The 72,089-nt window shown below is 27.4% G+C and overlaps 1 protein-coding gene across 1 annotated transcript; it reads left to right on the top strand.

Moving 5' to 3' along the window:
- The first annotated feature begins 8,005 nt into the window (after positions 1-8,005).
- LOC113549662 (neuropeptide SIFamide receptor-like) lies at positions 8,006-55,561 on the top strand. Its single transcript, XM_026951062.1, has 4 exons — positions 8,006-8,537; positions 21,726-22,021; positions 47,231-47,481; positions 52,158-55,561. Exons 1-4 carry the CDS (start codon positions 8,524-8,526, stop codon positions 52,950-52,952), a joined length of 1,356 nt encoding a protein of 451 aa, XP_026806863.1. The 5' UTR covers positions 8,006-8,523; the 3' UTR covers positions 52,953-55,561.
- The last annotated feature ends 16,528 nt before the right edge of the window (positions 55,562-72,089 follow it).

Genomic DNA, 72,089 nt, shown 5'->3' on the forward strand with positions numbered 1-72,089 from the left:
ATCGTTATATATTTATAGGTTAGTATCACGTAGCACTGGTTAAGTATTAATAATAATATCAAAAATAAAAAAAGTGAATGGATAACTATCGAAGCTGCATCTATTCAAACGTGTCACTGAAATATTGTTACCACCTATGTACCAAAACGTTTGGATTACAAATTCACTTATAACAATAATAAAATATTAAAAAAATTGTTGTGAGATGCTGTAAGATGAAAAAAAAACATTAAAGCAGACTTCGTTTGTTAACTCTGTATGTAGGATTATATTAGATAGGAACGACGGCAAAACACGATAGGGAGGACCGAGGAAAGTGTTAGATCGTTAAGCGGACCTGAGCACACCCGAATCAAGATTAACACGTTTCAATGTTTTAACCATATATTAAATTTAAACAAAATGAAGTCGTGCTTAAATAATGTTATGCATGTGAAAAATGTCACGGTATAGTGGGAACAACATATTAGGTACATAAAATGAATTAATAAATCGTTTACAATATAAACATGAACAATAATAAATATTTCTGTCCAATTGTCGATTATGCAGTGTATTGGTATGTAAAAATTCGTTCAGTAGCCAGGCGAGGCATCTGATGTTCTGAGTACAAACAAAAATGCAGAAACCGACAGATACGTTCGGAATTTCTCGTCATTATACAGTCGATAATATTACATAAACACGACGTTAGGTATACCTCTACAAAAAGTGATCAACTCAGTAAAAAAAATAATTTGAGTAAGTCAATTGAAGTCAATGTTAAGTAGAAAGTAAATTATTAATAAATAATATATTTAGCTCGAAAAGTTCAATGTTGTTATACATGTATAAAAAATATGAGCTTAACTCAGATAAAAAAAAGTTAGTTGTATTTTGTTACGGCCACTCGTTGTGGTTTAGCCGATTACTATTGTTTTTATCAATTATACTATATTAATTATTAATAATTTGTTGATTATCTTTAATTATACTGTTATAAATGTTATGTACCTATTTATATATGAATTTGATTTTAACTTAAGCTTAGTTTGATATTTTTTTTTGAATTGACCGTAAAAGTTAAGGTGTTACAGAAGAAAAATTTAACTAGTCAAGTTAATCATTTAAAAACAAAAAGTAGTTTTAACTTTCCAACTATAAGATATAACGACCAGCCCAAAGGCTGACACAATATGATATTATTTTTTTAATCGTTTATACAATAATTATATAGAAGACGTTGCGTGATACACATTATTATATAGATACTCTCGCTTGCGCGTCTACACGTCGTATATATCATAAAATTTAGCTCATACATCGCATTGTGTTGTATTTTTCACGGGGAAACGAGGCTGTTTGTTTACGGGGGGAGGGGGGCAAGATACCTTCAAAGGAAAAGTCACATCTGTATAAGTACACGTCGTATAATATGTGTGTACGTGTGTGCGTACATACCTTATACAAGAGCGCGTAGTGGTGGAGTGTTGGTTATATATACCTAAGCTCACGCACAACAAAAACAACACCGCTCGTCAGCGACGGCGGCATAAAAAGGATATAGACGGGCGAAAGGTATACGTGTGACGGATAATTCGCGGTGTCTGCGGCGCACGCGTCCGGCCGGTACGGTTTGAACTTTCACGAACACTATGATATGACCCTCCCCGCCGCGGCACCACCCGGCTGAAAGTGCACCTACGTCTCGCCACAAACCTCCCCTCGTCGACCGGGCTCAGCTGCGAAGTAAAGCACACATAACACACGTATGCGCGGTCCATAGGTATGCCGCACGACTCTTGTACAGGGTGATCTCATCGGTATAATTATTATTATTATATTCTATGTGACACTGTTATAATATTATGTCGTTTTTTCGGTCGGTTTGTTTTCGATTTTGACATTAAAAATGTCTTTTGTACTTATATTTACAATTCGAATAAATTATTTGACGTTACACTGTTTGTTTCGAATGGTTTTATCCGATTTTTACTATTTCCGATCGCCATCAGTTGTGAAGTTTTTTTTGGATTTAGCCCGTTTATGAACGCGCTAATACGTTTTTATGAAAATGTCGAAATATTATACAGGCGATTTGCGATTTGACCACTTTTTATAACTCAAAATGGTACGAACGATTTTAACTGATTCGACCATTATTATATTCAATTATTCAATAGATTGGGTTAGTATATACATGAACAAAAACGTTTGGGCCGTAATATACAATAAACGCATCACCCTGTATGTGCATGTATACGTAGTACAGACTTGTACTATAACCGTCACTATATATACTACTACGCGTAATGCACATTTTACGGTGCTCGCCGACGACGGCGGCACAGCTGACCGGAGCGCGCGGGAAACTTTGAACATCGTCGGCATAGAGTCGCGCGCCCTGCTGGATGGAATCCGATCGCTCTGGGTCAACCGTCGCCGCGCATATCCAACGGCAATAATTGATTATTATTCCGACGAGCCTATCGACGGCCCTTGAAAACGTTATCATTGTAATAATAATATTATAATATGGTCATATAAATACTCGTATGTAATTTTAGTGGATTTTAAATTTCAAATGTAGAATACCAATTATATAATATTACGCTAGGTGGAAATAAAATAATGATATAGTGAAATGATTTCTTCCGTTGCAGTTTCGCATGATGCACATTGCACATGCACTGCAATATTGATTTTAAACTATGCGCGAAACTATAAATGTATTAGTTTAACAATTGTATAATTTGTATTTTATTTTTGTATATCCGAATTATTTTCGACACTTAAAAAAAAAAAAATGCTCTGATATTGAAGTTTGAGGATAGTTTATTGTAGAAACTTGAATCTAGCTTATACCTTGAGGTAGTTAAAATTTTTAAAAAAATGTCCTTATATTTTTTTTAAATAATCAGGAAAAAGAAAATATTTAATCAATATAATTTGTTGTTAAAATCAAATAAATAACTTTAAGCTATATTAATAGATATTTTAAATTTTAATCGTAGTTTTATTCAATTAGTTGTATAGTAATAATTCATAATATTATAGAATATTATAGGTTTAATAATCGATAATTATGATAGATCTATGCAACTAAGTCATTGATACACCTATCATTAAAAATTAAGATCTAATGATTTAGGATATTACAGAATTCTATAATATATTGTAAGAAATTGTTTTTCAATTTCACTTAGCTTAAATAAGCTTAATAGATTGCATCGGATTTTTATGAAATGGTGTTAAGTTTTTCAAGATCAATTTTTAATCGATTTAACACGGTTTTTAATTAAAGATTAAAGCAGCTTACTCAAATAAAGATGTATTTAATTTTACGTTATGTTACCTACAACAGCTAATAATTGAACAAGATTATTCTGTAAAAGAATAGCTTCCAGTAAGCTTTATACTGACTGATACAAAGAAACTTATGATACTAATAATTAATAACTGTATTGTAATAACGTCATTTACTCATTTATTATTATTATCGTTAATTATAATATTGTACATCCAATTCTAGTAACTTTGTTATCAGATGAACAACCATTGTTTCCGGTTCATTTAAAAAATGTAAATTGTGCAACTCCAAACATTTAATTATCTTGTAAATTAAAATTATTGAATAATTTTGAATTGATCAAATTAAAAAGTCTAATTCCTACCATTATTAGATTTCAAATTTGTCAATAAATCTTTAAGTATAGCAAGTTTACTCAATATTGAATTATTTATCGTGTTACATCCAACAAATTATACTAAATCATTCATAAGCTTTTCAATATTAATTTTCATAATTTTATTACACTATATTTTTGTATTAGTTAGCTAGGTAAAGGTTCTTTCTTAGACTTTATTTTAATATTATTGGAATAATTTAGTAAGGAATTATATATTATAGTTAGACAAGGTTAAGATAACTAACATAATATAGATTATTAAAAATAATTGTATAGTTCATGATTTATATTAATACTAGTATATGTTGTTCTTGACTTGACTTGCTCACAATTTAACTGTTTCCATTTAAACCATAAAATTAGAGTGAAAAATGTATGTTTAGGTTAATATTAATATTATTAAAGAAAGTAGTTTTTAATAATGACAATTACATATAGATGTTTTTTAGCGAAAGAGCAAAATATAGAAAAATTTTTATAGTAATAGAGAGAATAAAATATAGTATTGAAAAAAAAACGAAATATCTAAGAAACCGGGTGATTGAAGTATACACGATGAGTATACAATTCTTGAGAAAATATTGTCATATATATACGAACTTTTAACAATACATAAATTAGTATCGTGTTAAATATATTGTCACTATAAATAGGTACGTGTTTTCTATATCATGACCCTTTTTTAAATTCGTCTGGTATGTACATCGGGGGTCACCAGACGTGCGTGCATGCACAATGTAATATTTTGATATTATTTTATAGTTTCTAAAAGTCTCCATTTTTTTCGTATAAATCTGATACATCCGTGATTGCATAAATCACATGACTCTTCGGCATCATCCAATAAAAATGTACATCTGTATAATAAGTTTATTATATTATAGAATATTGTAATATTACAATAGAACATATTTGTACATTTTCTAAGAGAGTACCTAAGTAACGACAAAATTTAACTGACGCGTGGCTAAAATAATAATAATAATTTTCTAAACTGATGCATTTTATAATAGTACTAGTTGTATAGCGCGATTTTGTCCGAAACAAAATGAATAAAACATGCGCTATTATATCGGTGTATCTCGGTTTTAGTTTATTTTAATTCGTGGGAAAATCAGCGTTGGAGTAGATAACTCATTTTGTGAACTTATTCGGCCGAGATACGCGCTTTATACTATTGTATTGGATACACTCTGCATGTTTTTGAATAAGGCCTATACTTTATGTATCTATGATTGAGTATATTTTGTGTCTATATAAGCTACAAATAATATAGGGATTTCGGTCGTTGTCCTCTAAAATATACATAGATTAAAGAAAAATCTCCTTTCTATTTTGTTTGTTTATTTTTCTGGTGGTTGCCATTTGGTACATAATATCTATTTTATTTTCCGTGACCAATGGAAAGTATCTATATATATTTAAACAAAAAATATTCGATTTTCATAATCTAAAACGAAATGTGTGAGCCATCATATGAAAACCAAGCTACTCCGAGGGATATGTATAATGTATGATGTATAGTGTATATGTATGCAAAATGTGATGGCAATTGGTATTGTTTGCGTAGTTTTCAATTGTATAAGCTCTATAGAAACGTGAAATCGTTTTTAGATTTCTAAACATAAGTTAAGAACTATTTATAATTCCATTGTGTCGATCCGTGAGTATTGCAGTAACGGCAGTAACTATAACTAATATGAAAATATGTTAATATAGTAACGATCGTATTGAGTTTATAACGATTCTATTCAAAGTTAATTCATGGGTTAGCGATGAAATATTAAAAAATATTATACAATTTACGAAATTCTTTTTTAATTTTAATACGAAATCAAGGTTCGTTACGTCGTATTAAAATGCGTTTAGATCTGAGAACTCAACACGCTCGCAGAGTGAGCTTTCCTAACTCGTTAAAAAATGTGTAGAATATAATACGTCTATATTATTGTATCATATGCGCGTGTATGTATATATAGGCGTCTCGTCGTCTATATACAGTGCAGTGACGCGTCGGGGTCAAAAGGTGTTCGCCGGCGGCGGCGGCAGCGTTTTTAGCGGACGAATAAGCGTACTTATACCGCACACATAATGTACACGGCCGTATAGTCGCATTGCCGCGCCGCTGACGGCCCAATCGATATGATATATATATATATATATATATCATATTATATATACACATTTATATGTGCGTATGTACAGGATATCCAAACCGGCGTTAGTACACAACCCCCTCCCTCATCTGGCCCACAATTATCTATTTATTATTATTATTATGCGCCTTTTTTCCCAATCGGATTTATTATATTCGGAATAAATATAACATAACATTATTGTCACCACGCGCATTCGGCCGGTCGCGTGTCTGTTTCATTTATATGGCGTACGATCGCTTTTTGTAAACTTCTCACGCAGTAAGACAGAAATCTATAGAGACGATCGATTCATCACGATAAAGGCCCACTGATGATTCGACTAGGGAAATAAAAAAATAGTCCACTCGGCCGGTGAAAAAGTTCACAACTATATATTATTATCGTGATGTACTATGCGTAAGCTTGGCACACGAAAATCGTTTTCCAACCGTAAATATACTGCACTGCAGCTGCCAGCCCGATGCACCCTGTATGCGCGTGCCCATACACTCGCAGTAATATGCAGCTTTGGGGCGCACGTATAACAATAATAATATAACAAGAGATGAAACAGCCGACGACCGCGGTATACACTATATAATACGTATTATATGTATATGTATATTTATAGACGTACCGTGGTCGAAGTCGTGCGTAAAAAATAATCGCGATTCGCGCCGGCCCGGCAGAGCGCGTCCGCGGCGTAAATACGATCATCTGCCGCCCCCGCCCGCCAAAGTCAGTCGGCTGGTTCGCGCGCGGATTCCCCATCCGCCGACGACTGCGGGCGGCACGCACTCGCTACTACTACTGCCGATACTACGCGCGACTACTACTGCTACTACTACTACTACTACTACTACTACTACTACTACTACTACTACTACGACTACACTACTACCACTAAAGTGTAACGGCTATGAGCATACAGGGTGATCCACTTTAACGACTGAGTACACCGGTTTTTCGTGTCTTATATACAATATTACTGCAGTCGTTGCTTCTCGATGTGCAGTGGAATTCGATAGACGGAAAACCCGTGCGTGAAGAATTCAAAACCATGTGAAACTGTTAAAAGAAAAAAAGTTGATTTAATTTAAATCACGATTTATGTTTCGTGCAGGCTTACTTTGAGAATACCATAATGTGGCGATGGATAGGAATAAATTTGATAGTTTCGACCAGAACAGATTACAATGATATCTATTGGTTTCTATGATAGAGTTTTGTTTACATGAATTCAAATGTGATTTATTTTCAATATTAAACCTGCAGGTTTGTAATCCAGACAACTGATTATAGTATTGATAAATTTAAAAAGTTTTCATTCTTTTTTTCGAAAATGCCATCAATATAAATATTATTGTTTGTTGTTACAGATTGAAAAAAATAAATCCACAAAAGTGGGGTCTGTACATATTTTTGTCACGTTTAAAATTTAAATATGAGGAATCGATAGTAAAAAGTGGAAAGTATCTACGTTATATCTGAACTTGTAAAAATTGATTGTGGATTGAGAAGTGCGAAAATAGTCAAACGTAAAACACAAGATATCTTGTATTTGACATATTATAATATCTTGAATGAAATGTGTTTCTCACTTATTTTGAATTCAATACGAAATTCATCGATATGAAAATAAATTATTTTCACCACACTGTCTACTAACCTACATTTTTCGCATGAAAAATATTTTTTATCGTTTTGCGAGGTTTCTTATTATATTTTTTTCAAAATTATATTAGCAGAATCCTTAGGTATACTTTTCTATAATAATATTGATATTGCGAATAATAACATAATGATATACAGTTAAATTAAAAGGTTTTTTTTTTTTAAATTCAACATAACCATTTCAAATTATTACGTCCGGAGTAAAACACGAGTGCTTCAGAACACTCATCGAGTGGTAGCAATACACACAAAAAATCTCGAAAGTCTCGAAAATACAGTCTTTAAGACGTACCTATATTTTTTTAAATAAATTCCAAAAATAAGAATTCGAACAACCTCGTTATGTGAAAAGAAAAAATCGGGGCGAACACACTATACAGGCGAATCACCCGATACAACGGCACGCCGCCACGCGCTGTACGAAAATAATAATAATAACACGGGATACGGCGCGCTGTACCCGCAGACAGCTGGGGGCCGTTTCGCCGCGCGCACGCACACCGCACCGGTCGCGAGTCGCCGTCGCACCGTTATCGCGTTACTTCCCGTTTCGTCGTCTTCCGGATCGCGGAACCATGCGACATCTCGCCGCCGCCGGTATTCCGCGGTGTCCGAAACGCGTAGTCGCTCTGTCACCGCCGTCGTCACCGCCGTCACCGCCGTCACCTGCACGACCGTCCAGTTGCCACTTGTTGACGACCGCCGCGAAACTCGTCGCCGCCGATGGGTCGCGGTTTTTTTTCTCGGCCGTTTTTCCCCCGCACCAACGTCGTAATAGTCATTATCCGGAGGACAGTTTACGATAATAATAATGATAAATCGTTTTTAACATTTTCGCGGTACGATAAAACTCGCACGTCGCAACGCTTATAATATTATTGTAAAATAATATTACACCGTTTCGCACTCGCTTTGTCGACTTGTCGCGGGCGGCGAGGTCGGCTATCGACGGACGAGAGCGTGTCGTTTAAATATTATATTACACTTACTACGTTAAATATATAATATATAAACGCACACACATATATATATATAATATATATATGGAGTTTCCGAGGTACGTCCATATTACCAGCTTTATATATCGCGATAATGTCGTTAGTTTTTTACAGATGCATGACGATATATAGTATAGACCGACTACGGGTAGAATGTAATGAAATTATATAAATTAATATAAAAACCCCACAATACGTCGTGTATATATCATAATATTATATTGAAAACGCTGAATGGTTTATTCACTCGGGAAATGCGAAATATTATAGTTATAAAAAAATATAATATACCATTATGTGTCCATGTATGGACCGTGGACCGCATGGATTTGTGTATGACCGATGTTTACAATAAACCGAAAATATCTATAGTTATTTATTTTTTAGATAATTTTTTTTTTCAAATCGATGTACTTATTGTTAAAAATTTAAATGAAAATAGTTTTTCAGTTATTAAAATTTTCATACCCGGGATAAATATCCTTTAAAATGGTTTTATGAAAATAAAAAATAGATGGAACATCGAACCTAGTGTTTAGTAATAATTTTACTTGGACAATATTTATAATCAGATAATAAATAAAAGAAATATAGTATACACATCAAAATATATAACATACAATATATTACTATGAATATTGAACATGATAGTAGGTAACGGTCGGTACGGTATACGGTTACCTTATCAATTTTGTATCCCCGGCTACATTTGGCTATAATTTATTTACGGCTAACAAATGATTTGTATATTCTATACACATTCGGTTTAATAGTTTGTTAGGTAAAATAAAATAATATATAATATAAATAGTTTTGAACTTTTATTTCTAAACGCAGTGGTAAATATACAATCGTTACACTGTACTTTTATATTAAATGTGGAATTTGTGTTTTAGTTTTCAATTAATTTTATAATAGCTAATATTTTGTTCTAGTTATAAAGACTAAAAAAAATATAAAAAAAAATGTATTTATGAATCAAAAATTGTATTTCTAATTAAAAATAAGAGTTTTATCAACAGAAAAACAAATATATACATTTACAAATTTACAAATTGTTTTTGAAAAATTTGGTTTCTTTACTGCAAATATTTAATATAAATATTATATTTAACATATTACTGTACATATTTAAATATAAAATATATGTCAATTTTTTGTTTTTAGTTTTATATCTTGGGTTAAAATGACATTTAAAATAATTTAATAATGCTTTTTCTTGTACAAACAAATATTATAACTTATATATATTTTTATTTTCATTTTGAAATCATATAGAAAAAGATCCATTATAATTTTTTTTAATATAATTAAATCCAGTTATCTGAGATTTATGAATTTAAAACGCATACTGAAATATAATCTGTTTACATGATTTACACGCTATATTTAAGAAATTGTTAGGTACGTCTTATTTTTAAAATAAACCATTTAATTTTTAAATGTAATAATCGATAACATTTTTAAATAAAAATAAAAGTTATTTATGAATTATTAATATATATTATTTTGAGTTTCAGTGTCTCACTAAATATTATGTAAAAGTAAAACATTATTTTTTTTCTCTAAATTAAATTGCTTTTCACTCGCTTTGAAAAGATTTTGATCAATTTCTAACTTTAATATATATTTTATTAAACATGAATAATTAGTATGCTTTTTACAGTACAGTATTTTACGAATACAAGAAAATAAATCCAGGTTGTTAAATTATGTGTTGTTTTGTCTAATTTAATTCAATCATACTCTAATTTAAACGAATTGAAAACTTGAAAGTCTAATCAAAATAATCAATACGTGACCTCGTACATACCAATCACGTACTTGTCAGAATTTGTACTGAAGAAAATAAAATTAAGATAAGTTAAAAGCTAGACACATTTAAATTCCGAAAATACCTTAGAGGCAAATTATGTTTTAGTGAGAAGACGTTAACGAATTAATCTACTGTGTACCAAAATCTCAAACATTCACTACGAAATTGAATTAATTTAGTTAATGTATTTTGTATCTAAATTTTACTAAATTTTCCGAAATAACTACTTGTGATGAGGGTCATAAGATTCAAAGTTTAAACAATGGGTTGCAATTTGTTAATAGTTCAAAAAAAAAATAATCAACTCGCGTTTTATAAATTGATCACATAATTCGATGATCACACTCTTCATTTCATCGTGTTTGTAATGAATTGAAAATACTAAAAAAAATAAGTAATATTTAACATAATTAATGTAATGTAAAAAGTATATACTGTATTATATAAAATTATATTAAGCGATAATGTTTCATTATAGTAATATAATTATATATCAAGAAATTATTTTTTTTAAACTTTCCTAAATGAACTGTACAGATTTTTGTAATTAGGTAGATTATTGGTAATGTTTTAGTGTGTGTTTAAAAATACACACACATATATATTACGTCAATATGTCCATTTTCAATCATTTGTATAAGTTTTTCTCGATAATTAAGAAAAATACCGAGAATATTTTACTTTTGACTCGCCAAAATACCGACTAATTCAAATTTTCTACCTGAAAAAAACTATGTTCAAAATGGCATTTTATTGCTAAAAAATACGATGAAAGATACAAAAAAATAAAAATACAAAACACAAAATATTGTAAAACCAATACATTTTTTGCTTCACTCACAATTTAAAAAGTACAATTATTATTTACAATTCATAATTTTTCTTTTATGTGTTGTTCATAATATTAATATTATATTAGAATTTAGTTATAGCTGCAGTATGCTTTTAAATTAATGAATCAAATAATATTTATCTGATGCTATATTGTATCCATTTATGTAGCTCAGTACAAGAATAAGTTGGAATAAATGTAAGCAAGTATTAGATAAAAAAAAATATAAAAATTCGAAAGGAAATGGTAAAAAAATTCATCGTAATTATTATTATTGTTATTTAAATAAAATATGTATTTGCACGTTCATACGTTGAATACAAATTGAAAATATTGTCAAGTGGAAATACAAAATGTTTTTATTCGTTCCGAAACTATGATTTTATGAAAAGATAGTGAAATGTCACGAAATAAAAAATTCAGCTGTATACTGTTGAAGCACGAGATTCAAATATTAAATTGAAATTTTCCATACCTAACTAAAAGGAAAATAAATCATTCACGTGAAATCTCTCACATACTGACAATGCAGGTATTATAATAAAATGTTGTTGGTCTTTCAATCATTCAAAATGTCTGATAGTTTAGATTCACGTTCATCTCCCTTGAGCATTGAGTTATGATGTTTTTACTTTACATGCCAATTATAAAGGTACTTATTAATAATTTTTATGGAAACAAAATCGTTATTTATATACTATGTTTCATGTATGATTTAAGTGGACACAGCTATATTATTTCAAAAGTGTGGTTTTGGTGTATAACGCATTATAATAGCAACGCCTCCACCCTTAAATAATATAGTTACTTAGCTGATTCATTTTGATTCTAATTTTCAATAAATTACAAAAGTGTACAAAGAAAAAATTACTATTTAAAATATTATTGATATTATGATTTTAATTACAAATTTCAAAATTTTTATGAGGTGGTAAGTCGTACATACCGTTACTACGTTTTAATACAAACATTCAAATGGAACGAAAGTCAACCCATTTTGGATCTCCGATGATTATAACACTGTGATATTAATATTATGCATTGTGTTTGGTTTTTTTTCTTATACTACAAATTAATAAATAATAATTAACGTTATTTTATTTAAAATCGTTTTTAATATAAATCAAACATTGAATGTTTACCGAAAATATTGTATGATATACAATGTGTTATAGGCGTTTATCGATTTAGAATTTAAATTCCATCGAGTTCATATTATTGTGAACAGCTATAAAAAAGATTCAGCACAGGTGTAATGTTGAAGTTGTAAACTTGTAAATTAATATCGACAGTTTTGTGGGAAATTTCACTCAAAGTATCTTCCGCAGGTTTGCATGAATAAATTCTTTTGAACGGGTTTGTGACTAACGGTGACGATGAAAATCCGTACCAAACGCAAGTTGAACTGTATATATTATAACCTATATACTATTTTCAAAAGGATTTCCATGCCTGTATCTGACAGAAAAGACATTTTTTGTTTGTTGCGGGTCACTTTTAAATATAAATTTAGCTACCTCTTAGTCATTACTGTAATATCGGCTAGTTCTATTTTCTTTTTTGATACTCAACCAATGTTTTTGTTGTCTTTTGACTGGAAATCATAGCGTGAAATTAATATACGAATGCGTCTAAAGTTCTTCGTTCCAGAACATGCATTTGCAAAACATTATTTAATTTTTTTAAATTACAACAGTCTAGTTAAATGTGAGACTTAGCACCTAAAACCAAATCTAGTTATTTAAAGTTGTATTTAAATTATTAACCAATATAATTAATTTATATTTTATAATTTGAAACTTATCTCAATAAATAATAGTCATTATGAAAATCAAAACATCCATAATAATATCATTGATTTCATAACAAAGTTTTCGTAGTACATGTAACTAGTTATTCCTTATATTATATAGTTATATACATACTCTTATGAAAACTACTTAGAAAAAATTATCTTTTTGAAAGTGCTAACTAAATACAATATTCAATCGATAAATAAGGCTACTAAAACTTTTGAATCTCATCAGCTCTTCTACTCGACTACTCAAGTAAATTATAACGATAAAAACAAATAAACAAGCAAAATTAGAACTAAAGAAAACATTTTTCGAGATCAGCTCAAAATATTTTAAAATGCTAAAGTTCTCCGTTGAGATTAAAATGCAAAAGAAAATAAATATAATTTTAAAAATTGAAAAAAAAAATGTAAGTTAAAAACTGATTGGTGAGAGTGAGGCACTGAGCAACTTAACTTACATTATACTTACCTGCTGTATCTTGAAGTAATGACTTATTGTAGCAAATGTTTCGTTAACCGACTTATATTTTAATACTATAACCACCTAATTTATGGCTTTGATCAGTATTGATTGAATTCTATGGTATTAGATCGAAATATTTTGTAAGTACAGTTTTACATTCTTTATAATCACGCTAAAGATTTTTACGATAATGTTTAAACTAATCTCGATAATTATTTCTGCTACCGCTAAATGAAAAACGTGAGCTGCCAGGATTTTTAGATCTATTGAATTTCTTTAAAAGATGCAAAGAAGATATAATTCCTTTGTCTCGTATTGTTTTTTCATCCACAAAATGCTCATGGAAATTCTTTGGTTATTATTTTTATGTCGTGCATTATATTCACGGCCATGTATATTTTGTGTAGTGACAAAAGCTCGCAAAAAAAAAAAACCCTATTAAAACATTTTATAAATGGTTTACGCGTGTGTGTGTTTTTACTGACATTTTTTTCGCGTACGTCAATACATTATATATATATATATATATTGACGTACGTAAACGACACGGTGTATTGTGCCTTTGGGAAAATTACTTCGGGATTGGATTTATTTCAATTGTCCCGTCGATGATGATAGATATTATATTACATACCTACGATAAATTTAATATTATCGTTCACACCTAAAACGTGTACAAGCATAACGTAATATTTTCTTATCCGACAAGGCCAACTCAGTTGTACGAATTATTAGGACACGTCATAATATTCATACCATGTTAGGTGGTTTCATAAATGTATCTACCATCTGACTGTTCAGCACCACCCATACTACAATAATAATATTTCTATGTACTCAAAAATAATTAATACCTTGTTATTGCCTTATCACATGCACGTATGTCACGTGTTTAACAAAAACGTATTTTATTTTTTTCTAAACTCTTGACGAAATATTTTTTTGAACTTGACTTCTTAACTCAATACTGCACTTTATTATACAATTAAAAACAAACTTTCGTAATAATAGATAAAAGTCAGAATAATTATAATTCGATAATTTCATCATATTTACATAAGATCAAACTATACATTCACATAATGAGTTATCGTTTTATATATACAGCAAAATGGCCACAAATATTGATCGCATTTTGATCTAATATATGCGGTAAGTTCACCCAAACTCTTTGGTAATGGATTTTTTTTTATATGTACATAGGATATAACTTTGAAATGTTAATAATAAATAGAACTATTAAAATAACTTTCCAGGTTTTTTTTATGGATAAAATAATCTTTTAATGTTACTATATACGTACTCGACGAATTTATATTACATAACCTTGGTAAATAACTGAGTAATAATAATAATTAAGAAAAAAAAAATTAAATCCTTACGGTGATATTTTTTATACTACTATAGTCTGCCATAGACTGAATTTGTCGATTTTGGTGTTATTAATCGTAATCAAATAGTCTTAGAGATTATATATACCTAACAAAATATATAATATGAAATAACGGAGAAAAAGTAATAGTTTTTTATTGTTATTGTTTTTTTAAATAATATTATATTTTCCTACATCGTTTTAAATAAGTACTTACATTTAAGTAGAAAATTATTTGATTATCCTGTTGATTAATTTTAATAGATAAAAATTATATTATAAATTATTATACATCATCGTATAATATAAATTAAAACAATACAACTCTTAGTAAGATATTGTCTATAAATTATTTAAAATAACTTTTATTTAAATATTATTAATTATTGTATAGGTTTGATCAACAGTTAACAATAATATTTATATTATGATTATGAATTATGATGCATGCATGCCACATCGATCTTTGTATTTATCTAAACAGCTACAGTGGTGTTTAAATATAATATTAAACATAATATATGCATTTTTAAGTCGTGTGAAGTAGGTAAAAAAAAATCGTTATTAATCCAATAAACTTCTATTAAATAAATAATAATAATAATAATAACAATAATAGATGTTACATTTGACATATTATATAATTTTCATGTTGAATTATTTTTTTTTAATTTGTGGTTTTAACTACAGAATCGTGAGTTTTATTTTGTGAAATTATTTTTTTTCCACCCGAGTGGTTTACAGCTACTGAGTACAACAATGTTCTGATATTCTATGACAATAAGAACACTTAAGTGTGTAGATAATGCACTAGACTACAACTAGAGTGCATACATTACAATAGCGTATACGGTGACCTTAGACATACCAACAATTGCTCTTTAAAATATTTTTCGTAAATGTACCGGCTTAAAAAAACAATTTGATCACCCCGTATTAGGTATATAGAGAAAACATTAAGAACTTAATATTCTATTATTTCATAAAATTAATTATTATTTGAAAAACGTATTTGTTTTAAAAAAAAATCAATATTGTTTTGTATACAACATGTCATTTAAGTTATTCTGTAAAAAGTAAATATTGTACATGGTAATTCAGTGATTAACTATAAATTAAAGTAAATGCATTATGGAATTTTAGGTATATATTATGTTACGTTTTTATTTTTATTTTTATAATTTGTTATTTAAATGTTTCTTTTTATATTATTTTATGGAAATCCCTCCATTGTATTGATAAAATAAATATTTTAGATTTGAACCAATTGAATATTTTATACAATCGTATTATTAGTACCATAATCGAATGTATAAAAGAACTTAAAGAACTATCTCATTATTTTTTCTTGAAACAATGTTATTATTTGAATTAAAAATGTAGTCTAAATATATTTACTCTCATTTCTTGAAATATAATATAAAATGCTTTGTTAATTCATTAAGATGCATATAATGAATATTGCAATGAACTTAAAATAACACTATTATTAAATACTTAAATAATTAAATTAAATAATTTAGGTTAAATAATTTTTTTATTTAATTTTGTTTGTATCAATTTAATATATTATTATACATGATATAATTTATCGTTTATTTCAATTAAATTCTAGAATATTTCTTATAAATCATTAAATTATTCTAACATTAACGTTTCATTAATAGTAATTTTAATTTAATTACATAATATTTTAACATATTATAAATCTTCCGTTTTTTTTCTTATTTAAATTAAAATATGCATAATCGTTTTTAAGGAGACGTACATGAGATACCCGCAAGGTATCACTAAATCTATCTGTAGAAAGTAGAAATGTGTCAATTTTAATAACCCACACATACAATATGTGACAGATCATAAAACAATATTTTGTTGTTTTAATGTACTGTAAATATTGATAACAGAATTAGTTTTCAATATATTTTATTAATAGTACATGTTTTTTTAAAGAATATCATAGCATGAATCCAATGACTAATTAGTACTTTATAATATCCATAAAAATGATAAAAAAAAAAAAGTTTTGATTTATTTATTTATTATATTTACTTCGTGTTTATAAGAAATCACGATAACTATTTAATATCGTTACCCTTATGATTTTTATAAATTATATATTAAATATAAATCCTAAATGTGTTTAAAAAAAACAAATTTAATGATTGCATAATATTTAATTTAAAGATGGATATATGAGATAATGTATACAAAGTGATTTGCCAAGTATACTTCATATTTTTTTATTCAATAATGGAATTACTCAAAAATATAATTTTTAGAATTTCAAGTATACTTAAGAAATGCCATGCATTGCCACACTTACATGATACTCGTATGTTGTTTTCGTCTAATAAACGAACAACATAGCAGGTATGCTTGCAGTATAACTTATGTCATGTTGTTATGTTAGAGCAAATAGACTCATTATCAAACTTAAATATAAAACATTATCTGTTATCTATTGTCAATTTTTACGAAATTTTAATTTTTAAACAAGCTATGAGCATTTTAATATTTTGGTGTTATAGTCAATTTGCTTATGATCTTTAAGTACACTTAATTAAAAACCCTAAAAATATATTTTTTAATTTCTGAATTATTGAAAAGAAAAGTATATAAACGTGTTCGGTGAATCAATCAGTATACATTATCTATATTACAAGTTATTTTAACACAGATATTCTTACATATAATTATGTATATTATTTTAACCGAAATTTTAAATTATTAAGAAACAGACGAATAGGTTTTTATACAAAAATCGATAGTGAATGTTATAATACTAGTTACTACATATAGCTATATTATTTATACTTTGAATATGTAACAACCATGCAATAATTATTACATATTCAAATCATATCCACAGATTTGATTTTTCTTAAAACACGCCATGCTACAATAATATCTGTAATGAGTGTAATCGGTATATGCGCTGCGTGTTTATAATGGCAGTTTGAAAGTATTGGTAGAACATTTTAAATTTCACTTCAAAGACAATGATGATTACACAAAGCAGTCTTGCGTAGTGCGATTAATTTAATTTGTATCCAATTAATGTACACTTACTTCATACATATTATCTGCCATCAAAATGTATGTATGTGTTCGTTTTTTACCGATGCTCGTGTTCTTATATTTTGTCGAGTAAATAGTTTTCTGTAGATAAATAATATTGATGTGATAGAAAAATAAAATGAATATATTCAATTGAGATATTATTTTAAATTGATAAAAATAAATGCGATTACTCCGAGTTGTGATACACTACCTATATTCATTTTTATACTGATTATGTTTGTTTTTGTAAGATTTGTGTTACACTATTGGCTTGATATTTTTCAGTCAAATAATATTTAATATTTTAAAATACAATTTTTTGATACAGTTTATTTCAGATAATATTATATTTTGATTTTGGATAAGATATTATATTTCACTAACTGCTTGATTTCAATCGTATCAAATTCATATTTAGTTGTTCAAGGTATTGGATATTATCATTTTTCAATTATCAAAAATAACTATTCGTATATAAATTCTTAATTATATTTTAGTTATTTATCATAACTTTGGTTTCAGTTGGTTGTTCTGTAATCTTCACATCAGAACAACGGATATACAGACTTTCAAAAATTTACTTGGAATAATAGATTTTTTCCATGATTTTCAGTGGTGTCCACTATAGGCTACGCACCGCACCCTAGGGATAAATAATAAGGGTTTCTATTTTCAATTATTAGGTTACCGTATTCAATTGTACACGTTCGAAATCCCTTTTAGGAAATGAAATTATTTATTATACCTATTTCGTATTCATGTACTGTCGTCCTTATGTTGACCGCTGAAATTGCTCAATATTCTAATGATTGTGATTAAAGTATACACCTATATATTTTGCATCTGAATTATTGGTATTTAAATGATATTAATTATAATATATAATACGAGACACAATAATACATTAAACTATATATACATTGTACATACGAGTACAATATAGTTAACCATTTTGTTATTAATAATACGTAAAATCGAATATCTATTGCCCAACGATTGTATTGTATTGATTTTGAATTATTTCGTTAAGCAGTTTTAATTTTCATAGAATATCATAATTATTATTTATTATGTATATTATTAGAATTAACGAACAAATTGAATTTTTAATTTACTATTGTATATAGATGCATAAACGTAAATTTTTTAGTTGTTTTAATTTAATAAATGTATGTCAGTAAAAAGATTTTAAGGAAACATAAAAATAGTAATATTGCTTCAGAGATTATAAACAATACACGAATATTATTGTTACCAAAATAATTTATTTTGAATTTTATAAAGCTTAAGACAATGAAAAATTTAAAAAACATAAAAAAAATTACCTCTTAATTGAGACGAATTATTACGTTCTTTTCGGGGCTAATTGCCATTTAACGACCACTAGCTTAAAATATCCTGAAAACCTTTCCGGGTCACGAACCCTTCAAAACAATTGAAGCATTAGTGATTATTTTTTTCTTATATGGTAAATAACTAGACGCATATAATACATTTAACGATTGGCAACTTTAAATGTCCTAATTCCGTTGTATTTTCCAAAGTTTTTACGTTTATTGGATAATTACTATGATTTTTAGATTTTAAAGTATGCGACAAAATATAGTATAATAATTTTAAAAAAAATCAACTTATACTTATTATATACATTAAGTGTAATTTTGATTTAACATATTTACACTAACTGTTATTTTAACTAAAATCAATTTCTAAATAAAATTATACATATGTTTGATTTCGTTCATGTTTTTTCATTTATGAAAAATAACGTTTTTTATTTATGCATAAGACAAAATAAAATACATAAATACAGTTCAGTTTTTTACAGTTTTATGGGATTATAAAATATAGACAAGACCAAAATAATATAATATATATATATATATATTTATATAGATTAACTTATAGAAACAAAATGATAGTAAAAATTAAAAATGTAATATTTTAGGAATAATAGAATATTTAATGAATTGCATATTTAATTACAGTTTATTGATGAGTTGTTTATTTTTTTATATGCTTTAATATTTTTTATGTATATTAATGAAATCTTCAAAAACAAATAAATAAACAATTTTATGTAGCAATTTATGATTCATAAATCTATGTATTATAGTATATAGCTATATATGTAGTTATACGTTTTTTGAAAGACGTAAATTTTAAAAAGTATGGCTGGTTTTGAACTATGTATTACATATACAATGCATATATTTTTAAATTGCATGTTAATATCATGTCGATATTTATGATTAAAAATGTAATTTACCATTTTAGATTTTAACCGAAAATTAATGTTTTTATTGTATATTAAAGAAACGGTAGCTATGCAATATTTTTTTATAAAATCATATTATTTTTGCCTATTTATTTAAAATTTTAAAAGAATATAATATTATATAGGAGTACCTTTCAATGTACCTATTCGATGCATAAATATATACAATTTCAAGTATTCTTTGAGCTTACAAACCCAGACTTTACTTATAATATTATATCTTATCTAAACATGAATTTGTATAAAAATATGATGTAGGTCAGGGTTATTATATTTTCAGAGACTACTATTTACGGGTGGACTATTGTTCATGATCTCACCTAACTCAAATGTATTGTATTTTTATATTGACACCGTAGTTTTCAATCATTTTCTTTTCAAAATGTTCGTTTTATTTATTTTTTTTTTTAGTCCCGGACATCTTAAATAATCAGTCTATTATGATATGTACTCTCATATTGTTTCGTATTTATAAAGTATTGACGTATTTTTTTTTTTTTTTTTTTTATTGACTCAACTAATGAAAAAAAAAATACTTTTAAGTTTTAAGTTGGCTTAGTTAAAATATCGAGTTAAAGTAAATAAGAAAATAAATATAACAGCTGCGCCGGTTTTTTCTTTAGTTTTTATATTGTTTGCTTTGCCATCTATCTGTACATACTTTTCCCAAGCTATATACATGTATACTTTATATTAAAAACGTATAAATAACTGTGGAACGTCTTCTTTAGAAGACACCTGATTTATTTGATGAGCACATATATATATTTTTTAATTGTGAACGACAACATAATTCACACTAGATAAGATTTTGTTCAATCGAAGTTATCCAATAATACTTTTTAATAAAGTCCAGTAAGATTCGATTAGACTCAATAAGAGAGCAGGTTTACATTAAATTTTTAGTTATACATTTAATGTAGTAACTACTTTTAGACACTAATACTTGATTGTAATAAATATTCTAGGGTTTGAAATTTAAAATACTTTATGTGGAATTTTTCACAAAAACATGGACATTGAATTTTTTTTAACATAAACATTGTTTATGATATCAATATATATTGCGTGTCATAGTTAATATCAAAAGTATTAACCACGGATTTATAAAATCTGTAATATTAACTCATTGATGGTCATGACTTCTATGGCATTAAAATAATTTTTGTCAATTATTATTATTATTATTCTGTTTTATTACAATACCACAATATTTGAACACGTTTTATTATCACTTCGGTAATAATGGTCATAATGTTCCAAGTGCGCTCATAATAAATTTATACTAAATTATACTATAAAGTACATTATTAAAGTTATTGAATAGTATTTATCAATAAAAATTACGTTCAAAATGTGTAAATAATAGTTGAAAAAATAAATGCTACAGCTTCCACGATACCCTATGACTTAAAATTCATGAGTATATAATAATAATTATTATTTTGTTGTCTAACAACCTTATTCAGGAATAAAAATAAATTATGAAATATATTTAATAATTACTATTAAAAAATAATAATAATAATCATCGTCGGGTCACTCGACTGGAAAACTGTACGATATTATTATTATTATTATTATTGTTGTACGCACTTGTAATGTCCGTAATTTAATAATATCAGCAGGGACGCTAACCAGAGCGGCAGCGGGCTGTGGGAGTATGGTGCGCTGGACAATTGGCCATGGCAAAAGTACCGGATGAGGTACTCGCCCGAGGTGACGGTGCTGTTTTGCATCGCGTACACGGCCGTGTTTGTCGTGGGCTTCGTGGGCAACATGTCTGTGGTGCTGGTGGTGTACAAGAACGTGAGGATGCAGTCATCGCCCACCAACATATTCATCGTCAACCTAGCCGTTGCCGATCTGCTGGTCATCGTCGTCTGCGTGCCGTTCACCCTCATCGGCAGCATCACCACCGGTAAGGGTGATGACTATCTCATACCTTTTGGCTTTTACTAATTACTGCACCTGTTATATTATTTAATCATTTATTCAAATTTACGGACAGTGATGGTCACATTCCAATAGAAACGAATCCATGTGCTAACAAGTTTTGTCATACAATAGGTGCATATTAATAATTAACATATAAAAAAAGTTAAGTACAGCTAAAAATAATCCAAAACAAATTCATTGCATGTGATCGTTTAAAGATTAGCTTAGTTTAGTTAAAGCTATCATTTTTACTGGAGAAAATTGGGTAAAATGTTTTGGATCTTGAAACAAATAAGAAAAATAATTTCAGGATAATTTATAGCCTAAAATATTAAATTAAGTGTTAAATCATGAAATAAAAAATAAGCGCCTTTCTCCATTTGGACATTACGATGGTATTAAGAATATTTTAGCACAACCCGTGAATGGGCCTGAGAGTATAAAAATAGTTACCAACATGATTAAATTTGAAAAAAATGATATTATATATAAGATATTGTAATAAATAATAAAAATCATAAATTTAACTAAATACAGCTAAAAATAATTTTAAATATATTAAATTTTTGTAAAATTTGATATTCGTAAATAAATATAAATTTACAATACCTAATCTTAAGTTTGATGATGTGTGTATAAATGTATTCTTCATGGAAAATGTGAATGTGAAACATTTAATAACATAAATTTGTATACACACTACTTACAAAACGTTCAATTATCGATCACAATAGATTACTGTAATTTTTATTTTTATTTCAATAATGGTTCTAAAAAAAAACTAATTAAATTCTATTTTAGTTTTCACATACACTTTCATTTTTAAATTGAACCCCTAAGCGTATACAGATTTCATGTTCAAATAGCTATTTAGTTTTCTATACTTGGGCTTCGAAATCAGTTAACTCTCAAAGTATCCATAACGTTTATAGCCCCTTTAACATTATCAATGGTTTTCTTGTCCAAATGTACGTCATAAAATCTTCATTTCGTTTAAAAATGGTTAGTGTGTAAATATTGCTTACCCACGATTTCCCAGTAATAATTTCATTTGGATTATTTGTATCTAGTATTTCAAAGCACATGTACAAACTAACATTTATATTTACTTCCCTTAACCCAAATGAACCACTCGATTCTTATTGCAACATTACGAACATACTTTGAAGAATAATAATAAAGTAACATTACCAAATTCAATTTTTAGAGGTCATATTCAAAGAAATGGTTTTTTTTTTATTGTAATGTTACGTTTTTCAAAGTTGTATTATATTTATATTGTCGCTAATAATATATAAAATCAATAAATTGTTTTTTGTTATTTCATTATTTGCAATTATTAACATAATTTATACAATTATTACCAATAATGTATATACCAATGTAGTTTTTATCGTAAAAAAACGTAAATAGGGTAACCACTTACTCTCAGTTTTTGAGCATCATATTATCCCTTTGTACAAAATAACTTCGAATAAAACACTTTTTGTCTCGTTCATAGAGCATTTAGACTCATTTTAATCTATGTTAAAATAAATTATGTTAAACATGAGGCGAAGAAAAATTCTTTACAATATTTATTACAGTTTTATAATAGTTATATTGAAACTATATAGTTGAAATTTATAAATAATAATTTTTGGATAACGAAAATGTCGACGATCAATATTGTCACAACCTGGATATTGATATGAGACAACGCGTGTTATATCGTTAAAAATTCCCATTATACGAGATGTGGCTACTTAAAATATGATTTTTGTAGAGTTAATGCATCCTTAATAATTTCACAATTTAATTAAAATATCATCCTTCTTTAAGATCTCTGCACTTATCCACAAATTTCTTTCAGCATACGTGTCTTATATTTTTTTAAAAGCAGAAGATTCAAGTTTTCAAACGTCAATAATGCGTCAAGTAGATCCACTGTTTTTGTTTTTAATTCTTCCACGGACTATAGTTGCTTTCAAATACCATCTTTTATGGTAACTTTGAAAATTTGACGCACATCAAAAAAATTCTTTATGCATATTCACGCGGATTTCTCGTACTAGCCGCTAGGACGTATTTTTACGATAATTGTTTAAAATTGACTGCAGATGTATATTATGTAGTGTATACATAATTTTGTAAAGTACCAGTACATAAAAAAGTAATATAACAGTTAGTTGATCGCCAAAATCCTTAAATGCCTTATGAAAATATTAAAAAATAATTTTCTCTAAATTTTTAAGTATATATATTGTCGAAAATAAAAATATTATACATATATGGCTTAAGCATAATGAAATATGGTTACAATGTGCATAAAAAAATTCTAGGTATACGTATTATACACGGGTAATGTATTTAAGGAGGAACACGCTGGAGGGATGATCGCTCTGTGCAGGACCTTTATGCAAGCATATATTTATAACAAATATTGTTATCTTAGTTGAAAACTTTTTTTTATTACCGAATCTCATTATTATGCACCAACGATCCATATAACGACGAACAAAAAAGCACTGTGTCCTAAGTGCGTGACCATGTTATTTTTATAACAAACATTGTTTGTTCTTCTTTGTTAAATTTCTTTTTTCTTTTATCTAATTGCATAAAATTTTATCACTTTACAACTATCTATATTGTAATTTTAAATATTCAATACGAATTAATTAGAATAACAATAAACTTTAATTTGGGTGCCAACATTTGGTAGGTAGGTCTATGAAAACGTATTTTCAAAAGCTGACAAACTTTATCAAACATAATATATTAATATTATTATTACAATAAATTATTAACTATATTATATTACCGTGTTAATTAAGTACCTTGCTATATAAAATCAAAATTCACATTTTACAATGCAGTGCAAATTTGGGAGCACATAAGTACTATAAATTTGGGTGCAAAAGGAACAAGGGCTGTCCGTGACCTGCAGTTAGAAATGCGTTGAGGTTTGTCCTTAGGAACGATCTAATGTCCGCTTTTTCCGGTTATTCAGTATTGTCTGAACTGTTCAACGCCTTTGAATCACACAATATCGTATTGTATACCACCCCACATATTTATTATATTATATCGGCACATCGTTTGACATTTTCTGTTTTTACTTAAAATATAGAATCTTATAGCCATGTTGAAATGTATTTATAGATCTTAATCCAAGATGTGCGTGTGGTATTGAGTGAGAAGAGCCGTTATTTTGTAATGAATTATTAAATAATGAATAACTAATCGTATGAAAATCGATTTTTATTGGATGACTATACTATACTATTTTAATATGTAGTTACTGGTTTGTTATTGCCCCGTCGAAATACCATTAAAACATATAGTTCACATAATATATTTATTAATTATTAAAAGTTACAAAAGACAATGATGATCATAAATTAATGAAATATATTATTTAATTTATGATTATGGTAAAGTAAATACATTGATATGGTACAGCGAAGGAGTTCAAAATATTGGAATACCCTAATAATTGAGTCTTCACCTATGTACATTTTAGGTATCAATATGATAATAACTTACAATGTTCTGACATTTCCAATATATTAGAACTCGTTGTACAATTTCAATTGCATATTTAATTAAACATCGCCCTACAATCTTGGTATAAAAATTGTGAAATGAAAATCGATATGTTTTATAAAAATCATTTTTCAATGAAATAACAATATTATAAATTTAAAAACCGTCACTCAAATTTTTCTAATGGTATTTTATTTTAATATATTCGTCAAAATGGAATATATTGAATCATATTACAACCAAACTATATTTGGACAGATCCAATAACATTTTGACATCCAGCCTATCCGAATCAGTGACATGTCCATTGTTAAATCAACGAAGTTCACTTACTCGGTATTATTGGCATTTTATTTTATATGCCGATGCTAATTATTGTACCAAAAATATATTTCGACGTCTTCTGTTGAATTAAAAACACTTGATCTTTTAGGTATGATAAATTTCTATAATGTACCTATTAATTTATAACAATTTATTTCAAGTATTATAAAAAATATAAAATAACGATTCACTAAGTATACACGTGCCTTTTCTTTTTTAAATAATGCGGTTACACAAAATCTGATTTTTGTAATTATGTATATTATACTTACTATTCAACGAAAATCTTGAATATATAGAAACTTTTGTTTTTCAAATAACACCTTCCTTTTCTACTGTAAATTCTTTATCAGATAAAGTTTCTTAACATGTTAATAAAATAGGTAATTCGAATGAGGAGTATTTATTTTGAGTTAATTAACTATATGTATCTAATAAAAACATCTATGTTAATGGTGTTATTGGAATAAATAGCTATAGTAAATTAAAAATGTTAATATAAATCGATGAATACTTATACTTGTAAAAATTATACAACTATAATGTACACTATTAATATATCACATAATTTATATTTAAAAAAATATATATTTAAGCACTTTTATCCTTAGTATAAACATGTTAATATACGTTAGTACATTTAAATTTTCAAAATAATTATCAACTAAATAATTTACACTTAAAAAAGCGGGTTGAAAGTTTTTTTTACAAATAAGTAAGTCTATTTAAAAATTGCATAAATCAAAATTTAATTAATTTTGTTTTAAATGAAAAAAATGAGGGAACACACTCGATGAATCCCCCTGTTTTATAATATAAAACACTCATACTCGTACATCAATTCGTTGAAATATATGCGAGCTCAGTGCGTACACAACAATAACGAATTTATCACGGAGTTATAATTCCAGTATATTATGTTATTACGATGAAGTTCAAACGCATTTTTTTATTTATTTTTTATTTTACTACCGTCAACACGCACGCGTTAAGCTTACATAAAATGCGTGTACATTGGATATAGTTCTGATCTGTATACATGGTGAGTTTTTATGCGTGCATTACATTAATATATTGTAACGTTGAGAATGACAAACGATCGCGGTTCCATCTCGAACGACCTACAACAATAAGTCTATATTATGGGGACGAAAAAATGACAAGTTTTGGTGAATGGACATTGGACTTGGTACAATTACTATTCATCTTAGTATGTGCCATCTAACAGGAAGATAAACTCAGTGCCGTGGTCAATTTATCTTTTATGTGTGAGTTTCAGAAAAATTTACCGGTCACCGTGTTGCTAGAAAATATGCAAGACTATGTGACATTATTGCAGAATACGATTAACGTGACGTTTAAATAGGTCAGCGTAATAGAGTTTTAAGATTGGTTTTCGAATTCGATGATCAATTTTTAATAAACATTATATTTTACGGAGACTTCGACACCATGTTTAATTAATACTGCGCCGTGAATCTGGTTGGATAGCTGAACGGATGTATAGTAATGTTTTATGTTATATTAAAATTAATGTTTGAGATGGTAAATTTTAATGCGAAATGTTAGCATAATGGATAAAAATGGTAGAAAATGCGAATAAATTAAAAAGATTATACTGTAATTTTGATTCTACATGGGTAGCTCAGATCCTTATAGTAATAATAATCATGATAAAAACAATACGAATACTATTTTGGAACACAAACTAGGTTTTTATATTAATTTAAATAAATGAAAATCATATTATGAAAGTTTTTATATGAAGTTATAAATCCGTTTTCGATGTTATAATTTTTATCTAAATATTTATCTTAATTTTTTCAATCCTTGAAAATATTTTATAAAGGTTTTATGACTTTAACACGAAATTTCTTACATGAATATTTATTATACTTAGATAACATATTTTTTAACTATATAATGAGTAATAATACATAATTAATTTACCCAAATGGTATCTGGATGATATTGTTTAAAACGATACATTAGTTGCTAAGAAGTTAAAAAAAAAAAAAATAATTTTAGAATAATTACATTATTCAGTTTGATATTTTAGATTCTGGTTGTAGCTTAAAGTCACATTTTTTTTGAGACATTATAGTTCAGAATTATCTAATTAAGTCCTAGGTAGTAGTACTTAATCAGCAGGTATTTTATTTTTGTCGTAGTAAATTTTGTTAACTCATTACACAACGTATAATATATTACTAGCATATATAATAGGTGAAAGAACCTAAGACGAAAATGTGCACAAATGATATTGCCTCGAAGATGAATCATTGGGAAATATCGCCGAATCAGCATCAAACAGTAATAAATCGGCGCGTGTTGTTTCAAGAGCACTTGGAGAAGTTATCTGAGGTTTTTGGTGGGAACGTACCTACTGATTTCGAGTTAAACTGCAATCCAACTCATTTGCTCGCAGACGTCGATCACTATAGCGTAGACCTAAAAGCCATGAAAAAACTCATGAAGCTCTGTTCATTATTAAGAAAGAACGTGATCGATCTGAAAACTGTTTACAAGAAAAGGTGTCGTATGAGCGGTGGATATTATACTGAATCGGAACGTGCCGAAGTGGAACCAGAATTGCGGTCATTAGAAGAAGACGTTCAGAGAATGATGGACATATTAAAAGACGTCAGCGGGAACAGTCATGAAATAAAACACGTGTTGAAAATGTACACTGGAAATGAAGATCGGTATGTGAGACTTTTGTCGTTAAACAAGAGTGCCAAACTTCGATACCAAGCAAAAAAAACGGGAAATGGTACGAACGATGATAAATTTAATTTCGTGCTGTGCGACGAAATTTGCAAATGGGTGCGTAATAGTTGTCCGTTTACTTGTATCACTGCACAAGAAAAAAATATAAAACGTAAGTGGTTTTAAGAATATAAGGAATTCGGTCGAGTACGGAAATAATGGTTTTAAGCATTCTCCGTTATGTACCTATGCTATGTTTATGTTGTGTTTTCGTCGGTTTCCAAGCTATCTAGTCAATTTTTTCGCTTGATTTATTATTATTCAATTCACACATATGAATATGCTATCACTAGGTAACATATTTAAATACTAATGAGAATACCTTTAATGTGTATTATAAAAATGAATCGTACCTCGAAGTCAAAGGTTAAAAAGCTGATTATAGTAAATTTTAATTTTCCGTTTTGTAATTAGCTTAAGCTGTTTGATATCACAAAAAGATCAATAGTATATTACAATAATAATATAAATAGTCGCTTATATTTTAATCCGTTACCAAGTGAACAATCAAAATAATATTTAAATACCTACACAATTAGCTCAATCACTTGTGGCCGTAGTGGCGTGGTCGATATGTGTTGACTAAATAAGCTCTCCGAAAGCTAAACCCTCTGAAGCTAACTGCAGTAAGAAGGGGCAAGTGCCGCTGGAGAGTTAAATTAGAAACACATACCTCTTTTTCACATACATATATTTTCAGTACGTTTCTTAAAAATATAATGAATATTTAATCTATTTTTTGTCAACTTAATCGGTTTTGATCAACGAGAAATTATACATTCGTGGTTCGATACCCGGATGACAACAAAAAGTTTTTTACATTTTTTACATTTATTGTTAATTAATATTATTTTTAAATAATAATTATACCACCATATTATTGATGTATCAAAGTCTTCTGCTGGGAAGCCTCTCTATTTAGTGAAACATATATTTCTATTTTCTTTCTTTCATCACATTTACTTATTGTTTTAGTAATTTTAACAGACTGTGTAATAAGAAATATTATTATTTTTTTTTTATTAAATATTTAAAACTAAAAATAATTTATTATTGGCGTAAATACTATACTTAATATTACTACGATGAGGACATCGATTTTAGAAGTATCCAATAATTCTCCTGCAAAATGAATAAAATGCCGAGCATTTTATATTTATATGAATTAACTATTGATAATTTGAAAAAAATGCCCAACAATCTAAATCACTGTTACTAAAATAATACCACTTATATTTTATATATTTTGGTTTTGTTTGACTTTTTTAAATATTTGAAACATTTTTATAATTATATACTAATACATTATAATATAATAAATTTATGTTTTTAACCTTTATTTCTAATATAGGTGCTTATCTAATTAACAATACATAATTACCTGATTAATTCAAATTAAATTTTGGAAAAAAACTCATAATTCATTGTTTTATGTATGACTTTTTTTCAGGTATCTTTTTTAAAATTATATTAAAATTAAAAGAAAAATAGTTACTATAATGAGTTCAAAATTATTAATAACAATATATTTACAATTGATACTTACTCAATATTATTTATATCTCAACTCCATTTTTGTCATTTTCGGCGTTCTTAACATTTTTATTTTTTATATTTATTTATTAATTTTAAGTGCATATCATATTAAATTATTTAAATAGTTACTTATATGAAAATATAAAATAAAATAAATATTGAATTAGTTTATTTAGTACCTAGTACTTACACTAAGATGTAGATAATTTCAAATTTACTTCATTTTACACAATGATTGAAAATGTTAACAACCGAATCACGTATGAAAATACGTACCTATAGCAGAACCCTCGGACGACGTGACGATCGATCGCGGAAACGTGGATCGCGGGGGCAAGGAGAAACTCAGAAAGCTCTGTTCGTTTCTGAGAACAAATGTAATCGACTTAAAAAACTATTACGAGATAGCAAAACATCGTCTAAGTGGTTCGTATTACACCGAATCGGAGAGCGTCGATCTGGACACAGGGCTACGGTCATTGAAAGATGATGTGGAAACAATGTTAAACACATTGAACGATATCAGTGGATACCGAAACGAAATCAAGTACGTATTGGATGCGTACACTGAATACGAAGTTCGATATAGAGCACTCAGATTACTAAATAAGGAGGCAATACTTCGACACGAAGCTGGCCAAATTAAAAATGACAAGAATAAGAATAATACACTTGTGTTTTGATCAGGACAAAAGGATTTGTATAAATAGGTGTGTGTAGTTATGCGTTCACTGCTGCACAAGAGAACAATTTAAATTGTACATGGTTTTAAGAATTGCTGGGACTTTGGTAAAAAATTAACGATTATTTAAATAATAAATAATAGTAGTCGTAAAAGTTGATTATTTATTAGTATTTAATTTTCCAAAATTAAGTTGATATATATTGAATAATAATTAAAATAATCAATAATATTGATTAAAAAAAAAAAAAAAAAAGAATAAATAAATGAATATAAATATATTGTATCATAAACAGTAAGCTATAACATAACAAATCATTTACAACAACTATAATAACAATGTACGTTTTATAATAAGAAATATTAGAATTTGATCGATTTTATTTAAATTGTTCCAATAATTTAAAATATCAATATTTTAAGACCATGGACATTTAAATATTAATTGGAGAATACATTTTATTAATTTTTTTGCATATCAACATTTTATCATCCTTTGTATGTTTAACTAGTTATTACATGTCAGATGTATTTTTTTTTTTTTAATATCCTTACAATTCTAATTATATAATATTTTATAGTAAAAACAATACTTAGATAACGTTAAGATATTTTATAATATTTAACGTATTTTGTAAAAATGTTAATTTTTCTAATAACATTAAAATTTAATTTATTTTTAAAATACAAGCCCTGAAATCAAAATTGAAATCCGAAGGAATAGTTTTTGAGTTATTTAACGTTGTGAACTTTTAATAAAGATAAAGATCTTATAATTGGATTATGTTGATATTATGAAAATTATGATAATTTTAAAAGTTAAGTAATTACCTAATATTAATCTATTGAAATTAATAGTTTGTAAAAATGTTTCAAGTGCAATAAGTACTTAATTTAATATTCCATGAATTTGGTATTTTTATAAACCACTTTTCAAGAAATATTATTTTACATTTATTATTATTTTATTATTTTGTTATGACAATAAAACATTATATTATGGTAGGTACTTTTACTTATATATTATAAGTTTGCTTATATGGTTATTTACCTTAACCATTGAGTATTATTAGGTGTATGGTACACGTTTATATAATAATAATGCGAATCAATATACCTAAATATTTATATAAGCTATATTATAATTACGTGTAAATTTACTCTAAAAACGAATTGATATCTTAAAAATATATATTTCAACAATCGTTATAAGTGTACTTTTGTGATGGTTGTGTAATTCGATAAAAAATCGGGTAGACGTTGAAAAAATTAAATGATTATGCCGTGACCTAAAAGCCTAAAAATACAATACATAATATAATAGCTGCATGTTTTCCTTTATTTGTGACCATAACTTGCGAACAAAAGGCATCAGTGTCCTAATGCAACGCGTTATCTACCTATAGATTACTTTACACAATAATGGCGTAAGATATTACACAGTGCTCACATAGTTCTGTCGTCGCGGAAAATGTTTAATACATTATTACTGTTTATTCTGTTATAATACATATTATATACCTACACATAGCATAGTTTTATCACTGTTTATTGTTTTTGCGATGAAATTTCAGTGGGAAGGGGAGGAGCCTTTTCGCGTTCGTTGAGAGTTTTCAATTATTTTTGTCCGGCGAAAATTACAAATCATAAAAAAAGTTCATTTTTCTTTTGAGTAACGAAATGCGGGCGTGCTGGTCAAAGTTTCTTTTCGGTGAATTGTATTATCCACCAAACAAAACAAAAAATAAAATAACAAAATACGAAATGAACCGAAAAGAAATTTTCAACTAATTGTGATGGGATACACGCACACGGGTACTAATAATTTTATTGTTATGTCTGTGGAAAATAACGAGTTCTAAGGAAAAGATGGACTTTTGTGAGTATGTATAATATATATATATATATATATATATAGTAATTTTGTGTACCTATATATTTATATGTATAGTATGTTGATTATTTTAATATAATATATTACGTACCTAAACGAAAACGGTCTACTGTCTAATATATCGTTTGTCAAAGTAATGTACGTACACTTAATGGTTATAATATTGTCTTATAATAAAATTAGAAGTATTTTTTTTTTATGAGACGGATGTAGGAAATACAGTAAACATGCACATATTGAAGTAAAGAGAGTGTAATATTATATTATATCACGATAATGCTGTCCAACAGATTAGTCCAAAGAAGTAACTTTGTTGTAACAATTTTGTATTGAAAATCCTTCCGTAATGGATATTCCAACGGTTGCATTTTATTTTTTAAATAATTATAATAATAAATTAATTGAACACATTATATTATTATATACCTATGGGTTTTTTATTAAAATTATTCGAAAGTTAAATTGAATTTTATAATATTATCTACATCAACTGTTAAAGGTAAGTTTCGTACATGAAATCTGAAAATGCATAGCTAATACACAATATAGTATGGTCATATATTATTATGATGAATAATTAATTTTGATAATTAACATCTAACCTTTTTGATAAAATAGTGCTTAAAACTAAATGTGGAATCTACCTAGCTCCTAGTAATTCAGCTATCTGGAATTTAAAAATCAAAAATAAAACAAAAACCTGTACAATAAGTTTACGGTACACAGCGAATCTCTCCGTACAATAACGTGCGCATAATGATAATGTTAATAATAATAATAACAATAATATGATATAAAATAATATTATGCTATAATATACGAGTTCCTGGCGGCGTTGATCATATTTTATTCAACGACTCGGACAGCTAGCGCGCGCTCTTGTGCATTGTCTACCGTTGTGATTACCGCGGGCGCTGTGTACACACCGGAAGGGTTCCACTTGACCGGAACACTACGACCGTGCAGATATTATAAAACTTTTATGCACCCGTCACGATTTCAAGGCGATCACGGTGGTATGATTCAGGTTGGGATGATAGCTATTTGCTCGTTCGTAATATTTCTCTCCTACCGCTCCGCGATAATAATAATATGATACGTATTGACCGATTTTTATTAGGTTTAGGTAAATGTAATGGATATTATTCTGTTTTTTATTATTGATCATAAATAAATTGAAAACTTAATCATTACTATAATATAATAGTTTATTTAGAAATGTACAGTGTTTTCGTATTAAATTATATAATTCAGATTTTTTTAAGAAATTAAATTAGGTTTTTAAGATTATCTTCATGGTTGAGTCCCAAAGCCTGACAGATTTGTTCGAGTTAAACGTACAACACTTTGAACTGTCTATTGTTTGATTTGTATACCGTGGGCATTGTGTACGGTGAAAATAAATGGGTAATATTATGTTTAAAAAGATTAAAATAAATATGATTACATTTATTTAATGTGTATTATTTTGCTTTATTACATTACTCGAAACTTAAAATCAAAATTGCGATAATAATTGGCATTAGTTTGATGACAAAAATAACTCATACAATATTTATACCACAAAATACAATTTCAGTACTGTTTTTTTCATTCGTATTAGGGTATATTTTAGGAATAAATACAATATCTATAATTATCTAAAATGTTTAAAGAAAATATCAAATTGCAAAAGAATATAAATGATAACATCTTTAGCATTTTAACAGCTGAAAAAATATCTGTTGAAATAGTTATATGTATTGAATGTTTTCTCATGATAAACTTTTCCTAATTACTTATTTTGATTCAACATATTATAATAACTACATATAATACTCGTATAATTTATATAATAATAAAAACTTCATTTTTGTTTGAAATCTACAACCAAAATATATAATTTGTTACTTCCTGCAACCGCCTATTTAAATTTTTATTTATAATTTTGTAAAATGTACTATTTTAAATAGTACAAACTGTCTGCGCTCTTCATATTTTTATGTCACCGTTACAAAATGTCCTACGACCGAATACTTGAAATTTAATAAATAAGTAGCTTATTATCAAAAGGATACCACATATATCACAAATTTAATATTCTTTTTTAGTTATCGAATAACTAACTGTGTGTTAAGTGAATGCGACTTATTTTAAATCGATAAATTACAATTTCTTATTTCATCTTAGTTTGGGATTTCGTCACAGGTTTATATTTTTTTTTATCGTGTTGAGTTTAGTACATATTATTGTGACTATTCCAGTGGTTATACATAATATATGTATTTATTTTGTTATATTTACTTCTGCATATGAAAAGATGTTTAGAAAATAATGTGATTTTGATAAGGTTGCTTCATAGTGCTTATTTATCTGCTTTTCCATTTCCTGATATGTCCGAGAATCAATATGAAATAAATCCGTTACATATTTATTCTATAACGATAGCAGTTCAGTGATTGCTTCGGATAGTATTTTTATTGTTACCTTGGTGGTTCTTTTAATATTCACATTTAATAGAAAAACCCAATATCTTAAATTCCTACAACTTACTATCTCTGTGCACATAAATTAAAAATCATAGTTTGAAATAAATTAGAAATTTATAAAATATCTTAAAATTTCCATGAAAAAATATTCTTTCCTCGATGCAAGCTTAAGAATAATATTAAAAAGTTACTAAAAGTCAAGCTATGATAAAATTAAAGTAAATAGTATTCTATTTTTAAAATTGCGTGTTTTGACCATTTAAAAATTACACAAAACTTATAGTATTCCATTTTAAATTTATCAGCCAGTGTGTACATAATATAAAAGCCAATCGTCACGTTTTGATTTTCTAATATTTTCTTCGAGATGTACGTACAATAACAGTAGTGATGAATAATAATATTTATAAATCTTTGACAATAATAATTCGTAAGCGTTTGATTGTTTCTTTCCGACCAGTCACTGCGATACGCGAGACATGGTCCAGCCTTTTACTATAACACGTCATACATAATAAGATAATGAGGTCCGTCGTAATAATGTTCGATATACATCTTATAATACAATATATATAATATACGTCTGCGGTAATATATAATAGTATGTTTTATGGCAGCCAGTTTGGCCGGTTTTCCAAACCGCGTATTACGACACCGTCGTCTCACTGTAAAATACAACTACATTCGCTCAGTCCGGACAAAATGATAATAATAGTAATAATAATAGCGACAGACATTATTATCAATGTGTAGTATCGATAAAATCAGATTATAAAACGAGAAAACAAAATACGCAGAATGGGATATACGCGCATAACATTCCGTCACGATTTTAGTACACGACTCGAAAAGAAAATACCTACATATTTTTTAGTCGATTGGATTTTTAAAAAATACCGTCGTTTGATTAATATTGCTGAATTTTTATTTATTAGTCTTTGGCTCCAACCTATATATGTAAAACAAACATATCACGCCGCATCTACGTATATTTTATACTTGACCATAATATTATATACCTTTTAACAAAATATGAGTATTTTCTTAAGAATGTTTCACTGTTGTTTATATTAATGAGTAGTAAATAACCTATGACTTGATTACGATATTGTGATGAAATTTAATAATTTAAAACGTTAATATTTCTATTATTATTCACGTTGTAATTTTATATAAGTACAAAAAAACCCCTTTTGCACTCAATAAGTCATATTTACGTAATATGATTTCAGTATTCACACTCAAATAAAATTACGTAACGAAATCAAATACAATTTATTTATTCAAACTAGTATTAGGCCTTCAGTTAGACAAGTATAAACTATACGACCGTCACATGACTAAAATATCAAAGTATTATAAATTACAAATTAATTTTACCAGAAACCCTAAAACAGCCTATCCCCTGTTATCCCAGTTGTCCTAACATCTACTCTACCACCACCGCAACATTTGTTCCATGAGTATTACGCGTCATGTGACATGCAACATAATGATTTATTTAATATTATTAACGTATAAAAATAAATTTATTACGCATAAAACCTTATCTAATCAAATCAAAACTATTAATTGTTAATTTCGCATATACATAGTAATATGTGAATAATAGATTTTTGAAATACGGAAAGTATGATGGAATTGTCATAATATGTTATGAAAATGGAAAAGTACATAGAATGAGTGGTATTACGAGTAATTGAATAAATCTAAATACATTTAAAATAATTAAAAAATAGTTTCAAAATCAAATTATGTAGTACAGATTATAAACTATATGGTAGTTTACCAAGTATATTCTACATGAGTTATATTACCGTCATTACCGTCTTATAAAACTCCTTGTTAGATATTCACAAATTTAAATTTTAAATACCCAGTCAAAATATACTTCAATACTAAGCATAATTCATAAATCAATGGCCGCACTAATGTCTGACATGATTTTAATCGATCAAGCCGGTTGAATTAAGGTGAAGTTTAAATCGAATAAATTGCATTCAGCGCGGACACAGAAAAAAGTCATGGTATATTTATAATACAGCGCTAGCAGCAGTTATAGGCATTCCACGATATATTAATCCGTAAAAATAATTTCGCATTTCCGCTCTTTCCACTGATATTTTTGCCTGATTTTAATAACTATTGAGTAGACACAAGTGCATTTTATGCACAATTTAATGAATATGCGCTTTAGAAATTGGGTGCATAGAACATAATATAGAAATAATTTGGCTTTGTTGAAATTGCGTTTTAGGTTTTTAGCAAGTCACCACCAAGAGATCTGTGTATTCGATTCATTATTAATTTATACTGTGATTTCAACCTGTCAATTTATGAATGCAAAAAAGGTAGAATTAGAAGACCCTATTCTCCCGTTTGAGTTAAGCTCTACCCCTTAATCCACCACAATCGTTAATCGTATACGACTTATCACTAGTGTCCAGGGAATGAGTACCTATGCAACTAAAAAAAAAGGCAGTTATTAAACGGCCTCCAGTAACTTGAGTCATTGTTTATATCTATATTTATGTAGAATAATTCACTTAGTTAACAACCACCCTTCCAATTTGTTATTTAATAACTTTTAGTTTTAGAATTTTAAAATATATGAATTTTTTTGTAATAATCAAGGAGGAATCTATTCCGATAAACATTTTTGGTTTTTAGTTAATATTATCTTTTTCAGTATGAATTATTTTGAGGATATTTTTTTTTTTTAAATGTTGACTATCACAATACATTGAAATCCCAATGAGTAATGTTTGAGTTGTTTAATTTTGTATTCTAAGGTCAAATATAGATTCATGATAATTTATTTGTAAGGATGAAGGCTATGGTGACTTGAAAACGTTACTAGTTTTAGTAATCAATATTAATATTTTTATTATATATTTATACTATAATTTATAAAAACAGTCAATTAAATCTATTTAATATTTTTGTAAAGCCATTTTTAAGAATGATTTTGAATATTTTGAATATGTACATGCATTACAATTATTTACAAATTGTCCACTTAATAATTTTGCAGTGTTTTTGTATGAAATTCAAATTATTTTTCGCAATAAGATATTCCTCAAATATTTCGAAAAATTTCATGAATTTAAATAAAAATAATATTAAATGAATCAATGGTAATGAACATACTTAGCAAATTATCCTGTATATATTATATCCTTATATTTTTATTCCATGTTTGAACGTTTGGAACATATGTTACATTGATAAACAAAAAAACAAAATTGCGACACATTTTTATATATATTATTTATCTAATAGTAATATTATTTAATGCTTACGAACGAGAATGGCAAAACTGCACAGATAACTTGACTTTTGAAGACGTGACATGGTTATGGCACGATGTTTACGCTCACATTTTATATATATTGTATTTTTCTCACGTTTAAATGAAACGCACAAGCGTACATTTTTAACGGTTGCAAAGTAGTTTTCCAGCTTAATTAACAGATGTAGAAATCGGGAACCGTTCCTACTTAATTTGCAAACTACCCGCAAATGTCTACATTTAATGAGTAATCTTGAAATGATTTGTTGTAACTTTAAAATTATTCATAAAAATGAATCGGTTTAATTTTTTTATTTGTAGTCAATAGTGTTTTTATTTATAATCAAAACATTTTTTCTCTTAAATAAAAACTCTTATTTTTCATCAAAGGTTTTCTGCAATTATAAGTTCTTTTTTTTTTTTTTTGCTGCTTAAAAGAAGATAATTTTATTATAATATTATTTTTCTCTTGATTGATATTATATTTTATGCATATAAATTATAATCATTTTCATTTTGTCTATGTGAAAATATGTGCATAACTTATGTACAATAATAAATTAATAATAAATAATTTAAGTTTTCATGTATATATATTATGTTTCTATTAAAAATATACATATGACACGTGGTATTAGATACAAGTCAACGTATTCAATAATAATTATCATTAAAAATTAAAACGTTAATAATAATGTTGTATAATACATGTCACCTTAAGAGTTGACTTGTCACTGTATATTTGAATATCTAATACATAATTTTAATTTTTTTCACTGTTACATAGAAACATCATTAATAATTTTAACTAAATGATTTTTGTGTGATGCATGGAACTTGTAGTGAGGTGTTAGTCACGTATGAAACAGTAACACGAACCCGTTAAAATAATTAATGGATTTCGGTAAATGTAATTTTCGAGAATAACTATTATTATTGTGTTCACTGTTAGTTTAACTAGTTTAAGAAATAATAGTTAGAATATAAATTTGCGTTAATGTTGTATTTAGATTGTATACACATTTACTATAGACTACAAGAGTTTAAAATGGTATTTTAACTTTTATTAATGCGTCTAATGTTGTCTCGTTAAATAAGACACTATAAATGTAGGTCATTAATTAATATCATTTTATTATCGTTAATAGTCATCTACTCATATAAAATAAATTCTTTGGACCACTTCTTATAAACAAAGAATCAATCTTAATGTCTTAATTGCAAAATATAAATATAATTATGATTTTATCTATTTTTTTTATTCTTATTATTTTGATATTTTGATGTATAATTTTTTTGAGTAAGCAAATTTATAAAACAACTAGGTTTACCAAGTTATGTTAAAATCATGAATGTTTGTTTCTTGATTTAAATTCATTACATAATCATAAGTATTAAAAATATTTAGCTTTAGTTTCATACATTATTTGTATTATAATCTCTAATCTATAAGATTTATTTAAAAAATATTGAAATTACAATCCAATAAGTTTTGAATAAAACTTTAACACAATATTATTATGTTGAATACTCATATTATATAGCAGTTATTATGTGATGTATAAATATACGTGCCTATAAACTTCGTAAACTTTTTTCCATTTTTGCAAAGTTTTAAAATAAACCATTCGATTGCATAGTTATAAAACTGTAAATATAGTTATGTTTTATTAGGTATTATATAGGGCCATCGATCCGTTCTGGTTTAGTAATACATAACTGAACCTTGTTTCATTAGGATTAATGTTGATCAAAAATATATCTAGCCATTTAATTTTAAATATCAATTTATATCTCTCTGAATGTACTAATCGGTCGCATGTCTGGTTATTTTTTGAATAACATTGAATGTTAAATTATTAGTCATGGTTGGTTAATATAATTATTTTAAATGTAACTCGTTTCATTGGAAAGTTGGTAATAATATAATTTATTTGATAATGTATACAAATACATTAAATTATGATAAAATTTGGCTTAAATTTTAATTGATATAAATGTGAAACTGTAACATAAAATCAGTATTAATGAGATAAGAACCAACAATTTGTATATTTATAAAATATACATATTTCAATATTTGTGTGTATTAACAACAGAGTATAATTTTAATAGATGACATTTAAACTTTTCAACGATTGATAAACCGATTTACGATCATAAAACGTTTTTAATAACGATTAAACCGAAATATACTTCAAATATTATATGTAGTTATGCGATACGATATTTATAATATGTAAAATAAATAAAATTATATTATTTCTCCCGCGATACTGGCCCGATAATAATAATGATAAGATGGAGACTTACATTTTATGGCTGTTTAAAAATGGTGAATAGGTGGTTTTACTAATTATTACAAAATAATATTACAGTATGTATTTCAGCTATTTGACTTAAAAAATATATCGAAATATATTAAAAAATAAAAATATTTTTAGTTTGACCGCATTCCATATGAATTTTAAATTTAATTACATGCCGAAAAATAACGACTCCTGCGGTTGGGTCAAGATCGCTGAAGCTTATTAATTAATATTAATCGTTATTCTTTATCTATGGTCACCTTTATCTAAATAACCCGACAATACGACGAAACGTTAACCGGTTAAAAAAAAACAAAACGGAAAACTACCAATGCGGAAGAAAAACCGTTTTTTACCGAATCAGACGCAATATAAAATAATAAGAGATTCATCTGTGAGGTACCTATCATGGTACGTTATGTTGTTTGAAATTTTGTAAAACGTTTATTTATATATTATATTATTTTCTAAATATAGGTATTATAATAGGATGGAATAATAATTATCAAAAAAAAATTAATAAATTATTGAGTAAACACCCAAAGTGATTGTTACACGCACGGCGTTACAGCACGCCATAAAACTACTTATTTGTGAGCGGTGAGATTTATATTTAGGCGTGTTTCACCCATTTACTTTAAGGTGCCTACTTGGCTGCTTGAATATGGGTCATCGCGGTAAACTCAAAATATATCGAGTTGTACGGGGTGTCTCAACATTTACCCTTGCGCATAGCGTACCCATCCGTTATGTATGAAAACATATACCACAATTATAAAATGCAAAAATAACACGGAAAATATTATACGCCCGTGTAAAGTTAATCGGCGAATTTAACCGATCAATTCGAAGAATACGCTAATATTTTGGAATCTACATAAAATTCATTAAAATATAAATATTATAATATTTAACAAATCGATTTTATGACTTTTGGGCTTACCAAAACAAATGTATAATTTGCAAAAAAAAAAGTGCATTTATTTATTTCTATAAATCTATTTAATATTTCGAGTATCTGATGAAAGACACAACGACTATATTTTTCAAATATTTACATAAATAAGCCGTGTAATAAATGTCTACTTATTTCGGGTGCATCTGGCCACGATGAAAAACCACCTACATGAATTAATAACTAATGTTTGGTTCTCTGAAATGGTTATATTATTTGATGACAAAAAACCGCGTTTATAAAAATTGCTGTTAATACATATAAAAAATAACTTTTCACAAGTGCCCATGCTTTAAACTTATGAAATACGATGACGTTGTTATCATTTGAACGACATAATCATTAACATGTATAGTGTATAAAGTTCTTTTTTTTATTATGCAGTTAAACGTCAGTATACAAGTCAAAATCATAAAATATTATACAAAGAATCGCATATCCATTAAACATAAATATATTATACATAATGCAAAAATGATATAATATTATGTTTAATAATACGTACAATTTACAATTGATATTACAAACAAGAACGAGTCTTGTTTACCTAAAAAATAAAAACAAAAAGTTTTCTATCTTGTTGGAAACGACAATAAATAATTCAATTTCGTTTGGATGTCACAACAGGTGGATTGCAGAGTAACAATATTATAATATTTTATTGTGTATAATATAGCACATTGTTTATAATATTATGTTTGCTGATTATTTTTGAAAATATTTGGTTTTTTATAATTGACGTTATATGGCTTTAAGTATATGGCATAATACGGCCTATAGCTTAATTTTCTTCATAACATAGCTTTTATTTTTAATAACCATTTATTTCTATTATACTTATTGATTAACAATCAAAAAACATTTATTGCTACATATAAAATTATGTTATACTAAAATGTGCTGGCAATGTATGCCACTGTTTTAAAAACATTTTTTCGATATTACGAATCCTAGCTATACCTAATTAATTATTTTAATTATATTCAATACCTTTTACGATTTGCAAGGCTTTTTCAATTTTACTAATTAGTTATGATTAACATAAATTAAAAAAAATCAACTTTAACATGAATCATGATTTTTTCCTTAGTGTTACTTTTTATCACACTCACGTTTTAAATTATTCTACAATATCTAACAGTTAATGTGAATCAAATTTCATTACATCTGATATTGTACATGAAGTTATGTCAAAAATGTATTACTCGAGCTTAATCTTTCTTTTATGAAATTAAAATAATTATATTTTATGGTTAAATGTTATAAAATAAAGATAAATATAGTGTTAAAAATATGTTTAAATTGGAAGATTTATGACAAACCATCGCGGTATGTTTTTATAAATAGTGGTTTCACATTTTGTTCGTGATTATGTTTCGTAATATAATATTTTCCAAAATATACGTGAATATATTTATTGTAAAAGGTTGGGATAACCGCATTCATAAAATATGAACCATCACGAGTGAACAAATTTGATGAGAAAAAAATAAAATTGTTTCTCAAAGTGTTCTCTATATGGTAAATGGCTTTATTATGTACAATGTATAATGTATTAAATATAGATACATTAAAATTATAAATACAATCCGAATTGACGTTTCCGCTTTGCGAAAGAAAAGCTTTTTGTTATATTTATGATTGTTATTATTATTATTTTTTGTAAAAGAGTCATAAATTCCATATAATATTATGAATCAGTTTTTAGATTCGATTAACAAACTCACATTATATTATAACATTAAACAAAACTACAATCTGTAGAAAACTGTGTACATCGGAGTTACCTCTATAAAATATAAAACAATTATTATTACGAGTATATTGCTATTTTGCGACTTTTATGAACATTTATTACAGTCATTATATTTGGAATTTCTATTCATTTATTACTTTTTGTGTTACTGTATTCATTTAAAATTTCTTATTTATCTAAAAATATATAATCCTTTTATTTATGAAATTATACGCGATTAATTTATAAATTTAAGATGTATATAAGAAAATATTTTAACACCTTGAGTCACTTTAACGCGAGTTTTTCTCAGTGAGAGACAGTCCATTATTGCTTTTTGAAGAAATTTAATAAAATTCAAATAAATTTATATTTAAACGGTTAACCCCAGTAAAATAATTCTAGAAATAACTTAAACTATATCACGAGAAGATTGACGTGACTTTGCTCTACATAATATATTATTTACTATTTAAAACGTCGTTAGTTGAATCCAATCGATGAGAATCACGCGCTAACGATCGATTGACGTCAACATATAACACACATTTAAGTTTTATTCCACACAGTTGAACCGTACGCACTCACCACACTCGCCTCTTCGACTCATGTTGTCCGTTACACAATAATATAGAACTACACAAATAATTTTAGAGCTTAAGGTCTACATACTATTAAAATATTCAAATATTTTACCATTGTCAGTGCTTTAAGCAGTATTATATTATTCACGTCTGTAAAAACAACAGTAAATGGGTGCACACACAAATCCCCATTATTATTAAAAGAGTTTTGCGGTATCGCGTGACGACGTTTTCATTTACCCACTACAAAATAATCTTTTCCGCTCATGGAAATTATTTTACAGCAATATATTATATTATATCGTATATTATTTCGTGGGCGAGACTTATGTCTATTTTTTCGCGCTCCCGTCCAATTTCGGAATAATAATAATAATAATCAAAATATTTTATTGCGGTACCTACGTCAAACAATAACATTCATCATAATCGTGAGGGCTGTAATAAATTCGGAAAATATCATATCGTTTGTATTTGTGGTATAAAAACAAGAAAACCCGACAACGCATTTTCTGACCATGGCCTCGGTATTAATTTATTATTATTGACTTATCGTCCGAATAATAATAATAATATTATATAATTACTGACGGGTCAGCCCGCAGACTGTCAAGGCGCGTTCCCTCGGCGAAACAAGGCGGCGGCCCGTATAGGCAATTTAGCTACGTCTATGCTTTGAATACCCGATAACGAACGCACAATCTTACGGCCAGTGTGCGTGTATTATTATTATTATATAGTATGCTGTAAACACTATGCGGTACGGAGTGTGAACTTCAAAAACGAGAACACAATAAAAGCAATTGGAAACGCAAACTTTATCCAAAAGTTTGGTTCATCCCATTTCTCGGAGGCTGCAGAACAAGTGCCACCCATGACTATTTATATAATATATTATACACACTTCACAATCGATCGCGACACGAATGCGGTTCATCCAACACTGTATGCAATTACTCATACACCGTTGTCTTTATTATTATTATTCTAACACGTTTAGACTTTTGGATGATCGAAATACATTTATTTTGTATATATTATTTGAGATCAATGGTGGTCGTCTATGACTGTCAAGTATATTTGATATTTTTGTCGGAAATACCATGCTATCAGTATGATATATTTATGAGCTATCCTAGGTCTGATTTTTGGCTTAGAAAACTTAACCTGGGATTCGCATATTAAAACTATTGTTATAACAAAATCGTCATAATTATTGCGTACCGTACGCGTTGTGTCACTCGAAATTACAAAAAACTTGCTTATAATTATTGTGACGTCCTAACAAACTACGCATTACGCGAATAATTGTATAAACTATAAAGTATAGCTGACATATTCGATTCGATTAACCTTAAGTGAGAACTGTAATATAATTTATTTTTTTAAAAAAACCTCCATAGTCCATGATTAATACTACCACGGTTGCGGTGCATATGCTCCGAGATATAGGCAATAGGAGACTGTTCGGCGATACATCAAATGCGACATCGAAGTTGAAATATATTTTAAATATAATATAATTTTATTCATGTATAAAAAAACATATATCATCCAGATGAAAAATTTTGAAATTATTTGAGAGACATAATAATTAAAGAATTGTATTTAAAGTTTGTCAATAACTCGAAAAACTTCATGTAAGGATATGTTTTTACAGCGTACAAACGTAAAATGAATTTAGGAAGGAAAATTGAAATTTCTAATTTCACGAATGAAAGCGCATTAAATTCTTACAATGAAGTCTTTTTTTCAGGTCAAGGTTAAGGGTATAAAAACGCAATTCACAAACTGTAAATTTGTCTTGAACGTGCATGCGATAGAAATATCGATTGCGATGTACTCTTTCGACACACTCGAGCGTATTTAATATATTGAAATTGCATTTCGGGATATCGAGATATTGATGACGTGTTGTTTGTAGTGAAGGAAAATCTTCGTAAAGCACACGTGCAGTTTACCAAACCAGAACCACACTCATTAAAATTATTAAATGGAAAGCTGTTGTTCGCACTACAGCCGCGTATTACTCGTATATATAACATCTACGCAACCATTAAATTTATATTTCAGTTTTAATTTCCGTTGGTTTATATACCGTGTTTAAATGTAAATCGCAGGTTCAAACAACAGAAAATAAATAAAAATATACATTAATTCGATACCTTATGTATAAAATTTGTACGCTATTGTTTTATTATTTCCGTTTTATTCCTTGGACGTATAGTGAACTAAAAAATAAAATTGCGTTCTTTAGATATTAAAAATAACTCGTAAATATAAAATCTATTTATCCATATTTTGTCATCTTACTGCATTATTTTGTACTAAAAAAAGCGAGGAGAGAAAGTTGGCAATGTTTGCATTAATAAATGTACCATCCATATGAACTTTTTTCGATCTGAACGTACTTATATTGACCACCACACTATTACAAAATATGTATGTTAGTTGCAATTTTTATAATTAAAAAATAAAACAACAAATTAATAATGTTTATAAAATATGATGTATTATCAGCTTCTTCTTTAGCATGTAATGTCACTCGTGCCATTGAGTAGCTATTTTAATTAACGTGTTAAATTTTAATTCAACGATAAATTATTGTGTATAATAAAAAAATATTCTAAGCAATAATGGTCTAAATTTAGTATCGTAATTTACAATTATTATAAATATAATATTAAAATTGTATCCGTTTTTCCCTAACCCTAGATTATTTTAAAAATGATTGAGAATTTTTAATTTTGACCTACAAAAAACACCAATATTAGATCTGATTGTCTACCAAAAACCTCTCTCGATGTTGATGAGCGAAACCTTTTTTTTCTACTAGAAAAAAATTAAATAAAAAACATATAGATATACATCAATGTAAAATCAATACATTCTTTTTTCTTCTGAGAATCTAAAAATAAAATATCTACTCAAATTAAAAAGAGTTTGTACATAAATTTTTCTAATAATTTTGTTTGACACAGGAAATAATACTAACAAAATAAATACCGTTCTCCTAAACTAGGTACTTAAATAATATGTGATTATGTATCAGTAAATTGTATGACATATAATATTATGTGTAGTCCTCTATAGCTATTTTAACACTTGTGGTTTTGCAGAGTGGCGTTTGGGACTGGTCATATGCAAACTTGTGCCGTACTTTCAAGGAGTGTCTGTGAACGCATCAATAAACACGTTGATGGCCATTTCCGTGGAAAGGTGTTTGTCCATTTGTTACCCCATGAATCCTGTGGGCAAAGGCGTCTGTAAACGAGTCGTGGCCATCATATGGATCATTTCGCTCACAATTACCATGCCATGGGCCATATACTTTGATCTACAGCCCATGGAGGAAGGCAGCGATAATCAGGTGACAATTTAACAAAAATTGTTTTTGTTAATAATTTAACAAATGTGTCATATGTTTAAAGAATATTGTAATAAAATAAAATACCACTAAATATTTCACAATCTAATTGACGCTCGCCCTTATAAATATTATATAAACGAGGGGTAACTCGATTTTATAAGAAGCCATAAACTTGGTAAATTTTCATTACAACACTTATTTTTTGCTGGTCGATAATAAAATTGTACACACGTTTCAAAAACATCCATAAACGTATATTTTTATAGCGTTAGTGAGAATGGTATCATCATAATAATTATTACTTTTTATCGACTTGCGAATTATTCGTCTGTATGATATCTACACACAGCTCATATATTTTTATTACTATATATTAGTGACACCTATTTGTAAGCGTACACTAGTATGATACTGTTAGTATGGGTGATTATTAAAACCTTAATACATACAACCATGACAGACGACGGTTAGAATACGTATCATATTTACCGCTACATTAATATTTTGAAATAGTATGTGATATTATACAACCACTCTCCGCATCCAACAGTGGAGCATCCAGAATTTCTTTTGTTGTGGTCGAGGCATTGAACTGGCCGGTACAGCTGTTATACATCTCGCCCCATACTTTACGTTCATAATCTTACGGACTTATTTCCACAGCCTCACGAATACGTATTCTATTTGTTATGATTTATTTGATACCAGACGGATATAAATAGCTAGAAAGTAAAGACTTTAATTTACGGAACGTGTCGTGCTTGTTATTAATTACAAGACAGTACAAACTACAATAATAATAATAATATAATGCAAGCAAAAATTAAGCATTAAATTAAAATAAATATGAATATGCTTGAAAAATAATAAAAATGTAAATACTAACGTTAAACTAATTTACTAGGAATGAAACGAATTTTAATAATTACAAGAATAAAAACCTCAATAATTTTTATAAATTTGACATTTAATAGATACATTTTATATATTGTTATAATATCGAGAACGTAATTTTTAATAATTCCCAATTTTCACAAGTAGTTTTTATTTTATACAATCCACTAGGTAAGCAGAATTTTGTCTTGAAATATATTTACCGTTTGTCTAAAAATTTTCCTCGACTCAGAATTATTTTTGAAATCCAATGATTTATCACGGCTTTCAAATAAAGCCATCAGCCCTGGTAGGACCATTCGAATGCAGTAGCAGCACTTTTCAGGTTAGATAATTTATAGCTGCAAAACAAAATTACCAATAATTTCTAGTCTTCTATAATTTTTCGGAATATCATCCATGATATATTTTAGGTTTCGAGATTCGTGTACAACGAACTATTATTATTATTTTATTATAAGCTCACCACATATTCCTTATAGAAAACATTTGTATTTTTGTTTGATGTAGAATTGTGTACAATGTAAAAATAATATAAATCATTTATATTCAAACAATTAATATATATATATATTAATTTTTAAACAACACAAACAGCTATGTTTGATCATCTAGCACTTAATCATAAGTTAAATTATTTTTTTTTTTAATAACTAAATTGTAAGATTATTTATTCATTATATACACATATTTTAAAGATTCTAATTTTTAACGTTTTAACAAGAAAATAAAAAATAATAATAATATTTAATATCACAATCACACTAAAAACTAAATTAATTAATTTTAATATACTAGATTTGAATATATATTATTATATTTGTTTAATGACTTTTGAGATACATTTAATCTTTTCATCATTTTTCTTGAAAATAATTATTCATAATAATATTAGTCTATATATAAACTTTTTTTTGATTATTGAACTGTACATTCAGTACTTACTTAAAGTTTATTAATAATCGACGTAATTATACTTCAAGTTTGATTTCATTTAATGTTTTTCAAGTGATTTGAGTTATTTGAAATGCGCACTACCACATATATGTACAGATTTAATGAGAAATTTATCAATATTCAAGAGCCACGTTATTTTGCATCGATTTGCATAACCTCCGACGATCTGCAAAAAAAAAAGTAATTAAGTCAAGTAAACGTTTGCGGTCGATATTATAGAAAGTAACTATACAAATAATGATTTATAGTTAAATTTATAATATTTACAGCGGCTTAAAAGTAACGATAATTGTAGTATACGAGAAGAAAAGATACGTTTCCGCTATTAAAAAGAGGTCATAATATATTAATGTCGGACAAGAGAATAAATTATAAAACGTTCTTAATTATATATACGTTGGTAGAATTTCGTCGATTGCGTGTTTCACGTTTGACGTTCGTGTTTCTGCCGTTTCTGGTCGTTGCCGACTTTCAAATATACAAACCACCTTAAGATGAATATAATATTTTTAGTATTTATTATCGAAAATTATGAAAATTACTTTTATTTTGGTTATCAAAACTCTCAAAACTATAGGGCTATACTATAGATATACTATATTTAATACTTAAACAATGAAATTGTTTACCATAATATATATCAACTAGGTACAAGATATAAAAATAACTTGAAATCGACAATTCGAAATAATAATGTTTATTCTCCAGTCCTAACTATAGTTTTATGTAAATATTATAGGCGGTATATTATTATTATTATTACTCGCTTTACGCTTGTATATTGCAGTGATTTTTCATGCTTTAAACAGACTAAACCTTATAACCAAACTCAACCAATGTTTTTATTATAATAATATTTTAAATAAAGTGTCACATAATATACTATTATAATAATATTGTGTGTAGCAATATATTAAATTTATACTTAGATTAACCCTGATTTGAAGTATAATATAAAGGACAGAATTTCTACAGTATTAGCGGCTGATTACAGAGTTTCAATATAACGTTGTATAATATTAGAATTTCCTAATATTATCAATATAGGATATTATATTTTTGTAGTATTAATAGTATTATGCAATATGTTACTTTATTTATTATGCACATTATACTATTTACCATCAAATAACCATCCTATTAAATAATGTTTTTTTCATCGATCCCATTAGGAATAGTTTAACTGCAACTACACATGAGTACATATACTTAATAATCTATAGACTAAAAATATAAAAAGTAAATAGAAAATTAGATAAAAAATTCTATACCAGTTTAATATTGTTTTGCATACAAATATAATGAATAAAATAAATAAAAAAATTTTTATTAACTAAGAAGAAGTCACACCAAGTAATTTATCCATTAAAATGGTTTAGCATGGGAAAAATTTACAAAGACAGTATTGACAAAAGGCATAACCAAATTTTAACCATACACACAGAAACATTTTTGTATGCTGTATTGTGTTTTTATTATTCGATAACTTAAAGATTATCAAAATTACTAATTCGTACAGACTCACTTTTTATTTTATTTGTTTACTAAAATTTATTCAATATTGATAAAAAAAAAAAAAAAACACGAACAGATAAAGTTATTTTTTATGTAAAGTGGATTAATTTAGTAAAAATCCTGTAAAAAATGTACTAAAAAGTTTATCTTATACGAAATTGTTTTTCTAAATAATATATCAATATTAAATAAAAGTCATTTTTAACACAGGACCTCTTTTAAAATATTTCCTTTGAATTATTATTCAAATACATTTGAAATTAAACGAATAATTTCTTATCAAAATGTCGTTAAAATTACCTATATTAAGCACCTAAAATAGCTGATGTGTGGCGCGTCCTTATCAATAGTGTTTATAGTAGGTAACCAAACATAATATTATTATAGTATATACCTAGAAATATTTTACAGTATGTAATTAAAAGGAAAATTAGGCTTAACATGTATTTTTAACTAAACGGTTAAATATTATTAACATTTGAATGTTGAATAAATTATCATTTTAACATTTATGGATTGAGCTCCTAGATGAAATAATAGTCTATAATTTTCGCATAATTGTAAAGAATACGTTAAAAAAAAATTGATCAAAATCAAACCGGTAGATTTTACGATTATCCTGCACAAAAAAAAAAAGGCATTTAAAGCTTTATATATTAGTATGCTATCCTGTTTGTTAAGAGAACGCCACACACTTTATTTATTGTCTCCGTCTTACAGAAACGTGAAACTTATCACATTGTACGTTCACAATAATCAATTTTACTCTGCTATTTTTAAAACTAGAGTGAATTGACTTTTTATTAAACGCGAAGGTAAGATTATTATCAAGGTCTTAGCGGAGGTTTTTAATTAGATTAATATTTGATTACATTTTGATATTACGAAATAATTAATTATAACTATTTTAAAACTTTAAAATATATAAACGTTATAATTCGCTTTGGAATTCAAATATATATGTAAAAAAAAAAAAAAAACCCAGAGATGATAGTAATCTCATATAGAAATCGTATTTTAAAAAAGTGAAAAAAAAAAATCGTTAAAAGAATATTATTGCGAACGCGAAATTCGCTATATTATGTCGTAACGCGTTTGTAATAATATTGGAGACAACGCACAACAAACGGTGTTTAGCGTCCCGTCGACAGTTATAATAATGTTAAGTCATGACTCGCGCGCTCGACTTCGGTAAGGCTTATTTCGCCCCTCCCCCACGCACGATTTGCGCCCGCCCGCGATTCCGGGGCGATAACGACATATTATATTTTAACAATGATAATTACATCGCGGTACTGCGCGTGTTGCAGATCTGCCTGGAATCGTGGCCGACCGTGGAGAGCGGCAACCTGTACTTCGTGTTGGCCAACCTGGTGCTGTGCTACATGCTGCCGCTGACGGTGATCGCGGTGTGCTACATGTTCATCTGGCAAAAGGTGAGCCGGCGCAAGGTGCCCGGCGAGCCCATGCACAACGGCGCCAACATGGTGCAGCGGTCCAAGATGAAGGTGATCACCATGATCATGTACGTGGTGGTGCTGTTCGCGGTGTCGTGGCTGCCGCTGTACGTGGCGTTCTCGCTGATCAAGTTCTGGCCGCTGCCGCCGGCCGTCGAGAGCTACACGGTCGCCTCGCTGCCGGTCGCGCAGTGGCTGGGCGCCGCCAACTCGTCCATCAACCCGCTGCTGTACGCCATCTTCAACCACCGGTTCCGGGACGGTTACCGGGCCCTGTTGTCCGGCAAGATATGCCAAGCGTTCGACTACAGCAACTCGGTGAGGTATCTGCGCGGCGGCCGGGCCGGTACCGCGGCCGCGTTCAAGCGCAACAACAACAACAACAACAACTACGACAACGGCGGCCGCGACCGAAACCGCAAGACCATCGGCGCCATATACGTGCACGCCGCGCGCGACGACGACCGGCGGGCTCGGCAGAAGCAGCAGCGACCGGTCCAGCAACTGCAGCCGCCGCCGCCGCCGCAGACGGGTCGTCTACTGGCCAAGTCGTCGTCGGTCAGGGAAACGCATCACGTCGCCGAAGGGTCGACAGGTGGTTCCGTGGTGCAGTTCTGTCCGACAAACGGCGAAAACTCGTTCGTGTGACCGGACACCCACGCGCAGCCGTCACGGGCTGAGATTCGAGACGAGAAGACGACGACGACCTACCTTTGCAGTGCAGCCTGTGCAGATGTACATAATACATAGGACTCGTAGACTGTACAACGCACCGCCGATAACTACACAATTATTACACATTGATTTGTCTATGACATTTTAACTGTGGACGTTTGGCGACGGGGTCGAAACAATTGTTTTTTTTTTTTCACAAAATCAACGATCACGTAATCGTTGTCCAAACTTGCGCACAACAATGAAAACGCTATATAGATGTTTAATAATCAATCAAACCGAAAGTATAATAATGATAATAATAATAACAATAATAACTAAATAATGAAACAGTCAGACGCACACAATATTATATTATTATAACGAGTATTATACTGGTAACGCGCGAAATAAAAAACGAATGTATAGAATGACCGGAAAAAATGAGAAACGTTGAGGTTTTAGAACTTTCCGAGGCGATCACCTGAGTGTTCCGCAACGCCTGACCCGCCGTTTGTCGAATAAGCCTCGGCATTGACCGTCACATAATTATTATAATTATCCCATTTCTAATAATAACCGTATTATTTCATCGGTTTTCAACCTCTAATTTATTAATTAATTTTTTTTATGTAACAATTTAGCGTTTTGATATAGGTATAGCTATAGATAAGTTTTCTACGAAATTATATAATTTTTAGTATTTTTTGTTCGCCCGTGAAATCATGCAGAAAACAGATTACCTCAAATTATTATTTCTTTCTGGACTTCACCCGTTTAAAATTATTCACCAGCTGACTCGGTTTTATCGTCAATACGACCAAAAGTGTATACTTATATTGATATTACATAATATACGATATACGTATTTCCAGTACTCGGAATTAAATAAAAGTACAGCATGAAGCGCCGTTTAACAAATATATTTCTCGGTAATATTATTCCTACTATTTATGTACGTTCGTTTTTCGTGATACTTTTCAAATGAGACGAAAGGTACCTAAATATTATTGTAATTTTGATTTCCTCATTCGAATTCGATTGGATCTCATAATTCTATGTTATACATTTATCGTATTCACTCAGAATGTTGTTCGCAGTACATTATATTAGTTTACAAACTTCATCAGTTAGGAATTTCTCGGCTCCGGAAACGGCTTCGGCGTAATATATTATTATTATCATCATTATACATACTACAACGGCGCGCCATAGTCCTGAAATAGAATTAGAACGGACATTCCCAACACTAATTTCGACGCGCCAGATCTCGACCAAATCTGAATAAATTTCATATGAAAGGTTCTCAATCACATAGCGGTAGAATCTACCTATATTATAATATAATACGTCTTTTGGGCTACCGGCTGCAATGACTTATCTCGATTATCATTATTTTATAATATATTGATATAGGTAGGGACTATGCAGATATTATGCCGCGTGTTCGCCGTTATTAATTTCCGTATTATACGATTTATTTTATAGTTTTATACGTGATGCAATCGAGCACTGACAATGTGACTGTTGAATTGCTCCAATTATAAAATGAAAAGACAAAAATAGTTAATGTTTCAAATTCGTCGTAACTCGCAACTGTATGCGGTGTTAACGGCGATAACGATGACGACAAGCAATACAAGAGAAAAACACTTTGTATATCATATTTATATACGTTTGCCTTGGAACTTAGCCGCGACGTTATATTTTAATGTTATGTCCGATAATTTGTAAAAAAAAAAAAAAATGCACTGTGACGATCCAAATGAAAATCCGAGCTGTTGTGCAGTAACTTACACCATAAATATTATATTGAATAAATAAACATTATATATTATATATATTTATATACAATATCATTGAAATATGTATCCCACTGCCTTCGTAGTATTTATTTATTGTTAAATAATATGTTATTATTATGCATTAGTGTTATTTCGTTTTATGTTATTATAATAATGTATACAAATTATACGTTCCCGCTCAAAAATGTATATTCGTATAAATGGTTGAAAACTCAGCCTCGAGATCTCATTACGAACACGTATAACGCACAACAAAAACAACAATAATAATAATAATTAATATTTTAAGTAAGTTGTAACTTATAAAACTATAATGAATTATTTTGTACATGCCAATAGTCTATAGTACCTACCGTAATAATAGTGGTCCTATCACGGGCGTTTCGCCATCGCTCCAGTGGGATACGGTCATAATAATATTATCATTGTTATAGTTATTGTTTTTACCTGTATTATTATTAGATTTTATTGTTTCATATTATTATCATTAATGTTGACGATGGATTTGTTAATCGTATCCTAGCGATAGAAATCGTAGTTATTATCAACACGACAAATGTGTAAATCGTAACAATATTTAGTGTACGATTTAAATTACAAAATCACGCGAGTGTTAATAATAGAAACAGCAATATTAGACAATAATAATAATAAAAAAAAGTGTATTGTTAATATTATTTTATACGTAATAATTAAATTATATTATATTAGTTGGACTTACTGCTTATATTATACGCGAGACGCCGCCTTCAGAAGCACATATTTGTATTGTATAAAGATATATATTCATATAGGTAAAACGACATTATTATGTATATAATAAATTATATCAAATAACAATATTATAAATTAATAACATATAATATATACTATTATATATTTATATAAATTATATAGTTGGTATTGCACACGTGTGACTGTGTGAGTTCTACACATGTCTATGATATAATATATTTTTAATGAATAAAACGATATAAAATTTGTAGTGTCGATAGACATACTTGAAAGTACGTTATTATTATTATTATTGTTATTATTAAGGCCAGGATTTAAATTTTCTTGCTAGAAATTATCGAGAAATTTCCTAGATAATAACTAAAATGTCACAAAATTCGCGTTAGTAATGTTCTTAAAAGGACCTAATTAATAATATATTATCATAGAAAATCAATTTAATGTAACGTTACTTTTAAAATAGCAAATTTATGATGAAAAAATCGAAAATGCAATCAGCGTTGATTTTTTTTTTTATCGATGATGATGATGATTATCGTAGGCTGTATAATTCTCTCTAAAAGTATACAAATACAAATCTAAGATTATGTTAAATCCAATGTTCAATCATCTATTGTAATACTTACTTACCTATACTTAACTACTAAAATTCCATTAAAATTAACAAAATGGTTTGACAGATGAGATATTTGTAATACATTATGTTGCTCTAAAAACTTGAAAATTTTATAAATATTCACTCAAAAATACCAAATGAAAGTTTCACTTTTAAAATTTCTGTTTTAAATAAAATTATGTGTTTACATTTTTCTGGAGTAATGTATTTGAAATCCAGACTCTAATTATGCTATTAATATGAATATGAAATTTTATTTTAAGATATTCGATCCACGTCATCGAGAAAACAAAGTAATTTACATTATAATAAGCATTCATTATTTCAAAAAAATTTTAAGATTTCAAGAATATTTTTCTTTTACATTACTTTGAGTTTTTATAAAACAATATAATTTATACTCAGTGTAAGTATCAAATCTTACTTACATAATAATTTCTAATAACGTATATTCACATCTGTTGCAACCTTACGGTTATAAACTGTAATCATAATATTATGTATACATTGTATTATTATTTTTAGGAGAAAATTATTAGTAAATTTATAGAAAAAAATGGTATAAATATTATTGGCTACATTTTTTTTTTATCCTGTTTAACTTACTAGGAAATTGGCGATTTTATGCTCGAAAATATTCGCCTTGACCCTATTAGATATTTTGTGACATTTTTTTCTGACTTAATATTCGTTTTGAATCGTTTTTTCAGTTTTGTTAGTGAAACGCCGACATACATCGCTCATACCATAATAACACAATAATAATAATAATAATAATAATAATAATAATAATAATAATAATATGTGTTCAGCGCGTAAATCGTCTCCGTTTCAGTCGTCTAATTCTATCTAGAATGACAATATAATATGCGGTTTTCTCGCATTATGCGTATGTAATACATACACAAATGACGACGATCTATACCGTCTTTCTCGCGTTAATCTACATATTTATACACATACACAATAATATTATAATATAAGTAGAACGTTTGTCCGAAGGCTGTGTAGATGTAACGAAACGATAATATAATAACATCATTATATTATTATTATAATATATATTATGCGTATAATAATATTATTATTACGCGTGTTTTATATGACATTATGTTATTGGACAATAAAGTTTAAGTTTATATTGTGTACGACAGCCGTCTGCAGTGTATCATGTTATTATTATTATTATTCGTCGTCCATCCTTTTATTTTTCCACTTTCATCTCCCTCCTATACTTGTAATGTTTGATATCTACAGCGTACGATGTCTCAATATATAGATAATAATATTATAATTTCCATAAATACAACGACAGCCATAAAATAGTGTGTTTTATAATCAAAACGATTATAAATCGATCCCTCCGATCATATGCAACACAGTGATCCACTAAGCACGCTCACCCCAATTTATTTATTTAATAATACATTTATTCAAATTTTAATTTTTGGAATTTTTAAAAATATCATATTTAAGGCTATATTTTCAAATTTTTAAGATTCTTTGTTCTCCCTAAGTGGTGTCATAGTGCGATAAAAACTTATGTTATTCAAATTAAAACACCCATTTTTAGTATAAATAATTTAATGGATAATTATTGTTTTAAACATTTGAATCTACCTAATTCAAAATTTGAACGAATAGTTTCTTTGTATGGTAGAAAAAGATAAAGGGGGTGAATGTGTTGAATGTGTAGTCTGCATTATGTATTGTGTGTATAATACAGTGACGACGATGCATAGGAGATAAAAATAATATGTTCTCCAAAGCGACCAGATTTCCGGCGGACAGTGGTCGGTGTGAGTTTGTGTCGCCGGCCTGGTATTACAACGACAGCATAATCCGAGATCGAAACTTCTACAGACGTGAGTAAAAAGTTTAAAATCTGATCGTTACCTACCTCGATGATAATAATTATTGTAGCTGTAATAATATACCCATGTCACGTAGTTAATTATATACATATAGGTCAGAAGTACTTTGCATGATGGGTTTAATTAATAAACACGAAAGGACGTGGTTGAATTTTAAAAACCAATTAAACGAGTAAGTTGAAAAGCTACAATAATAGCATTGGGATTACGTTTTAGAATCTATATTTGTCGGTCGGGTTTAGAGTTAATCTTTAGAAAATAAATACGCCGACTTACTCGAGTAAATAAGTGGGGTAGGCATCTGCAGGTGCGGTTCTGTACTGCACGATTTTACTTAGTGGAGATAGCGTAATAAATTTGTTAAAGTTGTCGACATAAGTTACCTAGTAAAAGTAATCCATCTTATTAATTGGCGGTTCTGTATTCAAAATTAACTTGGATTTGGCTTATTAGTATACCGTTAACTACCTAGCCTTGACTCCAACATCAACAGAAAGTTATGTAATAAAAGTACTGAAAACTAGGTATATAATACAATAACTAAAATAGTGGTCAATTTATTTTTTAAATATAAAGTCAGCATAATAAACATAATTATATATTTCTAATCAATATGATTTTATCAATGTAAAAATTAAATAACAGTAGGAAGTATTAATTAATACAATAACTCTGCGATTCATTTTACAGATTCGAGAACATCATTAATTATATCGTTTCTATGAATAAAACTACAATAAATATTTTAATTTATTTTGCAATACTGCTTTATCACTGTGTCTAAAGTGAATTGGGACACATCGGTGAAACCTAAATGTTCTCTTCGTTTGTTAAATTTCATAAAAATCGAATAATAATAAAAATAGATAAATAATTATTACATCACACGAAAAAAACTAGTAAAGTTGTTTTAAAATTTGACCAGTTAGTCGATATATTGCAAACGTTATTATTGTGTTGACCGTTTCAATTTAAATCGTTTATACAAAAACGATGAACATACTTTTATGTGCAAACTTGTGTTTTTTTTTCACAAATCTAAGAAAGTTTACAAGTTTATTAACAGTATTACATTTATATTTTATATAAGAAACTAATAAAAATCCAACTACCATTATTTTGTACATCGAATTAAAAAAATAATGGTCGTTGGATTTTCATTAGTTTCTTATATATATATACTGTTTATAAATTTAATGTACATAGCATTCCGTCTGAAAAATAAACAGTGTATTGTATTTAATATTAAGGAATATCGTTTAATAGCTGATAATTAATTTGTCTGTGATAATATATTAATATATTATTATGTACCTACGGTTAATGAACCTACCAATTTCGCATAATTTCATACCAGAAATTTCAGTACTGTCTACTACTTTAGTATACATATATAAATACATATATATATATATATATATTTGTCTTATAGGTAACAAAATTATGTTAACTTTGAATATTTGAACTAATTTGTAGAAATAATCTTTAATTTTGATACACACACTCACATAATTTTATAAATCGATCACTATTAATTTTAGCTTTATTATTCATTTTTTTTGTATCTGTCATTTTCTTAATTAATATATTTATTTTATTTAAAATGTTACTACACTCCTAATATTGTTCACTCACGCTTACTTTACTTCACGGAAGAGCATTTACCCGTTTATTATAAACAAATAAATAAATAAATAATACGTACCTCGATTAAATTGAAAAAAGGTGTTAGAGAGATTATGAACTTTTACAAATCTCTCTGATATTGAAAATATATAAAATGGGTGATATGATATTTTAACAATGATATTTCCAAAAGCAATGGTTTCGGCAAAAATTATTTTCATCTACTGTATTATTAATAGTAAAATTAATTCAACTTAACCATGTAGCATGTAACATGCTATTAAAATATATGGTATAACATATACTTAGGGATATAAGCTAAAAGTCTCCACTCATAACCACTTTTTGTATATAATAACATATCATTGAATTTAAATTCGACAAAGACGTTACAGTAACTCACTCAACACTTACCATACAGCTGAGTGATACATATTTTCCTATTTTTTTTTTTTTTTATGTGTTGGACTTGGTTTGAATGTTTTGAATTTTTCATATATTTATAGTTCTATTGATAATAAATGATGTGTTATCATTATTAATGGTCAAATAATCGGTATAAAATAAAATAAATGAAGGAATATTTCTAATTTGAAACAAATCCATGAACTTGATTAATTTTTGGTGTGAGATGTATTTATAAATAAAATCAATAAATCGAGAGATGTATAAGCAATCGAAATTATCTCTTTCCCATTTGGTTGAGCTTCATATACGCCGCTAAATACAATATCATACGTATTTTATACACGCAACTGTGATAAAATTATTCCGCCAAATACTTGTATTTAGGATATAGAATTGTAATACATAACTTTAACAAAGATTTGTACAAAATTGATCGTTGTACGAAGTTGGTATATTAATAGTGATGAAAACATTTATTATTTATGCAACAGAAAATTAAATTCAGATTTTAGACTTATTAATAGTACATAAATTATTTATAAGATTTAAGAGAAGCGATCTATTTATAAATAATTGTGTTATACGATTTTGAATATATTATTTTGTTTTGTTTCCAATTCCATTGGGCTAAGCCAAATTGAACCAAGATAGTTAACTATATCTTTGATCATAAAATTTATTTACATAATTAACTATAGACTCGTATACTCTACAATCTATGTTATTTTCTATTTGATCTTTATTATACTATATGGAAGATATGCATATTTTAACCACCTCTATAGTTGAAATATATGTTAATATTATTTTTTAATTTACTTAATATTTACTATTTTTAGTTTATAGTACCTACATAGTAATAACTTAAAAAGGTAATGTGCTTATTGACACATTGCAATAGGAATGTGTATATTTATATAACTTCTGTTATTACATTTAATTATATCACAAATGATAATATTGCTACAAAATACTTATTTTAGTAATTTATAATAAGTTTTGAGTTTGTTTCATATAGCAGTATTTTACATTAGCTAAAATAATAATATAGTAATATTAATAGTAATAGTAATATTCCTTATAATAAATTCAACGTATTATTTCATTGTATTTAGATAATTGAAAATAGTTTTTTTACAAAATTGTAAGTCGTCAAAAAAAAATAATATATGAATTTTCGTATCATTTTTTTTATATTTTTACTTTATTTTGTAATGAGGTTTTTAATTACTTTTACGAAAGTAGAATATTATTCGAAGTACTCCGATACATAACATTTTCGGTAAAATAACTCTATGAGTTATAAATATTTTAAATTTGTATGAGGGGAGTGAAATTGGATAGGCCATAGGGGTATCCCGCAAAATATTGGTCTATTCTTCGACGCGTCTCAATTTAAATACTTATAATTTATAAGCTATTAGTCTGAAACTTGATTTTTATAGATAAAAACACTTATATTAGTCGCTTTGAGGTGTGAAAATAAAAATGTATGTTGTTAATCAAAAGGGGAAAAACAAATTAAAATAGTTCTATTTTTCTGCATGTTATATAGAAAATCCAGTACCATTTTTGGTATCCGACGTGCGAATTGCCAGTATCGAAAGATCTGATTTGGAAATAAGTCCCAACCACTATAATCCTGAATCGTACCGAAAACATCGTGTTACGGTTATTATCTCTAAATAATATAATAATATTCTAATATAACCTAAACCATTAAATACGAGGACTTAAAAAGACATCAAACTCACTTGTATTGTTACGGACAAACAAACGTACGACATAGTACATTTGTGTTCAGAACTTCTAATTTCGCGTAGTGACGATGTAAATAATTGTATGGCCTAGAATTAAATTTAAATAATAATATCATACCTTAGTTAAATAATACAGAAAAAATAAAACAAAAACATCTTACGATATTAAAATTTTTGTGAAAGATATGAGTATCTAAATCATACTAAACAAAATATCGTAAAAAAACTTATGTAAAAACACAGATTATGTTCTTATTTTTAAATTGTATAAAAAGTAAATTTACTCTATTATCAAAGATTACAACACAAAATTGTAGCTGCTCAAAACTAAGTTGCTATGTTTTACGTTTGTAAGACGAAGACAACATATGTGGGTGTGGCGTCCTCTTAATTTAAAAATGCTTATGCGTGTGTGTATGTCGTATATAGCTAGGGAATTCGCTCCAGTACACGGCCACTAGAGGTTTCACTACACTTCCATCACGGCAGAGAAGTCACTACGCGGGACGCGCAGCCGCCGTGCAGTTTTCCGAAGCTGAAATACGTCGCTGCATAAGTTTTAAGAACGAGCAATGCCAAGTACACGACCACCGTGGTCTATATTTTATCACTACGTATAAATTACCATATTATTTTTACATCAATATAGTATGTTTTCACGTCACTTTTTTGTTGCTTTTTATTTTTTGTAAACTCGGTTTGTATATATAAACATAATAATATCGTGTATTTCGTAGCCAGCGCGGTGAATAGATTTTAATTTCGAAAACGTTGAACAAACGTATTTTCTATAAACTATATATAGTTATTTTCAACAATTGAAAAATTGAAAAATAAAAATCATAAACCGTAAATAATGTTTGTAAATAATAAAAATGTTTAAGTATAATCAGTGTAGGCAATATGGTAATTGAAATATGTAATTGGAAAATATTACATTCTAAATTCTATATTTTAATACAAAAAAAAAGATTTTTGACAATAAATTGTTACACTACATAATATTACTTTCGATATAATAATAATAAAAATAAATAAATAACCATATTGTATACGTTTAGTATAAAAATTTGCATTATTTGTATGGTTTTTTTTTCTTTTTATAAAAATATTTATTGAGAATTCAATTAAAAAAAATAGTAAGAAATAATTTTCTTCTTTCTTCAAAATATGGTTACTATTAAATTATATACAATTATCCAATAGCGATTACAAATAAATATATGACCTATCTTATACAAAATGTAATCGAAATTATTTATAAATTTAATTAATTTTATATAATATCTAAGAGTAATTCAATTTCACAATAGTTTTGTCATAATTTATTACGTTCCAACGTTATAATATTATATTAATGTGTATTGCTATTGCACTTAACAACACTTCTAAGAGTTTACTCGACGTTCGGCTACTAATAATACGAAGTTTTATTCGATACAAAATTGTAAAATTTGACTTTCAAGTTTGAGAAATATAGACAGATATATAAAATTATTTAAATGTCACTTACAACCTTAAACATCGTTACATTCTTTAAAAATGTTGAAATAATAATATTAAAATATTATATTTTATAATAAATTAATTAAAATAATATATTCAAACGTAATTTACACTGGTTTGATGTACACAGGTTTTGCAATCGGATTACAATCAGACTGTGGACGACAAACATCAGATCGTTGGAGAACATTTGAAAAAATCTCACAAACCTCAGAAATCTTTAGTACGACGACGATAATATTATTAAGCACATACATATTTATAAAATAATAATATTTATTACTTAAAAATTATTATTTGTTAATTAATTTGTTTTGACGTAAACAGAAAAAAATATAAATTTTTTTCTGACCTTTCGGCAGTTTGTGCCAGCGAAGTCGAAATTGGGTACCTCCACGAAATCTCCGAGTAGCCCGTCGAACGGCGACTGCCAAAATCTCAATAAATTCATCAGTATCAGACAAACTACTCTCGTCCCGGAGCTCGAACCGTTGCGACCATCACTACAAAATATAGTATATTAACGGCATAACCATACCATTGAATAAATAAATTTGTAGTTTATTATTCTCCATCAGATCACAAACTACACTTTTCTGGAACGTTTGGAAGAGCCTTTAGTCAAGAAATCAATAGTGAGAACTGCAAAAGAAACCTGTCCAGGACCAGGTTCTTACAACACTGCACCGTTGATATTCGACTCTGTGACTACATCGAATTTGCAGCAAAAGTTGTGTATACCACAAAAAAACAATGAACTAAAGTCGGGCGTAGAATATTTGGATTTGTCGGCTGCAAACGAAGTTATAACAGTAATATATTATTAAAATTACGTTATATTTTCCTTCGAAACGATAATTCAAACACCAGCTAGAATAAAATGAAGATATTTTAAATATTTATATAATTACTCAAGTACCACAGAATAAATTGATTATTTTTTTTCTTCAAAAGTGTTGATTTCGAGTAATGGGTATTTCACATTAGGTATATTATGTTCAGTGTTCACTCTACTGTAGATCCATTTTCACCGCGATTCGGAGTATCATTATTGTAATCATGAACTCGTTAATCTCATTTACCCTCTTGATAAATTTAAAAGTTCCTCAAAGCTAATCTCATGCAGATATGAAGCTGATATTACACAGGCTAATTCACAAGCATGATTATTGCCTAATCTGATTTTTTTGAATTTGAATACACGAGTATTATGGTATAAATACCATGTTTATTTTTTTAAATTCCAATTAAAGAAAATACAAACTTCTGTTTTTATAACAAGAATCCCCTTTTCTACTTTAAATTATTTTTAGATATTTTCTTTATAAATGTTAATACATTAAAATCAACATTTTAACAAATATTTTTTGAGTAATTTAATTGTATGTACCTATTAAGGATAATAGATCCACGAGATGAATTATGTGAAGGTGTTAATAATGATTTTAAAATGTTAGAAATTATTATTTATCATTTTTTTTTTTTCATTTTCATTAGTTTTCAGTTCAAAATTATTATAGATCAACAATTAGAATACAATTATACCAAGATAATAGTAATTATATATTGCCATTAGGCTATGTAAATACTAAATATAATAGTCATAACTGAATGGAAAAAAAATAATACAGAATATGTATTTATTAAAATTTATATATTTTTTTTAAATTAACCAAGAGTAAATATTAGATCGAATATTATTATTATAAATATTATTAATTAATGTTATTGAAAAATCGTTTTTAACGGCTATTAACCTTCGTAGTTCGTATAATAGATTAGAAATACAGTGTTAAAATTCTTAATTAGGTACATCAAAAATATTTTAAAAAAATTATTCATTAAATAATTTGCAATATAATGAAAATTTCTTATTTTAAAAACAGAAGTTTTTATCTCCACAAGATTCTTAGTACCACCCATCGTAGCACAAAATACTTTAATATATATAACATAAATATAAATAATTTGAAAATATGATTTTGAAGTATATTTAAAAACTCCAAAAATCAGAATTTAATATTATTACGAATCCTATCTTCATTAAACATAAACTTTACTAAGCTAACATAATAATGGGAAAAACTATGGTGTTTTCACTTACATAGAAATCTCTTAATGATAAAAAAACTAATATTTAAATGAAAAAGATAAAAGATATAAAGATGTTTGACATATTATTATTATTTTTAAATTATATTATATTATGGCACATCCATCGTTTAATATTAATCACATTTAAAAAATGTATTATAATACACAGAATATAATAGTTTTATAGTTATATTTTTTTTTATGTTTTTTACGTTTAATAAATAGATAGCATACATTTTTTATTCCAAATCAGAAAACATTTTTAAGTATTTTGGTATATTATCCTATTATTTTTATTAAAATCAACTTTGTTATAAAATAAGATTCCGTGATTTATAGACTATAAAGTGTAATACATATTCATTATTCCTATTATCTAATCGTAAATTTTGTGAAAACGATTTCAGATTTATAAATTACAATACGCTAATGCTCATGTTGTTGTGTAAAATTATTTAATTAATATAATATAGTTTATGTTTTGTTCCATTGTTCGATACTCGAAGTTAGGCAAGTTATTGCTACAATACCTATTTCGATAATATATTTTCGAACAGCACTTAACGGGCAATATTGTTAATTTATATATTGTAATTTTTAGAATACACCAGAACCAGAAAAGTATATGGTAGTAAAATCAGCGTTAAACAAGTTTGGAAAATGGTCGAACAGACTGGATATACGTTCAAACGCTGTTTCAGTTAGTAAATACTCGATTTAATGAAATTAGATTTTACTAGAATAGTGTGTAAGATATAAAGTATAAATTAACCACATTTATAGAAAAGGTTACAAAACGATCAAAAACCATCACTGGATTCGTGTAACATTAAATACAAACTTGTATATAAAACAAACCCGAAATGGTCGATGAAGGGATCGAAAAGGAGCATTTCGCTCGCAAACGTTAATACTTCGGATAACATCAGTAAGCTATTCCGCTTAAACCTTATTTATTATTGAAATCGAATGATTATATACTAGTAGATCACTGTAATGGATGAATTCAATTTTAATTCGATGATAATAGACAACAATTATTGTTTTAAGCGACATGTATGCGATAATATTAAGAGGATAAGCTATGGGTATGTTGGGTTTACATTGGCGCTCAAAAAATAAATATTTATACCCTCCCTGTCTTAGAAATTAATTTTTTTTAAAATTGACTTTAAAGATGAAAATTTATATAGTTTACGATAATTAAATTAAATTAACTATTAAGTATAGACAAGTTAAAAATATTATAAATATTTGTTTATTAAAATTTACCAATATATTTCATGAAAATAATTTGTGTTTTTATATTCATATAAATATTATGTCTATAACTAACTCAAAAAGATATTAAATATGTTTATCATGTTTTTGTATTGTGTTTATATAAACATTTGTTGAAATTATTAAATAAACGATACCTGCAGTTATTTTTAATCACAACAAATAACAATTTTAATTTTAATTTTTGTCAAAATCATAATATTATGTGTAAATATCCTAGGTTTATATCAAAAACATTGTAATAAAAAAATAATACGGCTCTAGACTAATTTTCTTAATTTTTAATCCTTGACGTGAAAAATTAAAGTTAACCTTATTAAAGTTTTAAAACCTAAAGTTAACAAATAAATATTTAATTTTTAAATTGCTATGACAACAACTTTTGAGAAACTATGAAATGTATCATGTATGAAATTTTCATTTTTTATAAACATAAATGTTATCAGACAAAGGTATAATATGTACTATAAATATTAAATACGGTCAAACATGTCAAATATCTATACATTTTAAACTTCAAAGATTTTGTTTCTTTTTTTGTCTGAAAAAAGAGTCAAAATATTTTAAAAATTCAATTATAATATTTTGTAAATACATATGTTAATATTTATTTAATAGTTTAAGTCAGTAAATTCATCAGTTTTTAAAGAATAATAATAAAAAAAAAAAAAAAATTGCTATACTGTAAAAATATCATTTTTTTTTCTCGGTTAACTTTTAGAAAATAATCAAAATATTTTTGATTTTGATCTCAAAAAATACTAACAATATTTAATTTTCTATCATAAGTTTGCTACATCAAAACTTATGATATTTTTTTATTCGTTATGGACGTGTATTTTCGGACAAAAAACCCTACAGTTATAATTATACTATAATCGTATTTTAACTAATGAACTTTGTTTTCGAGTTTTTAATAAGATCAATAAATAAAAAAATTCAATTGGATTTTTAAAATCTCGCGAAAATCGAATTTAGAGACTTCATCACTCACAATTTTTTTATTAAATTACACGTATTACCTATCTCGTATGGGGCCGTATGTCCAAAAGTCATTATAATCTTGAACACGCACGCGCACACACACACACACACACACACACAAACACATACTAGTACGCATCATTTTTCGAAATTCCAAACGTTACAGAGCTTAATCAGTGTTATTGTTTTACATGCACACCATCACAGTATTATATATATCTATATACATAGCTAACATTGTATTGGTATACTTACACGACTGCGACGTTTGACGTTGCAGTATACGCGTGTGCTTAAAAATGTTCGGTCGGCTCCACATATGTTACGTGAAACTTTTGAGACGTAGCGAATCTTTAAAAAGCGCTTATTTACCGCGATGGCACAAAAAAAAACTTAACCTATCGTCATATAACACATTACCTAACACACGCAAAAATAACGGCACTCGAAATCCGCAGAAATCAGCAAAATAGTCATATTGTACGTTTGCGTAAGTAAATTATTGCTATACGTGCGGTGGCGTATAAATCAATAAAAATCTATAGAAACACATAATATTATAGTGCATTAGTAATTCAACGTGGGTAGGATCTATAGAGCTTTAAAGTTACCGTTGACCCTATGCAACGATTGACTATTTATTAAAATAATATATCGATTGATTTTCATGTGCCATGTGTTAATGGTTTTTTTACCGTGTACAAGATGCCAACCATCATGCTTGACCAAATGTTTTCTTCTAATAATTAATTTATTTTAATTTAAGTTTTTAGTATACTCAAGGACCATTCATCGTAATTAAAGAATTTTTTTTTACATTAAATAAGGAGTGTTCTTTGGTGATAAAAAATGTTCTTCGAATTAAAAAAAAATATAACATGTTATATTATATAATTATTAATAATATCAATAGTATGTTAAAATTATCGTAACCCATACGAGTATAACTACCAAATCTATCATTCCAGTAAATACACAAAATTGAATATCTCTCTTAACAACAAATAGCTTAAATTTTATTTTAGATAAAACAAAATTTTTAGAAATATTTTTTATTCAGGACATTGTACAGGGAAGAAGTGTAGTTTTCTTTTGAAAAAAGAAGGTAGAAATGGTATAAAAATCTAAGTATTTTAACATATAAAACCTAATTATATTTCAAATCTCTGAAAATCAGAGTATGAATAAATGTATTATTAAAAGAAATTTATATGTATGCATACTTGATGAAACACTTTATATTCTTTGACTATTACATATAACAACTGACAACTGTTGAGTTAATATTATAAAAATGATATTAAATATATTAATATCTTAATAAATATTTTGAAAATACTTCTTTAGATTTCCTTTCCAACAATTTATAATACTATTATTTTGTAAGAGTTCCGAAACGATGTATAAAGAAATCAGTTATTCATTAATCAAGATCAACTCTACTTTTTTTACCTAGACTTATTAAAATATTGTCTTTTGGAATTTAAAATGTTTATTGGACTAGTAGTGTACTTAATTAATGAATACATATATTTGTTTAAGTGTCTTATTATATGATGATACAAACTTATTATTTAAAACAAGAAACAGCCTGTTTTTTTTTTAAATGCCAAACAAACGAATTTGAAAAAATCTAATATATCTAAATCAAAAAACAAACGATTAGTTTTTGAGTTATTAAGTTTTGTATATTCGAGATAGTTTGTGCATAAAATTGCTGAGAAGGAGGCCATCGGGAATTTAAAATTAGTATCTATTAATCTATTAATAATTTATAATTTGCAAAACTTTTCGCTGTATAAATGAATAACAAATATTAGATACAATATTATCTGTTTTATATCTTAATTATAAAATAGTGATTGAATACTATTATCCTTAGTACCTTTAATATTTACAACAATATAATAATAACTCAAAAACTGAACTTTAAAATTTTGATTTAGATTAATTTAAAAGTTTTAAAAATATATATCTGCTTAACCCTTAGTGGATTTCTTAAGTTACCATATAAATTCCAAAAACTATAATTTGAATAATTCATTGTTGAAGAAAATCAACTATGGACGTGAGAATGCTTGGTGAATCACACCGTCTAAGTGTATATTTTACAATTTACTTAAGTATAAACTCGTAACAGAAAATTCCCTGTTATACTCTTGTTATAGGTACGTAATTAAAAATGTTATGTACCTATTTAGGTCCGGCGACGTACAATGTTAAAAATGGTGACATTGGTTATAAAACTGTTCTACAGATGGAAAAGGACCGACGGCACATGGTGAACTGCTGTCATAATATGCAAAAACGATAACACTCAGATAAATGATTTTGTTCAAGTATCGCGTGAGTTAGTATAAAAATGTAAAAAGGTTATTGAAAATCACATCGTATCAAATAATTAAATGGAGTAACGATCAATAAATAATTTATAAATAAATAACTTTTATAAAATTATATACCTAATAACAAATACAGTATATACATATTTTATTATTATATTGCAGTGATTAAGAAGCATTTTACTATTTATTTGTCAATCCAATTTTACATAAATACATAATATTTTAATTTAAATATACACTCTATAGCTTATTATGTACAGCTAAGGCGGCTAAGATTGGATGCAAGTGAGACTAACACTGAAAAACACCTCGCAACTCTGTTCTATATAATTTCAAAGGTATTTACTCGTTTATATTTTATTAATTAACTAAAAGGCGAAACGCTTTATTGTCTATTTACTATTCAAATAGTGAAGCTAAAAATACAATTTTATTCATACCGTTTTTTTCACTAAAATACCTAAAGAAACACTATTTTAATTGATTTTATTTAGTAGCTAATCTAAATAAAACACTAGAATCTACCTTCTTTGTCCAGACATTTATTGGAAATACAATTATGCAAGTAGGGATATCGGTTCTAGCCGTTATAGGTCACTTAATACGATCGAACATTAAAAATTCGAAACGCAGACTACTCTTTGTACGGTTGGGTAAAAATGAATAATCCAAAACATGGATAATTTGTTCGATCGAGTAAAAAACTACATATTTCAGAACGTGTTATTCGCAGTATGAACTACAAAGTATGTAATATAATATGAACTAGTCTGAAGTCATGAGAAATTATATTAACAATATTATAAAGTTTTTTACAATTTCTACTAAATTGGGATCAAAACTCGTGTATTGTCATTTATGGTTTTGACTGTATTATTTTTATGTATTGACCGTGCTAGATATCTAGTATATTATATATTTATATCACGTAAACATTTTTTTAATTGTATACCTATTTTTAATACGATGTAAAATCTTGTGTATTTATATATTGAATTTAATTAATTAAAATAAACAATATTAATATTTTGTTTTATGTGCTTGTAAAATACCTGCGCTATCTATCCGTGTAATATTTAGCTTATTGACATCCTTGAAAGAACGCGATAACGAGCTCTCACTTCCATTGCTAGACTGCGCTATAATAATATATACGAATTTTTGTTTTTATTTTATTTTATGTTTTACTTCCGGACGGATCTCGAGGTTAAAATTATATTATTATATTTTTTTCTTGTGATTGGTGACTACCGAGTAACGAGTCACCGACTATAATATTTAGAGGAGACGAATAAAAAAAATCGTCACCAAAACTAATTTTATTCTAAGTTAAGTAATTTTATTTCTTTATAATATACCGAATAAAAGAAAATAGTCATATTTCAAATATTATCTGGCTATCATACATGATTGTAATAGTCATTGTTATATGATGCATGTAGTATTACAGATATGAAACCGGAGTCCACTATAAAAGAAACTGTTTTGAAGATGTATAACAATAAATATGATTGAGGAATATGTATACAAAACAATAGTCTTGGAAAATATTAATAAAATATATTGTTTACCGTGTCATGGTTCAATAAAAGTTACCGACTTCTAGTCATTATGGAATATTATCTAGTATTCTGTAGTGACATCTACGTACCATAAGTTCTAAAAACACAGATAAATTGTCCATAATCCACCTATACTATACTAATGGTGACCAGACGTACTATTTTTCGTAGGACAATACTCTTTTTTGTGCATGTCCTAGTATCCTTAACAATAGTGTTAAGTGCATAAAATTGTACTCTTTTTTTGAAAATATTATGGGCTTATATATGTTTATGATTTTTATGATTTGATATTAATTTATATTTAATGGTTCGAGCTAATGCAATCTAATTGAATAATAGCATAGTTAATTTAATAATTTATCTGTTAATGTGTTTACATATTAACAAAGATTTGTATTTATTTATTCAAATTTTACACATGGTATTTTTACCAAAAAAATGTACTTTTTTTTAAATTTTTATATCTAGTCACCATAACTATACTATATAATATATATAATATACATTGTAATTATTTTATTTAATTTAATTC

The sequence above is a fragment of the Rhopalosiphum maidis genome, chromosome 1 (genome assembly GCF_003676215.2).
Source record: "Rhopalosiphum maidis isolate BTI-1 chromosome 1, ASM367621v3, whole genome shotgun sequence".
NCBI lineage: Eukaryota > Metazoa > Arthropoda > Insecta > Hemiptera > Aphididae > Rhopalosiphum > Rhopalosiphum maidis.

Coding starts and splice junctions, on each gene's coding strand:
- LOC113549662 (XM_026951062.1), top strand. Junction 22,022..47,230: donor CATCGGCAGCATCACCACCG/GTAAGGGTGATG, acceptor GTGGTTTTGCAG/AGTGGCGTTTGGGACTGGTC. Junction 47,482..52,157: donor AGGAAGGCAGCGATAATCAG/GTGACAATTTAA, acceptor CGCGTGTTGCAG/ATCTGCCTGGAATCGTGGCC.